The sequence below is a fragment of the Argiope bruennichi genome, chromosome X2 (genome assembly GCF_947563725.1).
Source record: "Argiope bruennichi chromosome X2, qqArgBrue1.1, whole genome shotgun sequence".
NCBI lineage: Eukaryota > Metazoa > Arthropoda > Arachnida > Araneae > Araneidae > Argiope > Argiope bruennichi.
The window spans coordinates 23624141-23694250 of NC_079163.1; the positions used below are offsets into that span (position 1 = coordinate 23624141).

Sequence of the window (70110 nt, forward strand, 5' to 3'; positions counted from 1 at the left end):
TTGAACTCTTGTTCGAGAGCTTCCATTGGACAGATTGTATCGATTGTTACTTTCTATCGTGATTCAAGACCTGTAATCGAAATAGCACCAGTACGATCGTATCAAGGATTTGAATCACTTTTTTTCCGTACACTGAGCCGGCGAATCATAACAAATGGCTCATAAGTTTGCGATTTGGCTATCCTCCTTGTTTCCAGGAATGATATTTCTTTTTCTCTAACCAGATTCATAATATCTTTTACTAGGGAATAATAACTGCACTCTTTGCTGAGTGCGTGGTGGGTCTCTTCGCATCTAAAACGTTTAGAGGGTAAATTACACTCTTCAGCATGTGAGCCCCCCACAATTTTTATACCTTTTATCGTTTTGAAGCCGGAGTTGTGTATGACCGAATCTTAAGCGTTCATAGCATAACTTGGGGTTCTCTATAAACTTTGTCACTTTGAAGATGAGTCGACCGATCTTTATTCCAGAGCTATTTGTTTCCCCAATTTCTTCAACTAGAACAATTGGAATAGGGTTTGACGTCCCCTTCTTTTTAAATCTATCAATTTTGGCAGCGGTGATGTCCTGTGTAGAGAGTTCTTCTTTAATGTCCACTATGCTGAAGTCCGTATATCTACATCTCGAATGATGTATTTGGTTACAGTGTCTATAATTCGAATCCCTGCTTCCGGAACACTATTGAAGAAATTTGTCACTTTCTTCACTGATCTTAAGTGCCAGGTAATTAGAATAAATTTTGTGTGTTTATTGAGGGAAAAGGTGTCACTATGGGTAAGTGGTCCGAATGTGGCATTGATTATTGTGGGCTTTATTCATGGGGATGGACCAGTATTACGATCAATGCATAATTTGATTTTGATGCTGCCCTTTTGAATTGCAATGTCTTTAAAAATTAATAATAAGTCAATCCTTGTGCACAAAGGACAACCACAAAGAACAGCACAAAGCTTACAGAAGTAAGTAGAAACAACTACATACATAGATAAAAACAGATAAAAATAAGGATAAAAACAACAGGAGAAAAATAAACAACAAGACTAATTAAAAATTGAAGCAGCAAAGGCAATAAATTTACAGAATGAAAAAAGTCATTTTGTGGTCGACCAAAACATGAAGCGAAAGTGGAAACTTAATATTACAGGCATCGAGATCCACAATAAAATCCTTTCTTCCTTCAGTAAGTTTGGAGCTGTCAAAAAGCAAATGTTTGACATTTTGAACTCCACCCACGCTGCAAGACCATAGATCAGTGTCCGATAATCCAAATTTCTTGAGATAGTAATTAAAATTACCGTGGCCAGTAAGAAATTTTGTTAAGTGGAAATCACTGAAGAAATGCTTGTTATTTAACCTTTGAGAAATTGTGGGTGGGGGGGGGATAATTTAGTTAAAGTGGGAATTGCAATGTTAGCTTTATCTTTTTATCGAGAATTCATTTGCTAAAATATAATTAATCTTTCTGTCCTTATATTTACCTTGAGACTCTAAGTCTTCTGGTTTCTTCTGTCCTAGTTTTCTGGCTCTCTCTTCGTCATAACTGACAAAGATCCTAATTGGGTGTGGGCAGAATCAAAAAGTGCAACAACCGAAGCAATTAAAAAGAAAAACCAGAAAAATGCTACCATGAATTTTCCAGAATAACAGTGCCAATTTCCTCGGCACCGCAAAAATAAAGAGAATATCGGTTTGCAGTCAACGCAAAAGCTGAAAACAAAACTCAAAAAACTTACTAGGGAAACTCCCCCAACAATATAACCATTTCTATTTGTTCCAAGAAAACAAAAGACAGAACGACTGCTAAAAAAAACCAACGACAAAAGCAACAACAAGAAAAAGCTCAGCCCTCACTTCAAGCCGTCTTCTTTCCTCCCACCAAAAGCCCCAATTATCTTCCTTGTACACAGGGATGAAGACGAATTGTGTTATCGCATTAGACCAATCACAGTGAAATTGTCATTCCCTTCACAAGGCTTATATCAACGTTACAGTGATTGGACTTCTGAAAGTTGACATGGTTTTGGTGATTTTTAATAGCAATAATTTAGCAAATGCTCTATCTTGTGGTGAAAGCTTATAAGCCCGTTAACAGCTTCTCTACCCGAGCAATTGCTTTTGTATCGTGGTCATGTTACTAGGCTGTGAACCATAAGGTCCCAGGTTCTATCTTCGCTCATACCAATCGGCTACAATCTATCAATTAATTAATAGATCTGGACTAGTATCCAAAATTCCTTCAAAAGTTCATATGTGATTTCCTTTTTTGATATTTAGGCAAAAATTTTATACACCAATAATTTTATACACAAATAATTTTCTACTGTGCTCATAAATTTTAGGCGCTTGCCTAAAATTTATGATATAATTTATGTGTATAAAATTATGAGAAATTTATGTGTATAAAATTATATGCAGGAGTTAATATATGTCTGCTTAGTTACAGAGTGAGCTTTTTCTTTGAATCTTCTAAAGGCCTTATCACACTGGCAAATACCGTCTACACTTTCGTGGTCAATTTTCCGTTTTTACCCGCAGGCAACCGGTCAAGCAAGTTTTCCGTCATCGTGAGCTTTTTTGAACCAGCTTGAAAATGTAGACGATAGCGACGGAAAGATCGTTTGCAAACGAAATTCAGCCAATCGTGCATGGCTTTGGTGCCGACGTAGTTGCCAAGAATGGCTCGATTGACGCCAATATGAAACTAATTTGTAAACATATTTGCAAAATGTTCTATGGTAATGTGATAAAAAATGGGTTTTGATGGACTTTAATCATCAAAAGCCGGCTATTTGGAATCCACTGAATATTCATTATTAAAGACAAATGTTACACGAAGAAATTCGTACAATAATTATCAGAAGAAGAGATATTGGCAAACGTAGATAATCATTAAAACCAAGAAAATTTATTTTCAAAATTAAAAAAAAAGTATTAATGTTTATGTGAACTGCCTTCTTTTGGGGAACTGTATTTGATTAGATTAAATCTTTAATTTTTTTTTAAATAATGGTATAATTTTTGAATTTCTAAAATATGTAATTAACATCTTCAATACAGTTGAAAAATTATTTAATTCTTAGCTGTTGTGAAAGTTAATAAGGATCAATTCATTTTCTTACCGCTGAAATATTGTGCAGCACATTATATAGTACATTTAAGGGAACTACAGAATATGAATGATTATGTTATTGTTTAATGTTTAAATTAATAAATAGTGAAGTTTTTATTTTTAAAATTAATTGTACATCCAACTCACAAAATCGCTTTTTTAGAATATTTCTGTGTTCAATTTGATTTTCACAATTTAATCTATGAAATACCAATACAGATACATTATGCAATTATTAGATTTTTTTGTACATAAACCTGTCATTATTACTCAAAAATTAACAAAATTGATGGAACAGCAATATATCCTAGGATATAATGTATGGAATGTATTAACAGGAATCCCACTAACGAAATGTGTAAACTACAGATATTCATCAAACAGAAAAAGCGAATAAAGAGCGATAAATTAGCCATAAAGTACACCTGTGTTTTAGGTTTACCATACAGCAATTCCCTACGTGACGTCACTACACACATTTTTCCGTGAGCGTTTGCCCACGAAAATGCAGACGGTATTTGGCCGTGTGATAAGGCCTCAATGAAGAATTTTTTTGAACTAAGCAGTTAAAATTGATTATTATTATTAACAATTACAACAAAAAAAAGATTGTTCACTATTACTATCTATTCACCAATAAAAATATCTAAAATTTAAGCAAAAGAAGACAATTACTAGCTAATAAGTTTCGTTTCACCATGGGTTACCATAGCTACTGAATGGTTTTCTAAGGAAGGTAATTTTTCACCCCCGAGTTGTCATTAGTGGTTTATTAGATACAGATAGCACTCGGGGCGTCAATACCCTCCTTTGCCCTCCTCTCGGTGGCTACGCAACTGATACCGAAAGAATCCGATTAGTAGTTTGGAGTTAGGCGACAAAACACGTCAGTATCGATTTCAGTAAAACCGTAGAACGAAATAAAAATCTTAGCCAATCACTGTGAGGATAACAGACAGGAACTAGCTGTTTGTAAAAGGAGAGAAAATAGCGGGAATGAATGCTGCGTTTGTATCCTATCCTTGTTTGCCGCGCGTTTTGGTAAACATTCCGAAATATTAGTGATAGACTTGTTTGATTAAATTTGAAGTTTGAATTTTTACAATTTGCTTTAGTTGGATTAGTTACTTTAACTTATCGAGAACCATGCCAGATAGTAAGTTATATATAAATAATAATCGTAATTTATTTAATTTATATTCTTAGTTTGATGAATTTTTTTTATGCATTGTGAACAAATTGTTTTGAACTCCTCTGTTATATACTTCTGTAAATGCATCAGGATATATACAGAATTGTTTTGCGTATTTTGAAAATTTAAGCAAAATAGATTAGAAATTTTTTATAAATTTGCTTTTTGTATAAATTTTTCGCTTTTTTTTTTTTTCATTGGTCTCTTGAATAGTTGCTGCAATATCTATTCCTTTACTTGTTACTATTCAGTATTTTTACAGCTGAAAGCCTGGTTATTTTTAATAATTGACTGTTATAAATATTAAAATATATCTATATATTCTTAGAGTGGCTGAATCATGGGAATAAAATATGAAATGTTTTCATTTTCATTAGATTTTTAAAGGAAATTTTCTGTATTTGTTTAAATTTACTATTGATTCTGATAATAGATGCTAGAAAAAATTACAAAATTGTTATATGTCTAATAAATTTTGTAGAATCAAATGAAAAATAGAACATTTTCTTCATATGTAATTTTTATAAATTATTCAAACAAAAATGTTATTATTCTGCCATTAAAATTAAAAATCATGTACATATAAATTATAGAAATGTAATTTGTAAAAATAGACAGATGGTAATAAAATTTCCATCAGTAATTTTAAACAAATTATAGTAGCTATACTTTTGTTAGAATGATAACTATATATTTCTTGAAATTTTCAAAACTGATTTTCAATTATAGTATAAAATTAAAATTTTAGATACATTATCAATATTTGAGCCAGTGTGTACTTTATTCTTGAGTATATGAATTACTTGCATAAAAAAACAAACAAAATGCACCAATTTATAACTAATATTTTATTATATATTTTTGATTTTGATTAATTTTAATGATTGTTACATCAACTATTATGTATTATTAGATTTTAATAAGAAATGTAATGATAAAATTTATCTTCCTGAACTTAGAAAATAATTTGTTTTTGCTGTCATGTTAAATAATATGTTTTTTTTCTGCTTTTAGTGTCATTTCCTTACTAATTTTGAAAAAAAAAAAAAAAAAAGATTTGTGTAATATTTATCATTTTTCTATTTGCAGCTTTTAATTATATTACACTTTTCTTTTATCAAAATTAGCTGCTCTTTCTCACTTTCCAGTTTAAAATCTAAACTGAAATATTTTCTTGAGAGAGCTTTATTATTAGAATAAGTGTTCCTTAAAGCTAAGCAACCTATAATATATCGCTCAAAATAGCAATACTGTGCCAAGTCGATGCATAAGGAATGTACGGTTTTAGCCTAATTAAAAACAAGCACATTAGTTATGTCATTTTTTGTTTGTCCAAAACAGTGTTAAGATAATGCAGTTGATTATGTATTTCACTTTTTGGTTGATTTTTTTTTATCATTTGTTTTAAAATTATGATTAGATATTTTAAAGTTTTTCAGATTATTTTTTAAAAATTAATATTAAACATTTTTAATATAATATGTTTATTGCTGTATATGTCGGATGAAGCATGTAAACATTGTGTTTTCAATAAAAGATCAATTAAAAAGTTAATTTAAATGAAAATGAGTTTATTTAATTGCATTCATGAGACCTGAAAATAAGCTCATTTGATCAAGATTTAATATCAATTCTATACCATTAGCAAGTTTTCCTTTCTATCACTAAATGCTTGTATGTATTTAAAATTGTTTTGTTATTTATGTCTGAAGTCAGGGATCAAAGCAATATGTTATGATATGTGTACGATGACTTTCCATTTAAAGAAGAATAAAAAATTTCAATCCATTGTGGATATAATTTTCATTTTGAGTCTTTTTAAATAGAATTATATTTCTTTTTCTTTCTTTCTTTCTTTTTTTTTGTTGTTAAATTTGCTTGCAAGATTCAGCATCAACCTCGCCCTTCATATCCCCCCCCCCAAAAAAAAAAGGAAGTCTAGAAACAGCAGGAGAACAATGTGAAAGGGGATTCTAATTTTGATGGAATTTGTTACTGAATCTAATTTACTGAATTTGCACATTCTTTAGGATTTAGCTGAGATTTCTGGTACAGGTTAGATAATTAGATAGTGAAAACAAGTAAGAAGATTCAAGTGAACCTCATTTAAACTTTGATAAATAAAAAATCATACCAGAAATAAAATTAATCATATATACGAATAAATATATAATTCAAAGTTGTAAATCATCAGTCTGAATTTATTTTCTATTGCAGAAGAATGCACTGTAGTTATTTAGTTTCATTCATCATCATTCTTATGTTTTGAAGTAGAAATATGTGCATATGCTATTAAAGTCAGAAGTACAAAGAAGGATAAGACTAATAAAAACCATGTTATATCATATTAAAAAGAGAAAATTCCTGCTTAATGTAATGCAGTGCTAATAACATTCGCTAGTTTCACTTTTTAACATAGCAAGCAAAGCTGAATAAATGATGTAGTTGGTTTGATTTAACCATAATGAAAAAAGAAGCTCGGAATGGTGTAATTTAAATAATGAACAAACAGTACAGTAGGAAAAAGGATATATATATATATATATATATATATATATATATATATATATATATATTTACATATATATATTTACATCCTATTAATGTCTATTGTGTTATTTATTATAAATTAAGTATTGATAAGCAAAGTGAACTTAGTTCAAAGCTGTTATAAGTGGAAAAGCTTGCTTCTGAGTTCAATTTGTCCTTTCTAACTCGTACAGCAATATTTCAAAATTCTATCTATCTTTCTACAAATCTACAAATTCTATCTTTGGTGAAAATAAGACAATATTAGTTGAGTTAAAGAAATTTCAATGCATTTGCTTTCTTGTATTTATATTGTGTAATTGACGATAATACATGAATGAAATTAAACATGTGAAGATTATGGTTTTAGTCAGTATATGCTATTTTTGTAGTTTAAATACTTACTTTTATTGATTGTTTAGTATTCATATCATTTTACAAATTCCTTTAAAAATTATTTTTTATTTTTCAGGGAATGAAGTGTGTGATTTTGTATGGCAGTATGAAAAACGGAAAAGATGGATTACATATGCAGTTGATGATATCCAGCTTATTAATAAAGCTGTCCAAGCAAAAGTAACAAGTGTATTATTGCCCGGTAGAAATTCAAGAAAGCAGTTTATTGTTGATTTAGAAAAAATGGTACAAAGAAATAAAGTTACTTTGTATGAACAAAGAATCCGTTGTTTGGTTAATAATTCTGGTTGTAGTGTTTGGCTTTGGAAAGATAACCATGAAAATTGGAATTGCTATAAACCATATTTGGCCTTTTATTTAGAAATAGCTTTTCAGAGAAATGATAAAATATTCAGATTTCATGATAAAGGTGATTACGAAGTAAATTTTGAAACTTGGCTACAGACAAATGAAGATACATTAAATACTAATGCTATTAAACGAGAAAATGTTGAATTTGCTATTCCAACAGAACTGAAGAATTTATGTGACCATAGTGAAATTCTTCTTAAGCGAATATGTTCTAATGATATACCAAGGTATGCACTCTTAGCCCTACATTCTTTGCTTGTATATCTTTTTAGTAATATTGGAAACTTTGTGTTTTTAAGGTTTCTTTTAAGAAATAAATGCATATCTATTTTCCCTCCTAACTTGTAAATTAAATTTATCTAGTAAAGTGTTTTGAAACAGTTTCCGTGTGCCAATTTATATCCTAATTTTAATAATGTTGTAGAATTTATATGGTATTGCCTATGGCAGGATGAATAGCTACAAAATCAAGACCATAATAATATGAAATGTTATAAAAATAAAGTAAAAAATTAATTTTATTGATTTGTTTTTCTTTCTGAAAATGACTCATTTTATGGATAAAATTAAAAAAAAATTAACTAAAAATAAATGTAAGTTTGAGAGAAGGAGAGAAAATTTTGTTTTGTGTTTGTTTCAAAGGATGCAGTTAGAATTTAAGTTATATGAAAATAATTTTCATGGTTCTTTGAATAACTCGTAGGTTCATTCCATAAAATAGGTTAATAATTCAGTTTCAGTTATTGAAAATAAAATAAAATAAATAAAAAGTTTTTACATGTTACTTAAAATGGTGAATTCTTTAGATGATATTAATTATTTTGAATTAAGCAAATTCAAAAGAATGATTTCAAATTGAAGTTACTTTGCCAGTAAATAATTATTTGTGAAGAAAAAAATGAATTTCATTTTTATAAGAATGACTTCTGTAGACCATGTAAAAGGTTAAATAAAAAAAGCTGATTGAAATTTTAAACAATTTCAAATTTATTAATGCATTTTTAAAGCCCTAGTGAACATTAATTTCTCTAAACTTAACATATATTTAAGATCAACTTGAAGGGAAAAAAAAACGAAGAAATTTTCACGTTGATAATATTAAATTTATAAGCCACATTTTATAAATAGGACATATTTGATTTTGGTTTCATTTGCCTGTGTTTGGTGAAAATGCACACATGAACTTAAAAAGAAAATAATTCTCTAAATAGCTGTCATCTGCATTCTTCAGTTATTAGTTTGTCATGGGAGATAACTATGTATTGTTTTTCTGCATAGAACATGTGCTCTATAATTAAGGTATTTGTGCTTACTGTACGTCATTATGCTTGGCAGTGCTTAATGAACATTATTAAGAAATTTTATATACTCAGACTGTATACAACATTTCTTGCATTTTGATTTGTTGCATGAATTCATTGTTGATTCTGTGTACTTACAGCAGCTCCTCCCATTGTATTTCTCTGCTAAGAGGATGCAGTATTTTGTGACCTTTCTAGCAAAAGAAAAAAATATCTCATCTTTTCCCTCACCTATGAACTCACCTGGAAAAGAATTAATTAAAAATCAGTGAAAATGAAAAAAAAAAAAAGTATTTTGGCTCTTCTGGTTTTAAATTGGGAAATGTGAATACTGATTTAAAAAATTTGAAAGCTGTTATGAAATTAGAATGTTGGAGTAGACATTTTAATTTCAATTATTAAATTTTTTGGAAAAACTGATTATTTTAAGGATTTTTCAATATTTGGTAAATTAATTTAGAGGTGCTATAGAATCTATTATAATGACAATTGTTCTTTTATTTTAATAGAGCACTGATTTTTTTTAACAATCTTTAGAAATGTTATTATGAGGACATACATGTAAAAAATCATCCAAAATAACACAAAATATTACATAAAAGTTTATCAATAATTTAAAAAAATTCAGCTTGAGTTCACTATTATGACTAAATGTGTACAAAATTTTATGATTATATGACACTGCAGACAACAAAAACAGACATCCAAGCATTTTCTTTTATGAGTATAAATTAATAATACATATTCTTTAATAATATTAACTTTTCTAGTATGATTTTGTTTTATTTTTAACTTTATAATTATGTAATATTTTATTTTGCAGAATGCAGGAAATATATGAGGATTTTAAGAAAAGCTTGTTAGCTTCTGTTAAATAATATTAATCTTATAACATTTTTACTTAGATTGTATGGAAAAATATATGGAATAATTATTTACAATCGCTTGTGATGATTTCCTTATAATTGATATGAATTATTTCATCTCAACAGTTTTTAGTACTTTCACTTCAATTTTAAAATTAAATCAGATTTAATTTTAGGTTTCTGTACTGATTTTATTTTTCAAGTGTGAAACCCTAAGTATTTTCAATTTGATTATATTGTAATTTAAAAATTAACTCATTTTCTGAATTATTGATTAGCTGTAAAATTTCCTTTTGTGTCTATTATTATTTTTTGTGAAAGTTTAAAAAAATATAATTTAAAACAAGCAGTATATTTAAATTTCTAATAATAGAATTTGCTTTAGAAATTGCTTGCATTCTGATTTCAAGATTTCATTTTGATGTCATCCACAGACAGATTAGTACTTATTGGCTACCAGTTCTTATGTATTTAGAAAAAATACACTATAGACTATGTAGTAATGAAAATGATTGAGTGAGAATTTGCAGAAAATGAAACAGAATGGCATTGCAAGCTTTGCAATTTAACAAATAAATAAAAATGTGAGTACTAAGCCATATGTCAGAGGCTAAAATTGTTTAAAACTCAAGAATGTACAGTCTTTTATGCAATTTAAAAATAAATATTTGATATGGAGTAAAGAGACAAAACTCACTTAACTGAAGGTTTTTAATTTTAAGTAAATAGGAAGCTTCAGCTACCAATTAAAAATATATATGCTTGAAAATCTAAAATTTAATTATGATGTGTAAGGGAATTGAATTAATATGCTCACTTTCTACTTTCAACATAATATATCCAATGCTTGGAGAGATATCCAATGCAATGTGATCAACAAGTAATTGGTGACCCAAATGAACTTCATATCCTTGCTATTAATTTTGTATTGTTTTTAACTTGGTTTTATATATTTATCCAAAGTATAGTTTATATGGTTGATCTATCCAAAATATAGTGTATATAGTTGATTTATCCAAAGTATAGTTGAGTTTTGTGTAGATTATGACATTTTAAGAGTTGAATTTTAATGTTTTTTCTTTTCTTTGCAGTGCCAAACGAATAAAAATAGATTTAAAAGATGACAATACTGATGAAAATGGAATCATCAGTATATCTGCAAATGCTTTCAATCCATTAAATTTGAATGATTCTGTGAATACAGAGTTAATTGAGGCGTCACCTAGTCGTCATAGAATAGTTCCTGTAGATCAAGAATGCCCAGAAAGAGAAAATTTCCATATTTATTGTGAAGGGGAAATAATTTATTCTGCAACTTTAAACCAAACAAACATGCAGAATAATAATAATAAATATTACATAATCCAACTGTTAGAACACAACAAAAGGAAACAGTTTGCAGTATGGCGGCGTTGGGGACGTGTTGGACACAAAGGTCAGCGTGATCTCTCTAAATTTGGGAGTAGTTTGCCAGAAGCTAAGGAATCCTTTGAACAAAAGTATGTCATTTTTTTAAAAAAAATTTAAGTAACCCATGGTATTTAGGTTTGCATGAAAAATTAGCTTTAAAAAATACTTGTAAAAATGTTACATTTAATATGATTAGAAATTTTGAAGGTGAAGCGTATAATTATATATCTTTTTATTTCTATGTTGTTAAACATAGAAGCATAAAAGATAATTTTAAATTTGTTCTTTTTGGTATTCTAGAAAGATTCTTGATAATTTCTTAGTTAATCTACAAGAATTAGATGTTTCTATTTGCTTTTAAAATGCATTTCAAATGTATTTGTGTGATCCTATATTTTTCACTGAATATACAACATTTAGTGAAACAGATATTTGAGTGAGAATGGGAAATAAATTATTTTTGAAAACTTTTGTCCACTGTTGTCACATTTAAAAGTTTATCTAAAAAATGAGAGGACATTTCTGCAGTCCCTTTTGTAATTGATATATTTTTTCTAAGCTTCTCTTTTACCTCCATGCAAGCTCTATAGTGGCAGACTAATTTCTGTTTCAAATATGGAGTGCAGGAAGTAAAGCGCAGTCTTCCTTGGTGATACTTTGGTTTACAGCTTGCACCTCTCAATCAAAACTAAAACTAGCCAGTGAGTAAAGAATTTGCATGGTCGATTGGGCTGGGTCAGTAATCAAAGGATTAAACAGTGTTTTGCTCAACTGATTTTTAATTTGTTCCTCTTTTTGATGCTCTGTGATCAGGAAATCGATGATGCTTATTAAACAGTGGCAACAAGTATATGCTTGGTGGCAGTGCTTGATTATTTTAGAGACTTTCTTAAAGCTAGTTGCCTTTGGCAATTAGTTTGTTGTTTGTCCAGAGTATTGAATTTTTAGGCTGTAAAAGGATTCATATAGAATACATATATATATATATATATATATATATATAATAAAAATTCACCTTTTTTGATATAACTAAAAAACATGAATGCGATATACTCAGTTACTGCAAATTAAACAGTGCATATATTACAAAATAAAAATGGAAGTAAAAATCCTACTGCAGAGTTAATAATTGGCAAAAGCAAGCAGTTGAATGTTTTGATAGATGAATTTTAATTCCATCATAACATTTAAAAACATTGTCTCGAATCAATTGTACATTTAAATTGAGTTAAAAAATATTATTAAAATTAAAAGAAAAATTGTATGGTAATGAAATTGATATAACTTTTTGAGTTTCTTTTGAGATAATTTTTGAGTATAACAGTTGTTGAATATATGAACATCAATTTCCATAGTTAAGTCATAGCAATTACCCACCTGGCCTAAGCCTGTTTATGTATTTAATTAAGCTTTCTGTGTGAAGCTTGTTTAACAATTTCTTTTATATCTTCTTTCCTCTGACTGAATGGATCTTTTGGTGACACAGCAAACATTCATCTGAATGTTTCTAGTATATTTTGTCCCTCTATTAATTTCCTAAGTGAAGCATTGAATTCACTGCAGCTGTAAAAATGTTCAATGAACCAGTTTGAAATTAATGCAGTGATTTTTTTCACATTACGCTGTTGTCATTTGACAATAAGTAATAAAAACGATTTCTGTGAATACACATTAGTATTATATTGTTTCATCAATCTAAATTTGATTCTTCGATTGAGTGCATGAAATATAGATGAGAAAGCTCTTAAAAATGAGTCCTTTTCCATGATTTGTTTCATTGAGGAGTAAAATTGAAATTGAATTTTTATAATAATATTCTAGCCACAACATATATGTTGCTCTTAATATTTTACACCATAGGTTTCTCTCGATTGTTTATATGATTGCTACTTATGATTCATATTCTCTAAAAATTAAAAGCTTCATGTTTTTAATTTTGAAAGCTATTGCTTTCACAGAAATTAAACAAATTCCATTTATTTTCACATTGGCTTTATTGTAGAACGTGAAATCACCCATTTCAGAACATTCACAAAGTTTGACTGTAAGTCATGAAAATAAATGATATTTGCATTTCCTTTAAAATGTTTCTTTTAAACTAGGGACAAAAGATTTAGTTTTATTCTTTGACTTTAATTACTATTGTTGTTCCAAATTAAGAGAAGTCCTACCTGGGCTTCCTAATCTGAGCTTTCATTTACCCCAAAAAAGTTAAATGCAGCCTGATAAATTTTTAACTCACCTTTCAGTGTTCATTTTTTGTGGCTTTCCATACATCAAAATTTTTTTAGTGATTTTATTTTGAGTAAATATGAAGTTTGAATAAGAATACTAATTCTGGCTGTTTTCAAAAGTATTGTAATCTTTAAGTCCAAAACTTTATAATTCTTAACAGGAAATATGAAAACTTCTAACCTTAAGTTATTTCTTTTTCTACCAGGTTTTATGATAAGACTCGGAATAACTGGAGTGATTTAAAGAATTTTGTTCATGTCAAAGGAAAATATGATCTTCTACAAATGGATTTGTGCCATGAACAGGTAAAATTATATTTATATTATAATACCCTGTTGAGACTTTAATAATGAAAAATAAAAATAAAATAAAAAAAAACTTTTTTTCCCCCACTGATTTATATTTATCTAATTTTTTTTAATCAGTAGTGTTAAGGTATGTGCTTGGATTTTCGCATTGTACATTCCTTTCTAGTACCAATGTTTTTTTTTTGTTTATAGATGCTAATTATACTTGTTTATTGTTTGTATTTCCTTGAAGTGGATTATTGTTATCAATTACTTTTATTAAAATTTTGCATAGGTAAAAGAAATAAAAACTGATGTAAAATCAAGATTGCCATCTGATATACAGGTAAATAACGATATATATTGTAAAAATTTTATCTTTTATAAATTTACACATTTTATTAACACTCAGAAATCAGTTCTGAATTAATTTAAGAAATCATTTTATCCACATATTTAGAAACTTATGGAAATAATTTGTGATAAAAAAAGAATGGAAGATATACTGAAGGAAATGTCATATGATTCTGCACAAACTCCTCTTGGTGAGCATTATTGTTATTATTTTTTTTATAAATACTGAAATTTATAGTAAAGATGTGTTTTATAAAATCACTTATTCTCTGAAGCATATCCAAATCTCAAAATGAATTATTTTTGAAATACATGTTTTATTCCAAATAGGAAAATTGACTTTGAAACAAATAATTGAAGGCTATATTGCATTAAGGAAAGTGGCTGATATTTTATCTGCTGGTGGAAAAGGGCCATTGCTTGTGAATGCGTGCAATGATTTTTATACAAAAATTCCTCACAGTTTTGGGTAAGTCAGATCTGAAATATATATATAATTTTATTCCTGTAATAAAGAATTGACTACACTTGTATTAAATAATAATATTTGTCTAAATTGATATTGATGAATATTATAGCATTCTCACAGTAAATAATAAATTGATTCATTTTCCAAAATAAATTGTCTCCCCCTCTAATTTTTTAAAAGCTGAATCACTGCGATTAAAATTGGATTATATAGAAATTATCCATAGATGTGTCAGTAAACCAACACCTATTTTTTTAGAAAATGATTAAAATGGTGAATTGTAGGATCATTTGTAGGTATTTATGAATTTCAAGTGAAGTTGTGTCTATGTAGAGCTTTATTGTCATCACTCATATTAAAATGAAATGAAACGAAACTTTCAAATCTGATTCTGCCCTCAAAACATAAATGGGATTCATAATATGTTAAAAATGTTATCCTGTGTAGAAATTAATTTAGTAAAAATGTTTAAGTTAGTAATGAAATGTGTGTGTGTGTGTGTAAACACATAATTTTTGATCCGTTTCGGGTTTGAAGAGAAAGAAGACACTTTCGAATTTTAAACTTCACTCTATTGCATCCCGGGAGGCATAATCTATGTATAAGCATGAAGCGATGAGGCCCGTTAGTCTACAGCACGGTACAAGAGCGAAAAGAGAAAAGAGCGAACGAAAAATTTATCTCCATGATTATATACGGTAAGAATCTGATAGGGATTTCTTTACACATGTCGATTTAGGTAAGGGAATTATAGGGAATTATACAAATTTTTATCCCTTCTCTCGGAGTGTGGGAACTTGTCGATTGCAGCGATTTTACAGAGCTTCTGTTGCATTAATTAAATAAAAAGGTGGAATGGGATCAGGAAATAAAAGAACATTTTAGAATGAAGTTAATATGGGCTAAATTAAGATAAAAATTAGGAATTAATTAGGATTTTATTTAGATTTAGACATATAATTATATATATGTAAGCATAATTTTTGAAGCAGAGTAGTGGCCGAAGTTAGAGAAGATACTTTGAATTTTTAATTTCTCTTTATTTCCATCCCATGAGGCATGATTTTTTGCACAAGCAGAAGCGATGAGCACAACACAGAACGACACAAAACGAAATGAGGAAAAGCACATGAAAATTTTATCCCTGTGAATATTTACTGTGAGATTCTGATAAGAATTTCTTTACACATGTCGGATTAGGTAAGGGGATTATAGGGATCTTTTAAAAAGAATGTCCTAGCTCGACAAAATGTTTATTCCTTCACTCGGAATGTGGGAACGTGTCGGATTTTAGCCGATTCAGCAATTTTAGAACTTGTGTAGAATTAATTAAATAGAAAAAGTGGAATGGGATCAGGAAATAAGAGAATATTTTAGAATGAAGTTAATAAATCTGTGCTGAATTGAGCTAAAAATTAAGAAATTAGTTAAGTTTAAATTAGATTGTAAAATATCATTACACACACACACGGACAGTATGTTATGCTTTTGAGATGATTTTATTATATAAAATGTTTCTAATTTTATATTATTAAAACTAGTTCTGTGATTCCTGACAGAAAAAAAGCATTAATGTTTTCTCAATAGCACAAGTTTAAACTTTTGTATCAGGTAGCATTTTCTGTCACATTTCCCTAATAGAGACAACCCTAAACCTAGCTTGGGTTATTGATAATGAGGCATTAGTGAATTGGAAAATATGTACTTTGGTTAATAAATTATTGAGAGAAGAGAAAAATATTTTCCAAAATTTTGCAGTGTTATCAGATAATGGTTGATTGAGCTGCAACTGTGTTCAGGAAAAGTGAAACTAAATTTTCCTAACTTTCATTGTTCATTCTCTATTTTGGTTATATCTATGGTAAATTGCTCAATTATATATATCTTATCTATTGGATATAATGATTATGGTGAAACTTCAATTTTTTCTTTGCATTTTCTCCTGAGAATAAGGGTAGTAAGTTCTCAATTACCCTGGATTATTTTAATTGCAAGGTAGTTGGAAACTGACTTTTACTATAACAATTTTTTTTATATATATTTAGAATAACTTATATTAAATTATTTTATATCTTATAACTTGACATACTGCCATTATTGATTTCCATACCACCACTAATGTTTGTTTCTTAATATGAAATTTCCAACTAACACTAAGACTTCTATAAATTCTACATTCTATTACTTTTCAAATATGATAAATGGTTGTTAATAATAATAATTTGAAGCTGTTTGATGTCAAGTATGAAAGAAAAAAAAAAAAAAAAAAACTAGAATAATGACGAAGAAATTGAAAATGTGATACTAATGATGTGAGGATGATGATTTTGACTCTTTTCTATCAAGAAATGGTGGCAGCAGAAAAAGAGAAAGTAACTTATCTCGAATCGTGCATGTTTGGTTTTTTTCAACAAATGTATATATTTTGATTGGAAACGTTGAGGGTGTCAGAATGAAGATTCATTATTCTTACATTTGTGGGATTGATGGAGATAATAGTTGAGAACTGGATATATGGATTTTCTCTTAACCAAAATTTGTTTTGCTGACAAATGAATAATTTTCAATTCCATGTGTCAGTAAAGAGCTATACCCCCAGATCTTATGGTTGAAGTAGATGGTGGGTCAAAGAAAAATAAGTTTAATGCTGTAGTGAAACTTGACTTGAAGTGGAAGCTCTACTTTCTACTACTAAATTGATCTGCTATATTTTACTAGTTTTAATGTGAATTTCTAAATAATAAATATTTACTTTTCATGTATCATGAACACACTAGGATAACTGTGAAGACTTCGATGAGTGAGGCTTTGAAAAGACACAATTCCTTAATGAACCCTGTCTAGCATAATTATGCACTTTCAAAAAAATATAAACATCTACTTTTTCTAATTTTTTTTAATTGAGAAATGGTTTATTTTTTTGTTCTCTGATGAAATAGTATTTTTCAGACTGTTATCTTAACTGTGTAGACACAGTGTGATCATCTATATCAGTTTTAATTTTAATAAACATTTACTTCAATGTTTTTTAATCAAAGCCTTTACTAATTTTTGTTTTCCATTGTATCTATTTCTTTCAGTAATTTTTTTTGTTCTTGCAATTTTACAGGTGAAAGAAACATAATTTTCCTTCACCTGTTCAAAATTATATTTTTATCAAATGTTTACAAAGGTAAATATACAGGGTGATTTTTTTTAAAACTGACGGTACTGAGAGACCTCTGTAGCTGGAACTATCAGCCGCAAAGTCACCAAAGTTTGTACGGGGACTATTGACGGCATGGGGAAAAGGAATCTGTGAAAAAAAAAAATTAGTTCGAAAAGTTGCCGATAGGGGGAATGTGGCGTATTTGATCTAAATTTTAAGTTTAACAGCACGATAAAATTTGAAAAAGCTACAATAAAACAGATAAATGAATAACAAAGAATTAATTTTCTCACAAATGTGCTTTATTCGAAAAAATAAATTCTGTAAATGGTTAGAAATAAAAAAAGAAAAAAAGAGAAGATTCTATTCGACTTATCTTTTTATTCTTTGTTCTTTTGTTTTTATTTTGTAGAATCGCCTTTTCGGGGAAGACATCGGCTATTTTCAATATGACCTTCATTTACTTGAACTAAGCATTGCATTCTGTACACCATACATACTCTCTACAGTTGAATGTAACATTTCAGGAGGCATGTTCATAACAGTTCGTATTATGTTTTCCTTTAAAACTGATAAGTTCGAGACTTCACCAAGATAAACCAATTTTAAATAACCCCACAGAAAAAGTCACATGGGGTTAGAACCGGGGCGAGGTGGCCATGCAACTCGAAAACAGCGACTAATGACTCTTCTGTAAATTTATGGCGCACGGATGCTGTACGGATGTACCGATATGTGATGGTGCTCAATCCTGCATAAAGACAATTTTATCTAAGCATTTCCTTTGCTGAAGTTATGGGATAACAAAACTGCTCAGCGTATCATGATATCTTTGAGCGTTTACAGAACAGATCTGCGATCCTACTTGGGTAATAGTCTCAAAAAAATATGGTTCAATGATAAAATCTGCTGTAAAACCACACCAAACAGTTACTTTTTGAGAATGGAGTGGGATTTCTTGAAATGCATGGGGTTGTTAATCGAAGATCATAATCTGTAGGTTTTCATTCATGCAAAAGGCTAATTTTATATGGATAAAATTGTTCTTAAAAATTTCCATACTGTTGAAGCATTAATATCCAGTTGGACACTCCACGTGTGCTGCTATTACCATCAGTGCTCGTCTGATTTCTTTCAACGATTGCAGTCGCAACATCTGTGATCGTATCCTCCGATACCGGTTTCCGTCCTCTACCATGCCGAGTTGCGAGAGAACCTGTTTTTTCAAATTTTTTAATCATTGCTTTCGTTGCATTAATTGATAGAGGTCCTTTACGTAAATTGTTTCGACTTCTAAATTCGCGAAGAGCAGTCGCTGCATTGGATTGATTAAAATAAAAGAGCTTCACAAGTAATGCACGCTGTGCTAAAGTAAGACGCATTTTACAAATCAACTGATACTTGAAATGATTTTCAATGCCCCGCTTCTTTTTTATAACTCAAAATACTGGCGCAGGTGTCGACTACGTAATCAGGATTTTGCGTTTTGCAATTTCCCCCCGTGTTTTATGCAAAATTTTAGTTGTCTTTAAGTGTAAAGCGCCACATTTCCCCTTATCGGGAACTTTTGGAACTAATTTTTTTTCGCGGATACCTTTTCCCCATGTCGTCAATAGTCTCCGTAAAAAATTTGGTGGCTTTGCGACTGATAGTTCAAGCTACAGAGGTCTCTGAGTACCGCCAGTTTAAAAAACACACACACCCTGTACTTATCTTTCATGTATTGAGTCTCATAAATTTTGATCTGAGTAAGCTCCAATTGCTTAGTTTTAATTTTGCTTAATTTTTGCAGCATTTTCTCACTATGCATTTTGGATAACTAGAATTTATTATATAATTTTATTACTGAAATTGTAGATTTGCATCACATTTTGTTTTGAATGAGATGAAAATATGTCAAAATATCTCAAATCTTTGTCAAAATCTTATTTTTCTTAATTACATTATAAATTACAAAATGCTTATGAGAAATATACTGTCAGTGGGAGGATCAGAAGGCATAAATTAGAAACTTTGCTTGCATTGTCAATGTTCGTCTCTGCTTGATCTCATATTCTGAAGGTAATAAAAATTTTGAGACCTGTGGGTTTTGTGATCTTGCTCAAATTCCACTGCACAGGGCAAAACATTTTTATTAGGAAGTATACAGAAAAAAACTTCATGGCAACTATTCTCGTCAGCTGCAGACAGGAAATGAATATTCATAGTCGCCTCTGTGAAACATTCTTCTCCTTAGTACAGGGCTGGTATGGGATTATCATTACTACTCCTCCCCCCTTCCTTTTTGTAAAAGTGACTAACTTAGTAACATGGTACGTCCTACCTTGCTTTTACAATTTTAACTTATTGTATTGTTATTTTATTATTGTAGAGAAGGTTTTCCTGGACTGCTAATTTCTGAGACAGGCACTCAGCTTAAAAAAAAGGGGAGTTGGACAGCATTGGTGTTTAAGCATATTTAAAAATTTAAAAAATAGAAATTCCTATGGTTTTTTAAACATTGTTTTTATATTTCTCAAAGTATTGTCAAAGCGTAGAAGAAAATATTACATTTCATTTTTTTTCCTTCAAAATTTGGCTGCTGGTGTGGTCAAAATGCTGATTCTTGAAAAATCTGGTGAGGTCACCCCTCACGCCCTTAGTTTTTAATCATTTTATTCTTAATCCAGTGAATATTTTAATCTATTTTGCTGCCTTAAAAGTTTGGAATTAACTTCTGAAACTCTGTGAGAAACCAATTTGTTTTATTAATTATATTATTTGTTATATTATCAAAATAAGCATATTAACTATGTAGTTTTCGTCATTTTAAACCAGTATTAAGAATACTGATCCATTATTTACTGTGAAATTTTCTAGTTTTCAAGGCATTGATTGCTTTACTTTTAATTGTTTATTCATTCCTTGTGTGTGATGTAATGGTATTACTCTGTGACCAAATTGGATATTTTGAAATGAATATATATATTTATGTATATTTCGAAATATCTTTATGATAATTTTATTTTACAGTATGAAGGTTCCACCTGTTTTACGAACTCAGCATGACATTGATGAGAAATTAAAAATGTTAGAGGTATTATTTTGTTTCTTTTCTTTGACTCATATACCCCCCCCCTTAATTATGGGCTTTATGAATTGTGTCTAGTGGCTCCAAACTTGGGGTCACTAGACACAATTCCACAATAGACACTTCACCACAATAATGCAGAGCAATATTGTGGTGAAGATTTTAAGGTTTTTCGAATTATAAATTTATATAATATTTAGTATCCTCACTTTTTGGCGAAAAATTTATTAAAAATTATCTTGATTTTAATGTAAATTGTCGTAATAATAATTTTTATATGAAATAATTTTTGTTTATCATTAATGCTCCATTTTAAGATTTATTCTCCCTATTAAATGAAGGTGTATAACACTGTACTTTTCAAACGGAATAGCTGATAAATTCGAATTGCTGAAATTAAAACTCATGATTTTAAATGTAGGTTGCCAAGAAAAAGATTCTCCTAACAACAGTTATTCCTTCTTTACTTTTAAGTGTTGTATAATGTAATTCAAAACTATGAACTTTTGAGTTTTAAGATATTTTATGATATTCATAATTAATAAAATTTAGTTTTTAAAATTTACTTACAGTCACTTTTATTAAGTGATAATTGAAACACTGTAATGCAAAAAATCAATTTCCGTTCATTTGCACTTCTTTTAATATTCATTGTTCAAAGTTTCCTTTTATTATTGTATTCTTGTTTTGTTCCTTGGTTTATTATTTAATACTGTTCCAATTTTTAGGCCTTATCAAATATTACTATTGCAATGAGTGTTCTGAATTCAACATCTAATGGAATTGAGCATCCTCTTGATAAATATTATCAATCTCTGGATTGTTCTGTTGAAGTGCTGAGTCGTACAAGTGCTGAATATGAGGTAAATGCTATTTAAACCATGAATTTAATATTGCTGATTAAGATTTATATAATCTTTTGTCATCTTTGTTGTGTTTTCTCACTTCATAGAGATTCCTCATTAAGACAATTTATTGTAATTAAATTAAATTAATCAATTATTATTCCTTATTTTTATTGTCTGTTTAATTCAGAATGATCATAAATTATTAAATAATAATTACCGGTACTTGTCCTTCAAATTTTGATGATCTTCCTCTGAACCGTCTTCACCTTCTTACTAATCTTTAAGTATATGCTGGAAGCCGTTTTTCAACATTCCTTTCAAAGTCATCTCCGCAGCTTTTACCACTGCCTCTGGTAATGGAAGTGTACCTCGAAGGTATTTCTTCAAATTTCGGAAAAGAAAAATGTGTAGGGTGTTAAATCAAGGCTATAAAGAAGTCGTTTAAGGCATGTAAATTTGATTTTTGGATGTTAATTATAAGCAATGTTGGTATCCACTGTCACAAAATTTGATACCTCATGTAAAGTTTTATCTATAAGCAACTTGTGAGTAGTATCCAATGAAATGTTCATTCTTTCTGATCGGTCTCTTAATGTGTTTCGATGATCGTTCCTCACTATCACACTGACAATGTTGATGTTTACTTGCATTAAAGCAGTCATTGGAATGCCAGATTCATTTTCCTTTGAAATGGATTATTGTCCTATCTTTGCTATTGGGAAGGACAGACTCACCATAATCATCCTATAGAGTTAAATGGGCTTCAGCTGATGAATTTTAATCAAAAAAGAAGATGATCACAAAATTTCAATGTAGTTGTCATACGTCACATCCATTTTTTTTAATATGTACCATCTATTGTTCATTTATCTTGCTATGCATACAATATTAATTTAATCTTTCTTATTTTTTTAAAAATCATTTTTAAAAATAAGAATTTTATTATTGAGTGATATATTACACCTTTTGCCATAAAATTTCACTTTATAATTGTATTATGTAATGTTTAATTGACTTGTATTATGAATTATGTTTTATATTTTTCTTATTTTATTTTAACTATACCATAAGTCAAAGGTCTTATACAGAGTAATTAGGAAATAATTAATTGTTGTACCTGGATATTAATGAATTTTTAAATTATGCAGTATTTAAATTTTTTGCAACTTAGAAGTGTGTATTTGGTCCGTTGTTTCGTTAACAAAATACCTAATAAATTGTTTGAAGTAATTGCTGATCTTTATAAGATCCTCACACATTAACTTTTAAAAACATTGTAATATTTTATCAATAGACATGCAGATATTTTATCAATAGACATAGGCCTTATCGCCTATTGTAATGTTCCGCATATGACTTGTTTAAGATCAGATTTTATTGAAAACTAGAAGATGTACCTGTTTATATGAGTTATTATTCTGTTAACAATATTTTAGATCTTAATTATCACAGAATATTTAAAAAAAAAGTTGTAATGGAAAATTTCATGCACACTGGCAGAATGTTTCCAAATAATAGGTATATTATTTACTTGCTAATTATACTTCCTTGCAATGGGATCTTCTCTATCTATAATGTTTTTGAATGTTAATCAGAACTAATCACTGAAATGGAATTAAAACAAAATAACGATTCACTAATAGAAAAAAAAGCGATACCTGATACAAAGTTCTTGAAAAAATAGCCGAAGGAAAATATTAGTAATAACTGTCGATTTGCTCCATGTATATAATGAATCACCATAAACATAAAATAATAAAAATTACAGGGTTCAGCTCATTGACCTTAGTTACATTTCAGCATAGATGATCTTGAAATTTATGATCCCATAACCGATTTTTATGCATGTCTAAGTTTATTCGAGTACTAATAAATCAGTAAATTTAAACATTATATATATATATATATATATATATATATATATATATATATATATATATATATATATATATATATATATATATATATATATATATATATAATCTTAATTTAGACCATAATAACTTCATTCTAAAAATATTCTCTTATTTCGTGATCCAATTCCACTTTCGGTTTAATTAATTCCTCTATAAAACTAATGCGCTATCAGTACTATGTATCAAATGAAAGTGATACTTCCGTTGCCCTTGTCAAAGGTCAACACATGTATTCCATCGGCACGAGTCCGGAAATCCTATGTTATGTAAGACTAGTGATCATTTGTTTCGCGCTCTTCTTTACTTCTGCTTTTGTGCCCCGCTGTGCCTTCTTGTATAATGCCTGCCAAGAGAGAATAAAACGAAATTAAAAATAGAACGTCTCGTCTATGTCTTCAACCTGCATTCTGTTTCAAAGAAAATATGTTACATATTATTTAGTGGACAAAGATAGTTTCCTGTGAAAAAATGTTCAAATGAATTAAAAGAATTAAATCCCCAGGATGAGAGGCAATTTGATGTTACGTTACGGCTCCTTGATTTGCCGTTATTCTGAAGGTGGTTTCGTGTTGGCTCGGTCGCATGCTTGCCGACCCTCGCCGGGTTACCTCCCTTGGCATAGCGTCTTTAGATCGTACTATGTCGCTGAATTTTACGAATGACGAGGCCTCCGTTTTTGTTACCGCATCATCGCTACTTTTGCCGTAACCTGTGACCTCATCCGACACTCCGGTTCAATACTCTTGTGTTTTTGTGCTCCTTGTCATCATAGAGAAGTTCCAGTTAATCAGTGCTCAAAATTACCTTTTGGGATTTCTTTAAATGGTGATTCGTGTTTCCTGGGTCAACGGGTGAAGATCAAGATTTATGTTGTGTGCTTTTCTTTTGATTTTCATATTTAGATTTTAAAATTATTGCAAATTATTTATAGTATTATTTAAAATATTGAATTTTTAGTCTTTTATCAAGTCTATTTTTAAAATTTTATGCATAAATTAATAATGTTTTTTATGTGAAAAATACTTTAATGTTGTTAAGATCTGGAAAAATGACTGACCAAGATAAAACAAATGTGTCTGGCCCTCAAAATTCAGAAAATAAAATTGATAAAGAAGAAAATTATCAAAAAGAACCCTCCATAATCCCTTTTGATCCCGAAAATGGCATGAAAGTGGATTTATGGTTGGGATATTTCAATAAAATTTGTCAAGAAAATAAAAAAACTGATTTGTGGAAAATAAAAAATATTGCAAAATTTCTAAAAGGGCCAGCTTTTACCCATTATATAAATAGTTGCTTAAATATTGATAATTTTGATGAGTTATGTTATGTATTAATTGAACAGTTTATTCAACCCAATATTGTTAATTTTTCAGACTTTTCATAATTGAAATTTGATTTAAAAATGCTAAATTAGTTGATTATTTTCATCAAAAATTAAATTGTGGCAGACAGTTAGGCCTTAATCCACAACTGATTTTAGAAGGTCTTACTGATGGACTGCCAACTCAATTAAAACAATTGGTTAGCCTAAAAGCTCCTTGTACCCTTACAGAATGGCTTACAATAACAACTAAAATATTAAAGGAAGAATCTTCAGAACCAAACCCAGGCAGGTGTAATGAAATCAGAATCAAAGTAAGGCAACCAGCACCTTTTACACCTAAGCATAATTTTAATTATGGATTTCAAAATTCTTTTATACCTCGAGTTCAAAATCATTTTAGATAAAATTATCAATAAGGCCATGTCTAAATAATTACAATAATTATTGACATAATTTGCATTTTCAACAAAGATTACCCTCTTCGCCATGTAGAATTTGTACTCAAATAGGTATTCCAAATGTTTATCATTGGACACAAGTATGTCCTTTTTATCAACCTCAATCTATGACCAATACTCCAATAACAGCCAATTTGACTTCCCTGTGCACAGAAGTCTCTCTTGGCTGTTTTCAAAATTCTAAAATGAGACCAAATTCTTCTAATGAGGCTCCTGGGCCAGGGCAGTTACAATTATTAGTGTCCGGACACATCTCAACTTCACCAAGTTTAGGTAACTTGAACAATGTTTAAAACCTTCATAGTAATGTAAATATTGTTATTGACACAGGATCCACTCTTTCAATTATATCTGCAGATATTGTGAAAAAACTTAACTTGACAAGAAAGAATGTAAACCCTATTAGAGTCAAACAAGCTCATGGAACGTTCCAATTTACCCAAATTTGTGAAATATATTTAAAAATTGGCCAAATAAATAAGAAAATCAAATTATATATTATGGACAATCCTTTACCATACATCATCTTAGGACTTCCAGATTGTAATTTATATAAATTAATCATAGATTGTGTTAAAAGCAAAATATTTCAAAATGGAAAAATTATCACCAACTTGCATACCCATAATAATTATATGTCTTTACATATTGCTGAAAATAATTACACTGGTGATAATAAGGTCAAGGTAGTTAATACCTGAGATGAAATTTTCCCACCTCTGACTGTAAATAAACTATCTGAACCTGTGTTATCTCTGGTATCAGAATATCCTCATGTGTTTTCAAAAAATAAATATGATGTTGGTAGAATAAGAATGGAACCCCCTAGAATAAATTTAACATCTGATCTCTGCTACTGATGAAATTGAAATAAATAAGCAAATTAAAAATTTGTTAGATGCAGGTTTAATAAAAGAATCTACTAACAACTATTCCTCCCATGTAACTTTAGCATATAAAAGAGATGAAAATAGAAAAAGTAGACTTTGTATTGATTATCGTAAAATTAATTCCCTTCGCAAATCTGAGGTACAGCCTCTCCCTAGAATAGATACTTTACTAGATAAATTAAGTATTGCTAAAGTTTTTTCAACTTTAGATCTTGCATCTGGATATTGGCACACATACCCTTGCATAAACAAGATAAACATAAATTGGCAGTTGTAACTACTGAAGGTTTATAGGAATTTCAAGTCCTGCCTTTTGCCTTTAAAAATGCACCTGCAATATTTAATAGAACTATTTGTAAAATTTTAAATAAACATAAATTTTCAAATTTTGTATGTCACTACTTTGATGACATAGTAATTTTCTCTAACTTATCAGAGGAACACTATGATCATTTAAAGCAGATTTTTCAAATGTGTGAAAAAGAAAACGTTAAATTAAAATTTTCTGAATGTGTGTTTGCTCAAGATAAAATTAATTTCTTGGGGTATGAAGTCAAAGAAGAGTGCATTTCTCCTGATAATCATAATATTGAAAGTATTAAAAAATTACAACCTCCAAAAAATGTTAAACAACTTCAAGGTTTTCTTGGCTCTGTAAATGTTTATAATAAGTTTATTGATTCTTATGCTAAAATTAGATAACCCTTAAATAATCTTCTTAAAAAAGATACACCATGGCAATGGACAGAAGACTGCCAAAACGCTTTTGAAATATTAAAAAATAAATTGATAACTAAACCAGTGTTACAACTATATAACCCTAATTTACCTCTTCATGTTTTGTATGATGCGTCTCAGGTAGCCATTGGAGCTGTTCTAAAACAGCCTGACTGTTCTGGTAAATTACATCCTGTATCTTATCATTCAAGAACTTTACGTCCTTATGAAAAAAATTATTATATAACTGAGTTGGAATGTTTAGTAATAGTAGATGCTTTTGATAAATTTTATTACTATTTACATGGGAAAAAATTCATAATTCATACTGATCATGTTGCTCTTGTATGGCTTAAAAATGTAAAAAATTTTAAGGGGAAGATTATTTCGTTGGTCTTTAAAACCAAGCAAGTTTGATTGTAAAGTTAAATATTTAAAGGGAACAGCTAATGTTGAGGCTGAAATGTTATCGAGGCATCCTACTGCTCAATATCTCCAACATTCTGTGCATTTATTGGAATTAGATGAGATAAAACACTATCAAAATTTATACAATTTAAATACTAAATATAAAATATTAATGATGTACTTGTAGTTAAAAAGAAAAATTTGTTTAAAATAGTTGTACCGTTTTCTCTTAAGAGTTTTGCAAAAGGCTCATGAACAATTTGGGCATCCAGGCATTTAAAAAATGATAAATTTAATTATTCCTCAATATTATTATCCCCATATTACTCAAGATATTGCACTTTTTGTTAAACATTGTGATGTTTGTCAATTAAATAAAAAGGAAAAGCAAAAAAGATTTGGCCTTTTACAGGCTGTGCCCCCCACAGATCGTCCTTTTGAATGTCTTTCTGTCGATACTGTTGGTGGATTTAATTATTACAATTCAACCAAAAAATTTCTTCATGTAGTAATTGATCATGCAGCTGGATATGTTTGGGCTTTTCCTTCCAAAAATGAAAATTCTGAAACTTATATTAATATTTTAAAACAAGTTTTTCAAATTCAAATCCCTTCCAAATTATTAACTGATAGAAACGGTGCTTTTACCTCATCTAAATTCAAACATTTCCTCAGAAATTAGTGTCAAGCATCTGTTAACATCTTCACTTCATCCACAAACTAATGGGAAATGTGAAAGAGTTAACCAGTCAATAGTAACTAAATTAAAGTGTAAGGCCAATTCTTCTACCAAAATTCCTTGGACTAAACATTTAGAACAAGCAATTAATGAATATAATTTAACACCCCATTCAGTTACAAATTTCCTCCTGCATATTTGTTATTTGGCAATTTACCTTATCCTCCTCCCTTAACTCAAAATCAATGGGGTCAATTCACGGTCACGTGTCAAGTACCAAACAAACCGTTTCTGTTCAATTTTCAACCGTTCTGCGCATGTCGGGATGTCTGCCGATAACGTTGATTGTTTAGTAAATGTTATGCTAGCCGATCAATTATTAAAAACTTATGATTTTTTTTAAAGATTATTTTGAATTATTTTCTCCAAATTTTCGTAGTTATATAATTTTATTTCTTATATTAAAATTTTAATTAGTATTTTCAATGGAATTATTATTTTTGCATAATTAATTAACGTCGCTTTTTAATTTGTTTGGTGCTGCTTTATTCTTTCCTTTCCCATATCCCCCCCCTTTTTTTATCCAAAGGATACATTTTGACAAATGACTATGGCAGTGTTTTTGCAAAATTACATATGTTCTTTTTTTACATATTATTTAAATATTATTGAATGTTGAATCTTATAAATATAGTTCTTTTTAAAAATAAATTATTACTCTTAGATAATATTTTAAAGCTTACTAATAAAATTATTACATTTTTTTTCTTATGTAATGTTTTTTATTAAGATTGAGGCTTTGATGTTTTCAGTTTGCTCTGAGGAAAGAACATGAAATTCAAATTAGTATATATTGAATAAATTATGTTTACAATCTCAAATTATGAAATATAAAAGGTATAGATACATTTTTTAAAATCTATGCAACTTATGAATCATTTTAATTTGTAGAGATCATTAAAGGAAAAACAAAATTACAGTTTCATACTTTTTATTTACACATTACAATATATATATATATATATATATATATATATATATATATATATATATATATATATATATATATATATATATATATATAAAATATATATGATAATTATTTAAAGAATGTGATCAAATGGATGTTTCAATGTACTCACTAATTCAAAAAACTATTTATCAACATTTATTTTTCTAGACACTTAGAAAAAATATAAACACAGTATGACAAGAATGTCAATGTAAATGATAAAATCAATTTTATTCAAGAGAAACATTCTAAATGCTAAACAACAGGTTTTTTTACCACGAATAAAAACATTATGTTGAACAATATACTTTTAAAGCTGAACATTTATGAAACTTTTTTGAAATGTTAAAGTTATATTGATAAAAATTACATTGAATGAATATCATAAAATAAACCATACAATACAGTAAATTTAATAAACAAGAATAAGGTCATGATATATATATATATAGATAGATAGAGAAAGAGAAGTTAAATAGGATATACAGATGAGTTAGACGAAACACTTTTATGCTTTCACAGAATTTTATAATTCAAAATTAATATGTTAAAAAAATAGAAAAAAAAAAGTGAAACATGCATGTAGCAATGAAGTTGGGAAACAAAATTATACAATAAAGGCTGATATGGAAATTGGTTTTCAATGAAAAGACTTGTATTTATTAAAACAGAAATCACTGAGGTGCACAATGGTATAACATGGTATTATAATAACAGTCAATTTCAGTTTAATAACAATAAACTATTGTCATTTCATTTTTAACAATAGAAAAGTTGTTTGATATAAATTCACTTTGAATCCATCACAAATCTGCAAATGTAATTAGAAAACTAGTAATAATGCTTTCTGGAGCCATCCATTTTGCTCTTTTGTTATTAGACATGATTACCCAGCAATAACTGAATAACATGAATTACTAAAATATAAAGAAAACTTTAAGGTTCATAATAAAAAAGTAAAACCTCATAATGCATTTTATTATAATGCCAAAAACTAAAAATCAAATGCAAAAATTATTTGACGTTAATTAATGGTTTTTATACTTAACTAATTTATATACTTAATTAAATGACATGTGTTTTAAAAACTTAAATATATATAAATATATATTTCTTATATATAGCTTTCAATTTATGAAACTAAGAGCATGTTTAATAAAATACATCAATTATATATATATTATATCAGTCAATAAGAAAATTCAATTTTCAGTAGTTAGTAAAGATTTCACTTATCAAATAAATCTTTAAGAAATTTATTCACTTCCACCTAAGTTTAGCATTATAGCAGTTGTTATTTTTGCAGCAGGAGTTTGTTTACTTACATTAATTAAATTTAGATAAGATTTTTTAGAAAATGCAATGTAATATTCATGTAAACATTTTAAAACCTTCTAAGCATATTCGAAATTATCAGAAATTTCATCAAATGTGAATAAAGTGAATTAGAAATGCTCTTACGATTTTGTTTGATTGTTTTTGTTGGCAAATCGCTTACCAAATTCTTTTTTTCGAAGAATTTTTCTAAAAAATTACTGAAACATTTGCGATTACTGGAATTCCATTTACGATTTAATAAATGAACACACACTGAATGAATTCTTCAATATGATCGAAGCATATCACCGACTTCGAAGGCTTGAAAAAATCTAAACCAAAAGCTACCAACCCTAGGCAGGATTGTTGAAAGGAAAATAAGAAAACATTTTATCATGATAGTCACTCTTGTGTTTCGCATTAAAACATCCATCAGCACACCAGTATTTCCTCATTTAACACATAATCAGAGGAAAGAATGACACAAAAATTTATAACTTCAAATGTAAGCAAAAAAAAATCCGCTTCATACTCGGCGGAGAACGTTAATGGCAGACTAATCGACGAAAGCGGTGCGGATAAAACTTAAATGCCATGCGCGGATAGCTCATGACATGTGACTTTTACGTCACATGAATTGACCCCATTCTATCCTCCAGTAGAAGAAGCCAGAAAATTAGCTAAAGATAATACAATAAAATATGATAAAAATAAAATAAGATATGATGCTAGATTTATAGATTCTCCATTACAAACCCGGTGACATTGTAATTGAATGAGGAATTTAATTATCCAAATCGTAGAAAATTATCTCCAGTATTTTCAGGTCCATATGAAATAGTAACTAAAATTTCAGATATAAATTATGAAATAACTAAACCAAATGCATTAACAAACAAGGCTACTGATATTGTCCATGTATCAAAATTAAGAACATATTACCCACCAGAAAAATTAAAATTAAGTCATGAATAATAATTTAAATTAAAAAAAAATCCTTTTACTTCCCATATTTCTTCCACATAAACCCCAACGTAGGTTGGCCCGTCGTCTCCACTCGTAAGAGTTAGTCCCCCCCCCCTTCATGATGATGATGTGATAGTGATAGGCGCCATCACAACATAATTTCAAATACAGCAGTCTTATTGAGATGTGAGTATAGGGTCAACCTCACAATTAATTTCTATCTCTTCCTTTTTTTATCCCGGATATGTTGTTCTCCACTTTGGAAACAAATATTCCTGAATGAGAGTAGAAAGAGAATAAGAATGATGTCAAAGTTTAAGTTTCACCCACTACTAGAACTTAGTGGACAAGGTTTAACTATGCACCACTATTTGGCTAACTAGTGGGTTAAAGTTTTTCTTTTAAAATTACACATTTTTATGTCATGTTTTGAGTATTAATGTTTATAATAAGAATATTTTGAATCTCATATTATTATTTTCAGATTCAAGTGTGTTGTTGTGAACACACTTGAATCCCTTCCAAGTGAACTATGAACTTCCAAGTGAATTCAAGTGTGAACTATCTTGATATTTTATTATTATATAAGTTCAATTTGTTATTCCATTATTTTACATTCAATTTGATAATTTTGGTGAGCCTTTTACTATTTAAAGGACACTGTGTGCAAGCATTCTTTAGAGACATTCCTTACCAAATAGAGACAATCTTACAGAATGAGAGACAATAAACTGAATTTCTGCAGAAAACCATTTTTTATATTATACATTTTAATATTATTATTTTGATGTTGAATATTTATGTTTATCTAAGATTTTCACAGACATCACTTCATTCTTTTTATGCTTTACATAATCTTGTTCAAAATGATTTTGATATTAACGTAAAGGTAGAGGAAACTTGGCTATCACTTTTAATATGCCTTTACATTTTTATTTCTCTTACTTGAACACCACTGTAAGGTACAGCTGTGTGTCGAGGGCCCCGATGCACTTCCATGATATTTTAATTCTAATTTCAATTTAATTAATTTCCAAGATTTTATCTTAATTTAGCCCATAGTAACTTCATTCTAAGATTATTCTCTTGTTTTGTGTTCCAATTCCACTTTCGGTTTAATTATTTCCTCTGTAAAACTAATTCGCCATCTACTACTATCTTAAACTACGTATTAAATGAAAGTGATACTTCCGTTGCCATTGTCAAAGGTCAACACTTGTATTCCATCGGCACGTGTCCGGAAATCCTACGTTATATAAGACTAGTGATCATTTGTTTCGCGCTGTTCTTTACTTCTGCTTTTGTGTCGCGGTGCGCCTTCTTGTATCATGCCTACCGAAAGAGAATAAAACGAAATTAAAAATAGAACGTCTATGTTTTCAACCTGCAGTCTGCTTCAAACAAAATATGTTATATATACACACGTTTGATGCCATTATCAGAAGTTGGGATTTTCGCTTCCGATAATGACGCCGACTAAAGCTTGCTGGGATATTTTTAACTCCGCTCTGCGTTATGATTGGGCTTTTCTATTATTGATTTTAACACTTTGTGTTGTTGATGATCATCAAATTATCAACATATGCCTCAAATTGAAACCCATCATCTTATTAATTTTGTAATAGCTGTCATTGATTGTAATGGAATATATCAGTAAACATTGAAAAGTGCCTTGTAATATGAATTGCAAGATAAATTTGATGTAATGTTTTGTTTTGCCATGTGAAACTATTTTATATAATTGGAGAAAACTGAGCAAAATGGAAGCTGCTTGAAATATGTTTTTTCCATAAAAGAAAGCTGCTTTTATTTGATAGCCATAGTCATGAACTCTTGCTTTCTATAGAATCATTTAATTTCAGTACTTATTATTGTGTATTTCTTACTTAAGATTCAAGCTCAATGAATTGGGTCTAATTGAATAAGTCTTTTCCTGATTTCTTAGCATTTGCAGCAAAATAAACTATTTTTATAAACTTACCATAATATTTTAAAGTGATACTTTGGTTTACTTATTTCTACATCTATATATCAAGGTCTGATAAAAATTTGCTAAGAATTAAGTATACAAATTTAATTCTTTTTATTTACAGTAGCTTGTAATGAGTACTTTTTTTTTTTTTAATATTCTGAATTTGTACACTATATATCAGATTTATTATTCGTTTATTATAACTGGCTGAATAATTTTTTGTTTCTTATTACAAGAATAATTATATTCTTAAAGGTTGATATTGAAGATTTAAGGAAAAAGCTAGTCTTTGAGATGGTAATTTTTAAAAGGATAAGTCTATCTAACAAGTCCTTTGTTTTGTAATAGTCTCTATATAATTTTTTGAAAGAGGTAAGGACTCAGAAGTAAACTTACATAAATCACGATATCCTCTATTCTTAAATAGAATAAATAATTGATGAATAAATATATTGATGTAATGTTTTATTTTGCCATGTCAAACTATTTTGCTCAATTGGCCCGAAAAAGCTTCGCATACAATTTTTTCTTAATTTATATTATGAAACCTCTTTACAGCGGCTATCCTTCATATAAAGTAAAATGGGACATTTAGGGGGATCGCTGTTCTGAAAGATTTTCGGCTACAAAATACTTACCAAAATAATCCCTTATTCATTATTCCTGACGCAATAAATTTTAAGATTTATAAAAAACTCATTTGAAGATTTATAAATTATGTTGAAAAAAAATGTACAATTTTATTTGCTTGAATCTTTAAGTGTTTTTTTAGTCTGCGCAAGATTCTGTTGCAATTCATTTTTATAGAGAATGTGGACTGCACCCAGATCCAAAACTTAAACTAAATGACTAATTGATTGCATTCGTATCTTAAGTAAAATTTTTAAGAATAATACTTTATTCGAAACTTACCTTCAAAATACACTTATTATCTGAGAAGAAAATATACGCTTCCTTTGACATAATAAAAACACTCTCTAGAATTTGGTATGGGGTAGAAAGCTGCTCTTATTCTAGACATACTGAACTTTTGATTTGATCAAAATTCGATTATGGTAGTTCTGTATGTAGATCTGCCACGAAATGTAGATATATGTCTTTCAGCTGGAGCATTTCGAACTTCTTCAGTTCACTTTAAATCAAAACCTTCTGTGGAATTTAGATGATAAAAACTGGCATTTAATTTATTTTTAAAATAATAAAATGACTATTCTCATCTATGAGATTATAAAATTATAAATCCTGTCTCTTGTTCATAATTCTCATTGAGGTCATCATTCATTTCCACTTTTGTCTTCAGTACCGGGCAAATTCTTAAGGATATAAATATAATTGATTTTCGTATCCTTAACCAGTTTACTGCGGAATTTATTTTTTTAAAGTCAAGCGATGTCGCATGTACAAACGCAATACAAATAGTTGCATAGCAAATTTAGCAAAAAAAAAAAAAAAAAAAAAGTAAGAAAGCGAATAAAATTGTATTTTTATTAGATAAAGAATTACTAATAAAAATACTGCTAAAATGAAGATTTGGATTGACGTGTATACACGTCAAACGCTTTTAACTGGTTAATAAGTCGGTCGATATCCCTCCATGGAAACATACAATTATAAATTTTATTCATATTTTGAAAGCATGAAAAACATGAAATTTAATGTATCAATTCATGTATTATGATCACAGACAACACTTTTCCGACTATGAACTTGAAATTATTGATGGATCCAAGGCCGGTAACATTGCGATTGGGGCTTTAGTTATCAGAGATGCGATAGTTTGAGAAAGATAACAAAAAGTTTGCGCTGTGTTCACCGGAAATCTGTGTCATATACCGAGTTAAAAATAGTTGAAAAAGATTATAAAATAAATATATTATACACAGATTTAAAAAGCGCCATCGAAGCACTAAAGAATGTTTCTCCATCAAGTCATTCTTTAGTACTGAAGTGTGTTTAATTTAAATTTTATTTATTAAAGAAATTCATATAGTTAATATTTTGTTAGTTTTTAGATATGCAGGAGCTGCAGGATATGAAACTTAAAAAAACTTCGAAAAGTGCTGCAGCAATAATTGAAAATTTTGTCCCCCTAAGTGATGCATTATAAGCTGGTAAAAATTGGCTACAAGAGAAATATCTAAAATTTTGGGACCTACAAAATCAAAATAAGTTGCTCAAAACTCACCTCTTGGTAAAAGCGTTCAAGTATTTGTTATGTAAGCCAGAGGCACTCAGTTCTGCTGATTAGGACACGCTAGATTAACGCATAACATCTACTCAGTTCAAAACCTCCACCCACGAGTTCACATTGCCATTTTTTTCTGCCAGTTAAACATTTTCTACTAGTATGCCCGAGTTTTAATATATGTGTAAGAGTTTAGGTAAAAATAATACAGAATTACTGATTTTTTGGGAGATAATTCCTACCAAAAGTTGTTTCTTTTTTTACATGACATAGGACTTGATTAAGTCATTTGAATTTTTTTTCCTTCCATTTTCATTTTCAAGTTTTTATTGTATTTGAGTCTTACCGAAAACTTGGATACGTTCTTTTAAGTCAAGTGCTTGGCGTAGCAAGGACACAAGTAGCTTATACACTATCAAACTAAACCAAATTTATTTTGTTTTCTACTTCGAAAAGCGATTTTTTAGTCGATCCATCGATATTTGTAGAAGAATGGGCAATAATATCGTCAGTCATCGAAAATTTGTCGAGGTAATGATTTTGTTTGTTTGTTCTCTTATAAGATTTAATGACAGCAGATATTGTTGATATCATGTTATCACACTGAGGCAAAATTCCTATGTGCTAGTCGAGGGGGGGGGCAGTGTTCTGAAATCAAAAGACTTTGCCTAGAACTAAAATGGCTTCTTCCTGTGTGTTTAATAATCGTAGCCATTTGATTTTCTTACTCCAGTATAGTGCGAAATTCACTCTTCTCTGCACATTAGAAAAGGATTGACTTACTTTGATGTGTTTTCTGGCATTGATTTTGATTGTATGTACTTTTGTTTTACTTTCTTTGTAAAAAAGCATTAAAGATAAGACAGGCGTAATTAGTATTATTGAAATTGAATGGGAACTGCTGTTTGGAGGGCTCTAATGGTTCATTTACCATAAATGGTTAATTTACTCTAATCGAAGTTATTTTACCATTTGTCTGTGGACTTGAAATTCTATATCAAACAAAAGCTTCCACTGAGAAGGGTGACCACTCAGCAAAGGTAGTCGTTTAGAATTTTTTCTTTTTTTGTCATATTGATTTTTTTTGTGATAAAATAAACAAAAATAATTGCAAACTAATACAGATATATTAGTTTTTAATATAGATAGTAAAATAGATATAATAGTTTGCAACTTTTTTGATAGTCTGAAAGAGAAATCTTGTTTTTTATTTATTAATATGTAATTATTTAAATTCATTTTAAAAGCTCTGTTGTAAACTGATTTAGATAATGCTATTGTTTTTTCATCATATATTGCAATCTGATTGATTGAATGAATTAAAGTTTCTTTTTTAAAATCAAATAGTATATTAACATAACAGAAAAGATATATGTATTTAAAATTTTATTCGAACTTTTTCATAATAGTGAGAGTATACCTCGAGTAACATTAATATTCAAGTGAAAACAATTGACTAGAAGCGATAATTTTATAGGATTTGATTGCTTCTTTTCATAGTTTTTCAAGGTTAACAGAAAGTAATTTTTTAGTTTAGTCTTCAGTTGCTGATGTTTGAATGATTTTAGGTATGTTCGATGTTTATTTTATTTTATTGGGATATACTTAATTAACTTGGAAGTACAAAGCGTAGAAACTACAGTATTTTATGTCGAAACTCTGCAAAGTGCTGAGATTTTATGACATAGTTTAAAGTTGGAGGTCACATTTCAGAAAATTTTTAGTTTATAGTTGGAAGACACATTTCAAAATGTTTATGACAGAGAATAAAAAATTTCTTCAACTATTTGACTCATTTGAAGGTACCTTTTTAAATTCGATTCTTTGATGTTTAATTGCATTACTGTTATTGGGTATAAGTTCAGAGCAATAATTTAATTTTCTCCTCTAATGTATTTAAAAACAACTATTTTGTTTCTAAATCTTAAAATTAAAATTTTGGAGACTTTTGTTGGTGTCTTCTCTCTGTGTGTCTAAATTTTTTTTCTGATGCAAATCTTTCTTCAAATTTTAGGAGCTTGAAAAATGTTTAAAAGGTACTCATGGACCTACTCACACCACTTATGAATTAGAGATAATAGATGCTTTTAGTTGTTACAAGCCCAAAGAATATGCATCATTTCAAGATTCTGAAAACAAGTTGCTTTTATGGCATGGTTCAAGACTGACAAATTGGATGGGAATTTTAAAAGAAGGGCTTCGCATAGCTCCACCAGAAGCTCCGGTCACTGGTTATATGTTTGGAAAAGGATTATATTTCGCTGATGTGAGCAGCAAAAGTGCTAACTATTGTTTTGCAACCAAGAAGAAGAATGAGGGTCTGCTTTTAATGTGTGAAGTATGTTTTTGTTAATATAATGAGTGATAAAATATTTTTTAAGGAATTTATGTTCCTTTTATCAGATTTAGAATTAATTGTTTATAAAAACATTTTTATCTTTTACATTTTATATATTCTGAGAGAAATGTCAGAATCTGTATGTGTTTTCAGCATAATTTGCGTTATTCTATATTTGTTTGTTATTTCTAATTTTTAAATTTTAAATCTAATTCAAAGTAATTTGAAAAATGTGTGCATTCAAATAATTCTTTAAAGCTTCCATTTTGGCCACTTCTTCTTACATCAATAAAAATTCCATATCTTTTGTAAGGCCGGCAATAAATAGACGTTTGTTTATCCTTTTTTCCAAAAATTTGTTGTAAGAGCCATTTTGATAATAATGAAAAGTTATCACTTGTTTGAATTATTTTCTGACAACAATCTGAATTTTAACAGTTTCTAACTATACTTTTTCTTCTATTCAATTTCGTATTTGTATAAACCAATCATAGATCAGATGTTCTCATTTAAATGAATTGAAAATCCTTACCTGCATAAAGGATTTTCTTCACTTCTGGTGCATTAATAATGCTAAACAAGAAAATAAATCCTCTGTCTTTCAGAAGTGATTTCTGTTTTAAGTTTAAGGAATAATGATTAGCTCTTTAGTTGTGGTCGCCTTTGATTGCTTCATGAGATTTCAGTAAGAATATTTTAGATTTGTGGAAATATTTATAAAATATAAGCATGAAAACAATATTTGTAAATTTAATCTTTTCAATTAGTTATTAAGGTTTGTTGAAGAATTGATTAAAGATTTTAACAATTGGATTGTTACAATTTGGACAAGCTGTATTAATACTTTTTAGAAAGTAAACTAAAGTTAGAAAATTGTATTACATTTTGAACAATTTATGTTTCAAGAAAGTTCTGAATCTTTTTTTAAAAAATCTTTTTCACATATATTTAAAAATTTTTTATGAGAAATTATTTTAATATGTAATTAGTATTGCTCCTGTGATAGCAAAGGAGACATTATTGATTAACATGTTGAATCATTATTCAGCTTTCAAGGTCTAACGGGCATAAGTGCTGTTCAACTTTCATTTCAATTTATTTGGAGTACTTTTAGACCCAAGTACTGATGTGATGCTTTCTATGTTATAGTTTGACAACAGCTAGGAGCTATCTGTGAAAATGGCGCTTAACTGTTTTAATTTTTTTTTTGGGGGGGGGGAGATTCGTTTAATTCTGTTCCATTTTTTTCTATTAAAATAAGCCTAGATAATAATTGGTCGCACTCACACAAAATATTGAATTTTGAGAAACAGTAATCATGTAAGATATTATACATAAATATCCTTATCCTTAATCAGATGTTGGCAGTCCGTACAGACGTTCATAACCCAGACTACTGTATTTTGAAAGTTGTAATTTAGTTTTTGTATTTCAACAGTAAAATAAATATTTAGAGTATAAGATAAAACTTAAAAAAATCTTTTGCTGCTACTTCTTGTATTTATAAATGCAAAATATGTATCCAGAAAATCTATAAGATATTCTGTGTAAACTTCCTGTTTGTCTCAACTGCTACAACTGTTTTCACATTAAAGGCAACATAAAGATCTAAACTAAAAATCTTTTTCAAAAATTTTCTGAGGCTTATATAGGTTTTGCTATTTTCCTAGACATATGATTTTCCATTATTTCTCACTATTCAAAAGAAATTATATGCACATGTACTCAAGATGTTTAGTATATTAATTATAAACCATTTTAATATGATACATGAAGGATTATTTATATTCAGAGCAAGGGTTTGTGGATATTTGTTAGTAAATTATTGTAATTTATGATTTAAATTTGTATGCTTTTATTTGACCTATACTTATTTTGTTATAATTTATATATATTATTTTCTTTTTATTTAGGTGTCGGTTGGCAATCAGTATCCTTTGACTGCAGCTGATGAAAATCTACCTTTAGGATTGCCATCAGGATTTGACAGTGTTATAGGTAAAGGCTCAATAACTCCTAGTGCATTTAAAACGGGAGTGCTATCGTAAGTGCCCATTTTATTCAAATTAATAATATTAATTTTCTAAGTATGAAAATAAATGTTATATAATACACATATAAGGCTGGTTATATACACAGCGTTTTTTCCGCTACAGATATTTTATCGTTACCGTTCACAGAAATCGAAGGTTTACACACGGCGCTAAAATTTCAGTCGGCGTAATTTCATTAGCAAAGAAATTTACTTTAACCGTGTTATTTACTGCTTAAGTGTAATTTGAAATGAATAGAGAGCAGATTCTGTTTATTGTTATTTTGTTGTCGAATGAAGAGGAAAAGGGGGAAAAATGACTTATTTGGATTTATTTAATTAAGGAAAAAAAGAGGAGTTAGGAGATTTTTACATGTTATTTGAAGGTTTGAGGCAAAAGAAAGTGGCATGGGTGGATTAAAGACATCTGCACAAAAATACCAAAATGAGGAATTCCATTCAGCATGTAGAAATGCTGGCAATAACTTTTGAAATCTGTAAGTTTGAGTATTAAATTGTAATGAGTAAAATAAATGTTTCACTTACAATTATTTTCGCACATTGTTATTATAAGGTTTTGAAGGTAATTCTGTTTATTGATGCAATTCCATAAAAACATGCAAATATGAACAGAAACTTAGGTACGTTTTATGCATATAAATATACAACTAGAAATTATTATACAATTAATATATACTACTTATATAATTGTATTACCATTCAGTTGTGCTGATGAGCATTGCTGGCAGTAAATACTGTTTCATTTTGTGCTTGCCAGGCACAGAAAGTCCACAAGTTCCATACTTTTTTGTTGGTGATGCAGCATTTGGGCTGCATAAGAATTTGCTAAGGCCATATGCTGAAACACATTTGACAGTCGAAAAGAAAATATTCAATTATCGATTTTTCAAGCAAGAAGATACACAGAATGCTAATTTGATATTCTCAGCACTAAATGAAGAATATTCCATCATCTTTTTAATGTTCTACCACAATTTGCGCATGATATTATAAAGCCTTTATTAAAGCCTATTCTTCATAATTATGTTAGGGATAGAGATAGATATATGAGGATACAATGTCAATTATAGGATTGGAAGATATTCACGGAGAGAATATTACAAGAGAAGACTTCAAAACAAACAATATGAAAAACATTCTATGTAGATATTTTTTTCAAATGCAGGCATGATTTGCTGCCATACATCTATAATATAAAAGTATTCTGATCGTCATTATATTAGTGACATATAATTGTAAAATATGCCGCTTTCTATTTGAAACAAGTATTTCAAAAAAAAAAAAAAAAAAAAGTTTTTTTTTGTACATTATTTTTATTTATTTGTAAAATATTTCTGATTTATTAGAAATAATTTAAAAACATAATAAAACTTGTTGATAAACGTAATATCGTTACTAATTTATATTTTTACGAAAAAAAACAAACCGTTTGTTAATAATAGCCAGCTCAGAAATAAAAATATTTGATAATTAAATCCAGAAACAATAGTGCTATGTAAATAAAATTATTTAGAACTAGAGATTGTTACTATTGTCATTTCTAGACTCACAAAATTTGAAATTTTTTATGACTCCATCTGTTATCTAGTAAATACAGATAAGAAAGTATGAATTTCCTATAAATCGTTTCTCACATTTTCTTCCAATAAACCAGAGTCGTTACAAATTTCTATATACATTTTATGCCAACAGCTACGTTTCTGTCTTTAAAAATTTATAAAAAAAGGCCTTTCTTGGATTAAAGCAATTAAAATTTCATTATCGATTTTAACTCATTCATGTTCATAATAGATGAAAATCTATTGATGCTAGAAGAAAAATTGTGTTTCAAGCAGGAAGGCAAAGCTCACTGTGAAATAGCAACCCTAACATTAAAAAAACGCCGTGTTTGTAAGCTTGCATTTGATTATGTGCGTCAGTACTTGAACTGTGACAGTCAAAGTACCGTTGGCGCCAGTGGCAGCCGACGTCTGCATAGCATCAGCCGACGACAAATTGACCGCGACTTTATTTTTCTGTCAAATGTGTAAGCTCTAATATAATTAAATACACTACTGTTATGGCGGCGACCGCGTCGGAAAAATCCACTGCGTGTGTGACCAGCCTAAATAATTTATTTTATGCTGTTGTCATGTGCTATGAAACGCCTTTTTGCAGTTTCATGTTTTTAATTTTACTTGTTATTTTTCGTCAAACAATAAATCTTCTGGTATCCTTAGAACAACTTTACTTTTATAGACCTGAAGCTAAAGTACCATCTGGACCCCTGATTGAAGATTCTTCTTATGAGGGTACTTTGAATTATAATGAATATATTGTCTATGATGTAAAGCAAGTAAGGATGAAATATCTGCTTAGAGTCAAGTTTAACTTCAAGTAAAAATGTTACATTTTCGGAGTTTCATATTCTTTTGAATGTTTTTATAAATGTTTGCACTTAAGTAGCATATTTTGTATAGTTATCTCAATTTCATCAGTAACGGTTTTTTACAATTATAATAAATTATAACCATTTGATTTCATTTATAATTTCTTATGTGTTCATATGATCAAGTTTTAGATTCTATTGTTTAATAGTCAAATATACAGTTTTACCTCTATATAACTAACTTGAAGGTTTCTTTAAAGAATATTTGATACATTGTATTGAAATTTGTTCATTTTCTTTTTGAAAATAATTATACGTATGTATTTTTTTTAGATACAGATGACTAACTGTATCTCGAAAATGTACTATATATTAAACTATCTAAGAAATTTATTTTAGCAAATATGCTAATATTTATTTAATTTACAAATGTGCTTACCATGTATTAAAAATTCTCTGTTGTATATATATATATATAAACCCTAAATTTCTATTTCTTATTGGCCATATTTGTTATTGTATGAACTGAATTTCTCTGCAACTATTAACGATTTTCGTTCTGGAGCCTATTCATTGTACGAAATTCCTGAAGCACTGTAAGACTATTCACTGATAGTTCCTGAAAAGAGTATTCGATATATAAAAATACTTGTATAAAATTTAATTATTTTCTTATTGAAAACAATTATGCATGCTTTATTTTTTTGCTACAAAGAAGACTAATCTATATATATTTGAACTTTTTATTTATGTATGCTCTTAAAGAGCGCATTTTGTAATCGCAATGTCTGCTTTAATTATTCACTAGAACGTTAATAGACATTATGTATAAATTATGTTCATTTTAGCAAATTTTCTTATGTGTTTGCACTATCAAGTTTGGACCCTGTGGCTATGTATATATATAATATACACAATTGAACCTTTATATATCGAACTTGAAGATTACTTTAACTTGAAGATTTTTATATAGAAATGCACATTGAATTTCTTTTATTTTCTTTTAAGATATTTACGTGTATTTCATATTTTCTTGAGACAAAAAATAATAAAATATTAAACTATTGAAGCAATTTGAGAAATTATGCTAATAGATATTTAATTTGCAAATATGTTTACATTGTATTAGAAAGTTTGCAAAGTAACTTTGTTTATATACAAAAATTTAAGTTTTTATTCAATTTAGGATCTATTTTTTATCTTCGTAAAGCTGAATTTCTCTTTTGGAATTAAAGATTTCTGTTTTTGGATCTGTTCAGGGTAAAAAGTTCCTAAAACACTGTAAGACTATTTACTAAAGGATCCTTGAAAGAATTTTGGATGTATAAAAATAGATATTTTAAATTTTATCATTATTTTATTATTAAAAACAATTATGAGTGTTTATTGTTTTTGCAATAAAGAAGACTAAACTGTTTATATTTGCACAGACTTAAAGAGCACATTTTGTACAGTTATCACTATTACGTCCGTTCAAATATGTTTTGAACAATAATAAATATATTATATCCATTTGATTTCATTTAAATTTGATAACTTGTTAACATTATTTAGATTTTTTGGTTATGTATATATACGTTTAATCTCTGTATATAGAACTTGAAAGTTCCTTAAAGATTATTTGATATATGGAAATACATATTGAGTTTATTTATTATTATTTTCTTATTAACGAACATATTTCATTTGTTCTTGAGGTAAAGAAAACTGAAACATTAAATTACCAAAGAAATTTATTTTATAGAATGTGCTAATGTGTCTTTAATTTGCAAATGAGTTTATTATGTACTAAAAAGTGTTTATATGCAATCCCCTCCCTTAAATGTCTGTTTATTTTCTGCCCTATTTTTTATTAGCTGAATTTCTCTTTTACAATTAAATATTTCCGTTTTAAGGCCTGTTTACTGTAAGAAGTTTCAGCAGCATTATAAGGCTGTTCACTGAAGGCTCTTAAAAATATTTGATGTATAGAAAAAATTTCATTTTTTTATTATTAAAAACAACTATGCATGCCTAATGTTTGAGTCATGGAAGACTGAACTGTTTATATTTTTAATTGTTTATATATATGCACTTAAAGAGCATTTAAGCATAAATAAGATAAAGCATTTTGTTATCACAGTTACATATGTAAGTATTCTTTTGAACAATAATAAACATTTTGAATGAATTAAGTCTGTTTGTTTTCATTAAATTTTATGCGTTTACATTATTATACACAGTTGAACCTCTATATATCGAGCTTGAAAGTCCCTTGAAATAATATTCGATTTATAAAATTACATATTAATATTTTTTTAATTATTTTCTTTTTAAAAACAATTAGACATATCTATATTTTGAGATTAAGACTAAAACATCAAACTTTCACAGAATATTTTTTAGAATATGCTAATACTTATTTAATTTCCAAACGTGCCTACCATGTACTGAAAAATCGTATGTTTATATGCCCCCAAAATTATTTCTGCCCTTTTTTTTCACAATTAAACTTATCCTTTTTGAGGTTTGTTTAATGTTAGAAATGAAACTCTAATTGAATTTAAAATAAAGATTTTTACCTAAATTAGGAAAAGTAGTGAAAAGGAATTCGTAGAACGGTAGTTAAAAATATCTTGTTTCATCGACAAATAATATTGCTTTCTCTTAAACAGCCTGCGATGAATTCCATTGGAGTTAAGAATTGATGAAATTGTCTTTTAAAATTTAATTTATATTCCTTCGTATGAACGATCTCGTAGCGCTTTTTGGCTGTAAATAGGTAGTCCTAATTTTATACGAAAAATTTTGTCCATTGCATAAAAATTTAACTTGTTATGGGGAAAGTTTATCTACTGAAAATTCACGGTTGCTGGAAAAAACTATATATTAACATTTTCAATGTATTGAAATTTTATAGAGATTCAGTTTTTATACGTATATATATATATATATATATATATATATATATATATATATATATATATATATATATATATATATATATATATATATATATATTGTGTTTGTTTCATATTGATAATAAGAAAAGCTAAAAGTATGATTGAAAAAAGAGGATAGCATTTCATTTTAATATTTTTTTTTACTAAATTATAAATAGTGATCATTGGTTATGCTGCATATTTTCAGAATTGCCTGACATTTTGAAATGGTAAAAGACTCGGAAGTTTTTAATGAATAATAAGGTCATTATATGTGAACTTTTTGAGGCAAGAACTTTCATTAGATCTGAACAAGCACGCCAAAAGAAGAGTGGGGGAGGTGATTATATCTTTAATATCTGCCTAGATGTGAAAAGAATTGCCATTAAATTATTATTTCTTATTTATTTACGAATAATTTAGATTCATGCATTCTTAAAGCATTTATGAATTTTCCAATGGGGGGGGGGTTGTGTGAAGAATATAATTTTCAGTGTCGTAGTAAAAAGATTGCTGTTAAACTTTCAATGAAGATCTTACATCACCTTCTGTTTGGCAATTTAAATATCTGACCTTTGGTATTCGGTATTCTATAAAAGTTTGAGTAGAGGCTCATTTAGTTTTAATATGAAATTAATCTTGAAGTTATGCTTATGGTTATTTCGAGAAAAGGAAATAAATTTTTAAAAAATAGTTAATTTTCCTTCCCAGTATCTTAACCCACATTGATCACGATTCTTTAAAATGATATATTTTGTGGTGGCCATGTGCCATAATCATCCTCCATACATTTATGATATTAACATGGTAATGCTAGGATTGTGAAACCAATTGCTTCGAATGTAGCACATTCCCTTCATTTGTATCCTTAGTATTTGAGTTTGATTTTGCACCAAGGTTGCTATTATCAAGTATACATTTTATTTGGCTTTAGATAATAATTTGTTGTAGCTTTGTATAAATATCCTATGGTTTTCGTATAACATGCATTGTATAAATATGCTCTTTTTTCCCTTGTTTTCTTATTAAAAGAGTTATAAAACATGCACAATTTATTTAGAAAAATGTGTTGTACACATAGCTTGTAGTTGAAGGCAGGCAGAATCGTTTTAACCAAACCCTTGGTATTTTCTTTACATTAAATAATTTCAAAATGTCAACTTCTCAAAGAATTTTCTGTCGAAGTAAAAATAACCTAATCTCATGAAGCCACGACCAGTTTTAATAGCATTAAGTCATCTACACAATTTTATATCTAGTTATTCTATTAAAAGAAATATGTCTGATGAAATTCATTATACATTTATTTGAAAAAAAAAACAACTTTTTTTAATCAAATATATTTTAAAGTTTATCGACATTAATGAGAAAAGTAACAATTTAAACTTTAGTTACTTTTTAAAATGACTTACTGTATATTTTTTTATTTAGAATTTGAAGATCTGCAATTCTTAACATTTGTTAGAGTAAAAGGGAATGTGTATGTGTGTAAGGGTTGCATTCTTTTGTATTTTCTAGCCCGTTTTTAGTTTAAAATCTTCTTAATAGCTTGCTATTCTTTTAAAATTAATTTAAGATGTTTTGTGTATTTGAAAAGTTTTCATTACTGAATTCATTCCCTGTACATGCAAATTCTTTATACTACCAATATTTTTTAAAAGAAAATTAAATATTTTTCTTTTGTTTTTCTATTTTGTTGTGCATTTGTAGAGCTATTAATAAAAGTGTAATATTTTTAATAAATTTTCATAATGTTTTTGACGGTTTTAGAACGATCTGAAGATAAGCTCTTAATACGTTTTTTTTTTTTCACTCTTGACAATTAATACTGGGCGATTGTTACTTCTGTACATTATCATGCTGTCAAGGTATTAGTTTTAACTTATTCAAATGATCAATTTCGATTAAGATATTATTTTTCTTCGAATAGAAATAAACGTATATAATTTGATTTCCAGATTGAAAAAACTGACACAGAATTTGTAAGAAAAAAAAAAATGCACTCAATTAAAAGAGAAATGATAGTAAAAATTTTTTGTAAAAGATTTTAATTTTGTGTTGTGATGAAAGTAAAAACTAGTTTTTTTGGTTGCGAGAAGACTTTTATTTATTTTAAATGCATACTTTCCCCCCTTCAGCTTAGATCTGTTTCATTTATCCATGCTAAATCATTATATTTTAAGTGTATATTTTTGTTGACGTATATACTATTATTTTGCATAAAGTGTGCAGAGGAATAAAAAGAAAAATCAGTGTCTGATATTTTTATTATTAGATTCTAGAATAGTGTCAATATAAAATAAAATAATTTTAAGCTTTTGAAGTAGCTTTGCGGGAAACCCTAACTCTAAATATAGAATACTGTAAAAAGGAAAACATTAAATATTTCCTATTAATTGAATTGATATGAAATGAAATATATATATATATATATTAACAATTGAGGTTTTACTATATGAAAAAAGCAATGTGTTCTGACATTCAATCTATTTGATGGAAATTCCTGTTTTATTTGCATCAATCTATTATAAAATCGCTTTAAAAATATTTTCTGATGCTAAATCATCTATAAACTTTGAAACAATGACAAGAGCAAGCAAACTTTAAACAAAAGTTTTAAAATAAAACTTTTATCATTCATAAAACGTTTATTCATGAATAAAACTTTAATTAATTTTTAAGAATAAAACTGTAAACTTTTTAAAAAAATAAAACGTTTTTGTGTTAACAAAATTAAAAAAGTATCATGCTTAAATGTTCAGAAGTTAGAACAGACTAAATCTTGATCTGATATATATGGAAATTGAACTGTTAAATCAATATAATTTCTTTTATTATTTTGTTAATAATCTTATAAACTTTGTATAAAATGATGCCGAAGCTAAATTTTTTTAATGGACATAAATTAAAAATCTTGCGTATATTTCTTGTTTCATATTTTTTTTCTTAACTTGTCTCCCAGTTGTTGTTTAGTTAGGAATTGATAAGAAATTTTTTAGTCATGTGCATCGAAATAAAGTTTTGAAAGAAGTGTTTATTTGTCGAAAACTAATGGAATTTAATTAAACCAATACTAAAATAGTTAATTGCTAAGTCCAAATTTAATTAAAGGCCTCTGTTAAATTCTACTGTCTAGGAATATTATGTAATTAAATTTAAGTAATTTAAATCATATGAATATAGAAATAGAAGTTACCCCGTTTTCATTTGATATATTGACTAATATGTAATTATAATGTTTTTGACACCTTACACTCGTAATAGTAATTTTAATTTTCAAGAGAAATATTGATTTTATAATACCTTCTGGTTGGAAGTATATATATATATATATATATATATATATATATATATATATATATATATATATATATATATATATATATATATCCTTTATTTTCGTGCTAATAATATCAATATCACGGTTTGTTGTTAGTTTTTTGATAATCTGACATCTCTGCCCCCTACCCCCCGTTCTCCAAAAGTAAATTAACTGAATACACATCATATTTCTTAAAATGACGTTTTCTTAACTTTCCAGTTTGTTTTACCAACGCAGTTTTCTTACATGCATTGATGCACATCCCGTAATATGTAAATAAATGTGTAAAAACAAAGTGATTTATGTCGAGTGTATCATACAAAAGTATCTCTTCCCTTTAATATTTTAATATTGTGTTCATATGACTAACGCATTTCTTGTTGACTTATACGTTTTTTTTTTAACTGTTTCTGGGCAAGATTTATTATTTGTTTTATTTACCATCTACCTGTTCTATAGGATGCTTATCTCCATCTGTATGAAATCTAGTAATTTTATTGCATACCAGTATACCTATAACATACATTAAGAAAATAAAATGAATAGGCTAAAAATGCAAATAAAACAGTAATGCAACAAAAAATAAGCTAATTCTCATTTCGTGCATACCCTGCGCTAACGAAAAAAATAATAATAAACACACAAAAAGGCATGAAAATGAAAAAACGAGAACGGAAAAAAGAAGTGAAAAAAAAAACAAAAAACAACCCATATAGAAAATTGTTTACCGAGAGGTGAAATATCTTTCCACCTTCCGAGTACAAGTATTATGAAATAAGTATATTTCAAGGTTGTGTTTTTTGATGCTGTTGTTCTAGGCAAAAATACTATTCAGTATGTGTGTTTGCTTTAATAAAGAATTTCTTCCTGAGTATAAGAAAATAGGAGGCGATTTTATAGCGACGAACGTTTTTTTCAGAGCCCATTATTATTAATTAATAATAATAATAATAAAACAACTTATAGAATTATTGTTTCAAAGAATTAAGTACTGATCAGCGTTTAATTTAAATAATAGTTGTATGTTTAATGTGATGAGTTTGTAGTTTATTTCCTATTTCGAATTTAAAATTTCTATTTACGTTCATAGAGACTTAAATGATGTTCACAGAGACACCATTTAAAAGATAAAAAGACAAAATTCCAAACGAAAATGGCCTTTTAAATTTGTTATTTATCTTTTCCTATCTATCCCATCTTTACTATAAGAACAGTTAGTTATTTCAGTACTACAGATAGTCACTAAATGATTGTAAAAGCTGTGACAAATATTTGATTAAAGGAAATAAAATAAAAGTAACACGAGTGCATTTAATTTGATTTTTAAAATACTTACAGAGCTCTTTTTAATCTATATTGCTTTCTGAAAGGCAACTAAACAGATTATAATAATATACATTTCTGACCAAAAATATTTGTCTATCAATTTCTGTCTTCAATTTTATTTCAAATGTATTGGCGTTTTTTTTCTTTTCTTCTTTTTAAAGATTTTTAAAAAATCAGTTTATTGAACGTATATATATATATATATATATATATAATTATTATTTTAAAATACCATCCATTGAAGAAGGATTTTGTCCCCAGATTTGTCTTTGAAAACGTCGCCATCTTCCGAAAGAGAGGGGAAAAGTTTTTTTGCCTGAGAGGATATATAAACATTTTCATATTTAAGTCGCAACTAATATATATATATATATACGTATATATATATATAGAGAGAGAGAGACTTTTTTCCCCCTCTTTTGGAAGATCGCAACGTTTTCAAACACAAATCTGGGGGGCAAAATCCTCCTTCAATGGATGGTATTTTAAAATAATAATTTTTGTACAAAACCTTTGATCAGCCGATATGATTTCAAAATTCGTAATTTTTACCAGAAAGAATAATTTTTCAACCTGAGTTGATAGAAGATAGCTTCAGAAATCGATAAAGAGGGCGCTGCAGTCTAAGTCGGTGCCGTTTTCGCTCCTTTCCGTATTGACTCGTTAGAATTTTAGTAATTCAGTTTTGAGCTGCTCTCGCTCCGTAAGGACATGTTTCGTTCTAACTTTATATATATTTGTATATAATTATGAATTAGAAATTAGAATTACTTTAATATGTGCCAGATTATAATCGGAATAGCAATGTAAACAATAATTCATTTCGGCTTTTGACAAAAAAAAAAAAAAACAAAAAAAAAAATCTGATTTTTATTTCAATTTATTGAAAGACGAAGTTTTATGGAAATGACATATTTAAGCCATTAAAGTTGTCAAATTCCTGAAATCATTTTGAAAGTCAAATTCTATATAAAGCAATAAAAATTCGTTGGCTTTCAACATATGTCATTTAAATTTTGAGTTTATTTGCATTTAATTTGATCAAATGAACAAGAAATAATCTTTGAAACAATTTCAACAGGTAAGGTGTTAAGTTACAAGCCAAGCTAATTGTATTCTTAAATACAATGAATTTCAAACATGCTAAACTTAACAACTCTTTTGTTATGCATGCATTGAATAAACTTATTGACTAAAATTAAATTATTCGTAAAAATAATTTAATACAAAAATTATGTAGAATCCATAAGCATATCAAGTATTGTATGGACTCTTTTAAATACATATAACTGCAAATCCACAAAACAGAAGCTCTCATCTAATTAGATGGTAGAAAAAAAAATCAAGTTATTTAAGATTAGCACAGTTTGACCGTGACCCCCTCCCCCAGAGATATCTCTCGGGGGTCACGATCTGACAAGGGAGTGATTTCCGAATAAGTAGATAAAGCAGATGGAATGAGGCCTGCCGATTTAAATGTTATTAGCTTAGCTGACATATCAATAAATTTGCAAAAAAAAAAAAAAAAAAAAATTATGAATTATAAAATATTTGGATAATGTCAACACTCTATCATATGCATATGGTCATATTTCAATTTGTTTCATTACATTAAGTTATAATATTTACAGTAAGAGTTCCAAATATTTGCTTGAATATAATTGTGTTTAAACTTAGATGGTGCACAAAATTTACTCATTAAATTAATTAATAAAAGCATTCATTTCCTTGACGTTGGTAAAAATTTAAACTAAAATATATTATTAACATACTGATTATGCTATGAATGTATTAAAATGTGAAATTAAACTGACTAGTTTATTAAACCATGGGTATTATAATATTTCTATTTCGCTGTTCAATAACATAAAAATTCTAAATACGTCATTAATTTTACTAAATATTAAATGTTTCACGTTAATTTAAAAATTTACGTGAGGAAAGAAAATGTAAAGAAAAACCCAAGTTCGTGTTGAAAAAAAGTAGAAAAACAAATTAATACAATTCTAAAATTAATGTTTCTTACTCTGTATAACTTTGTAATGTTTTCTCTACTTTCTTCTTATCTATTTTGATGATGATATTATTAGTAATGATTAAAATCAAAACTGACTCAAAACTAATGTCAGAAACTTCAGATTTTCCAGGAACTGCAGTATAAATAGCTTCTTGGAAATACTTTTATTTATAAATTTTCAAGCATTTCCAAATCTTGTTGATAAATATTGGTAAAGTTTTGCCTCATTTGTTTTAAAATTGCTTTTACACTGGATATCGATCTCTTTCATTTGCTTATAAATATATACTAATACACTACTTCTATATTCGCGATTGAAATGGATGAAAACTTGCCACTAATTACCCATAACCGAAAAATTTTGTCCCAAATTCAATTTCAAGAATTTAAAAATTTTTACCACCGATATTTTTATCTGATCCTAAACTTGTATAATAATTATGAATCATTATTTTTTAAAAATAACTAAAATTGAGTACAGACTTCTTTTTAACATTTTAATTGTGTACTTTATTTCAGAGGGCCTCAAATATATTTTGGGGGACCACATACTTTTCGCGGATGCGAGTTTAACATAATTTGCTGTATGCTAAACTAAGTCAAAGCATCAAGTTTTTGATAAATTTTTAAGGGAATGCAGAAACCACAATAAACTGTTTTATTACACTAACAATTATTGCAAAAGAGGATAGCAACAAACAAGCGAATAACGAGAATTTTAGAAAGTTGTCTAAAGTGTTTTATGAACTGAACTCTGATCGACTGTCTTAAAGCTGTAAATCTCCAAGCAGATTTAACGAGGGTTCCTTTACTTAAGAAAAAGTGTCGATTTCGAGGAAAATTAATGATTAAAGACACAGCCAGATGAATGCACGGAGGACCTGAGATCTGTTCTCAGCATGACGATGGAATAGGGATTATTGTTGAGACCTCATTTATAAATCTGATGTGTTGTGACTTACGGCACTTACAAGCCCGCTGACAGTTATCTATCGACGATTTAAGCCGAGTGAGCGTCTCTTGTTTTTTCAGTAGCGCCAACTGGGGCCAAGAATACGACTTAGCTACTTCATGTGTCACATTCGTTTGCAAAACCCCTTTTTACAGAGGGGCACATTCACACAACTCACAAATAGAACACAGAAGAAGAACAACCATGCCCGAACCGGGACCCCCAGATCACGGGGAAGACGCGCTACCTCTATGCCAGGACGCCGGCATAGGTCTGATTCCTGGTCAAAGCTAATGAGTTTTTGAAATTGTGCCTATGTCGCATAATTATGCAACTTGTTAAATATTCCTGAAGTATCTATTTGGCACTGAGTTCTCTTGACAAAAATTTAATTTTTGCCATTGTGAGTGGCAACCTGATTGTTTTATTCCGCGTCGATGTCTATCAGCAGTAATAGCCGCTGCCGACGCTGGTCCTAATCACTGAAATATTGCTATAACCGAGGAATGAGTCATATTGTGGATGGTCTGCCAAATTCATTTGTAAACAACAGTAATAGCATGATTTCTGAACTGAGGATAACCGAATTTGAGAGATTCAAGTCATTTACTTTGCTATTTTGAGATATTATGCAAATTACTTTCTTTATCATTAAGAGATATTCCCTGTACTCAAAATAATCTTTTGCAGTAATCAGGATGCCTGATGCACTCTAAGAAGTTTCTTTATACATATTGCGCTGACGTCAATCTTTCTGCTCATACATTATTTGCCATGAAATCCACTCAATGCACTATGTATTATTGTCATATTCTTAACAGGGTTATTCACATAAGTTTATTTTTGTTTAATTTACTGATTTGTTAATAAGACTTTATTTACAAAGAATGAATTTAAAATATATGTTTAATTTTCCATGATTTTTTATGTCTTTCACTCAGTAGATGTCTCACAAGTAGGAGAAATACAGTTTTACAAACAGGGATTTTCGAAAGAAAGTACTTTCCTGGCAAATGATACGGCACTTTCATTTTATAGTTGTGTGTAATTAGGCAGTAACTCAAAGAGGAGCATCCGCTTTTCGTCGGCAGTTTAATTAACGGTTGCGTTAAATCTAGTGCTGTGAAGTATCCTGTTATCTAATTATTTGTGCAATTACTGGAAAAGAATCGTAACTTTGAGCAAGGTTTGAAAACCTCAGACAAAAAGAAGCACTGTGGAAAGCGTAATACTTCTCTATTGGTGAATCAGAAAAATCGATAAATAACATGAAAACCGAATATCCGCTCATCAGAATGATTGATTTAAAAAGTAGGAATTTTATTTTTTTTAGAATAGAGATTCTAGACTTGAAAAGTATAAGCCAAACGCAAGTGCCGTTATGAAATTTCTAGCGAAGTTTTTACGGTTAAACATTTTTGAGATAGGACAAAAATTATATTTTTAATTTTTTCAATACCATAACTAAATATTGTACTGTTCTGGTAATTTACTGCAAAAGAAATTGCTACTAATCAAAATATACAGTCACAATTACTTTCTCAATTTAAATATTAGTATTGCCATTTTAAAATTAAGACCTGAAAGAAAAAATGATTGGAACTGTTTTATTTGAAGCCTATCTTAAATTTGTAATCTTTTCGTTCAAGCAATTTAGTTTAACTTGCATATTAAACAGATACATATATTAAAATCATGTGGTTTATATACTTCTTTTATTAGAATTAACATGCCTAACTGAAAACGTTATAGAGGACCAAATGAATAAGATGAGCATAAAAGACATTTTAGGAATAAATGTATTTCGAAAAGTGCAGTATAAGAACAACAACCATTCATAACGAAAAAATCTTATAATTATTTTTCTTTCATGAATAATATTTCTTTACTGTGACCATTTTTTTTAATATTTTGGTAGAAATCTTATTCCAAACTATTAATTTTCAAATTGAAACAAGATGATAGTCAATAATTCCAGACCTTACAGGCAGGCCTGATTGAACCCTACCGTATTGACTGTATGGGTCCTTAGGTAATGCGAGTTCCGAGGCCCTTTTCCCGATCAAAATTTTCAAAACTAGTTTAGTATTTTATTAATTTTAATTTAATCCTTATTCTAGTAGTTTTGAAGTAATAAATATAATGATAAATAGAAATAATAAAGCATTTAATTGCACATCATCTTCTTGAAAATTGATTTTAATTCCTTGCTTATAAAAATCGAGTTAAAATTAATTAAATCATATCGATAAAAAAATTACAAAGCATTTTTAATGAAATTGAAATACTTTAATACAAAGCGCACTGGGGGTGATTTATGTGCCAATAATCCAATACCCCCCTCTTAAAAAATATCTATTGGCCACATTAAGGACACTTACATTTACAGGAGACTTATTTCTTTTCTTAAATATACTATAGGCTTGTATATTGTAGTTGATCTGAAATTATTCCTGTAATAATTTAAAAAACATCTTTCTTTTCTTTGTTTTCATACCATTTTCATAATTAGGACAAGATGATTTGAGATAAATTTTGTCAATCGCATTTTGTTATGGCAAATTAACAATTCCAAATCAATTAACAAACTATGGAGGAAGCTCAAGAGCAAAATTTCTAGCTCAAGATTGTGACAGCAAAATAATTAAAATTTCCTAAATAGAGTAAGCAAATGGCGTTTTTCTTCTTCTTTTGCCTCAGATGAGATAAGAAGGATGCAGATCATTCTGATGTTCATTTCTTTCAACTAATATATATGTTAAAGTGAAAACTCGAAATCATCCAAAACGCGAATTAACTAGGGAAAACGCGTTTTAACTGACAGCTCTAGGGAGAACGCGTTTTAACTGGCAGCGCCAGGGAAAACCTGAATTACAGTGCTAAGGAGAATGGGTTTTCTCTAGTTATTTCCGGTTTTGTCCAGTTAAAACTGTACGAATCTAGATTTCTTGTTAGTGAAATATCCAATAGAAAGTGCAGTTGTCCATTTTATTCCTGTTGGAACGTGTTTGTGCTCGTTGATTCATTTACGATGAGTGAAGAAAATGTTAATGCTTTTTTCCGCTAAAAAGTGGAAAAATAAATTTCTTGAACAATTACAATTATTACAGAAGAAACAGAATAATTTGAATGTGATGACACGTGATGAATACAACACTATTTTATCTGAGGTTGAAAAAGCAAAATCTGCCGTTAGCAAGACTTCTGTTCAGTACCACAGATTAAAAAGGATCGACATTCTTGAAATCAGTGGAATAAAAAAGTTGACTTCATCAAATGAGCCCATCAAATATTATTTACCAGTTGAAGAAATTTTTGATGTCATCTAAAGTGCACATGTGGCCACAGGACATGGTGGTAGAGACAGACTTAAAACTGAAACTTCAAGAAAATATGCTAACATAACCACTGAGGTGATACAAATTTTTTCATCAATGTGTGAGATATGTCAACAGAAAAAAAAATATGAAAAGGAAAGGTTTGGTTTCTAAACCTATCATTCACTCAGAAATGAATAGTCGCTGCCAAGTGGATTTGATTGACATGCAATCTCAGACAGATAATGAATTTAAGTTTATGATGATTTATCAGGACCATTTAACGAAATTTGTGCTACTACGGCCACTTCAGAGCAAAAGAGCGGAAGAGGTTGCGTTGCAAGTGCTTGATATATTTTTGATATTTGGAGTTCCTTGTATACTGTAATCTGATAATGGAAGAGAGTTTGTAAATTCGGTTATAGAGCAGTTAAGTACGTATTGGTCAGAATTGAGGATTGTTCATGGGAAGCCTCGTCACAGCCAGTCACAGGGTTCGGTTGAGAGGGCCACTCAAGACGTAGAAAAGATGTTGGCTTCACAGATGAAGGATAATAAAACTACAAAGTAGTCCTATGGTCTTCGTTTTGTTCAATTCATGAAAAACGGAGCTCTACATTCAGGAATTAAACAATCACCGTACAAAGCTATGTTTGGGATTGATCCAAGAGTTGGAAAGACAACCTCAACTTTGCCATCAGATATTATAAAAACTATCGAAGACGAGGATGAACTTCAGAAAATTTTCGAGGATAAGAACGCAGAAGAACAAGAAACTGAGCAAGCACAATCAGGGGAGCATATGCTTGCTAATAAGTCGACCAACATTTTTCTAATTAGAGAGGAAGCTAAAGAAAATTTAATAAAACAAGCCAAACGAATGAAAGAGATTTCCGATGCAATACATCCTGAGGTTGATATTGGAGGTAATGTTGTGTTCCCATTCCAGATGTTGATAGAGCAAAAGCTGATTTGCGAAATCTCATCAATGTAGTGCTTGAAAAGAATAAAGATGGCCTGTACAAAATTGGTACGAAAGACGGAGCTCTCAACAAACTGTATTCAAGGTAAGAAATGATATTTAAACTTAATTAGGTCAGTATTTATTCAATATATATGATTTATTCAATTTATATTAACTTTAAATTTTATATTTATACAGTAGATTATATCTATTCAGGGAGCAAGTTGGATACAAAAGTTTCACATATTCCCTGATTTTCAGATCTGAATTCGATGTACCGCAGCAAATTTTCTTGACTAAAGAACAAGTACCTAGTCAGGAAATTTCTCTGAGAACAGCAGCAAGAAAAGGAGCTATAGGAACTGGACAAGGGTTCGTCCACTGTTCTTGTAAAAAAACACTGTTCTTCAAAGAGATGTTTCTGTATGCAAAATGTTTCTCTTTGCAATTCTAAGTGTCATAGTAGTTTGCCTTGTCGAAATAAATAATATGTAATAACGGTACTGCTTTAAACAATATCCGAATAAAGTATTTTTTTCTTCAATGATAGGATTTTTCTGCAAATACTATTTTACTAAGTATAATTTAATATAATAATTTTGGATAGATGCAAATAATTTTGTCTAAAAATTCAGTCAAAACACGAATAAAATGGTTATCCCCAGCGCTGTTAGTGAGAACGTATTTTTCCTTGTTAATTCGGGTTTTCTCTGACGCTGCCAGTTAGAACGCGTTTTCCCTAGTGAATTCGCGTTTTGGCTGATTTCGGGTTTTCACTGTAACATATATACCATGAAACAGGGACTGAGATAAGTTGCATTTTTAAGCTGTATTAAATTTTTTTATCATCATGTACTGAATGTGAAAAATTTTAAACTAAGAATGACTTAAAAATAAACTTTTTTGAAAGCGCATTTTCCATATCTTGAGAAATATTTTTCCCATCAGTACTTGTTTCTTCAAAATTGTAAATAAAATTGTAAGCCTTTCGAAACATGGGAATAGTGTTATTCGCGAACTTTAGAATATTTCAAGTCTGGTCAGCAAATGTGTATAAAATTCGAGTCCCGTAACTTCTCTGAATTCTGTTTTCAAATACAAATCTTTTGGACCACTAATTCTTCCATTTGCATACAATAAATATAAATCTTCTGGACCTCTAATATTTTCATTCGTATACAATAAAGTGCTAAGATTGTATTTAAAAAGATCTAAGAAAATTTACCTGAGAAAACTAAATTATTTCAGATCTGGTCAGAAAATATATGTAAAATTCGAGTCCCGTAACTTCTCTGAATTCTGCTTTCAAATACAAATCTTTTGGATCACTAATTCTTCCGTTTGCATACAATAAATATAAATTTTCTGGACCTCTAATATTTCCGTTCGCAAACAATAAAGTGCTAAGATAGTATTTTTCAAAAAAAAAAAAAAAAAAAAAACAATCTAAGAAAATTAAATTTACCTGAGAAAACTAAATTATTTGAGATCTGGTCAGAAAGTATATGTAAAATTCAAGTACCGTAACTTCTCTGAATTCTGCTTTCAAATATAAATCTTTTGGACCTCTGATTCTTCCGTTTGAATACAATAATATTCCAAGATTATAATAAAAAATATCTGAAAAAATTAAATTCGCTTGTATCCCCAAAATTTTAAATTTTCAGATTTTGTTTTAAACGAATTGTATATGAAAAAATAACAAGCAAATGTTTAAGAAACATTGGGTTTTGAGAATTTTTTTTTAATGATCAAAAATATTTTCCGCTTATGGTATTACCAGGTAGTTTCATTCAAACGTTTTTGATATAATAATTTTGTTTAGTTATAATTTTTTAAATTTAAACTTTAAGGAGGAGGTATTTATTAAACTTTGGTTTCATATTATTCTAAAATTCGGGTCATGGGTCACAAAAATACATTGCGAATTTAATATGCCTGTGGTAGACTGCTTCTTATAATTACTAACTGTAAATAATTAATTAGTAGTATTACTAACTGTAGATAATTAATCATTGGTATACTTTAGATACGGTGATTATATCTAAGAATAAATTGCAAGAAATGTGAATTGTGAGTGTCGTGAATGAAATTATATGTAATTGCATTAATCTATTGTTGAATATTAACTCTAAACATTTTTTTATAGTTCAAACCTGTTTATTGCATTTTTTATACTTTAACAAGCCATGCCATGTATATTTCCTCAAATGAGTTGAAAATTTTCAGGAAGTCGTTCGTTATCAAGTGGATATTGTTGAGATCCTTTGTTAGAAACAATAAAACCTAGATCTAGAATTAGTATTAGGAAGTTAAATGTCGAAGGGGAACTCCGAAAGTTATGGCAAAAACACCAGTAGGATTTGAGGAGTACTAAAAAACAGTTAACCATTCCCAAAACCTATTGTGAATTTTTTTTTTGTCACGTCATGGATATAATGAAATGATTGATGAGTAGGTAGTATTGAAAGGCTCTGTAAAATTCTCGATATTCACCACGTGAATCCTTGTGGTTATGTTCTATTACAAAATTTAAAACTATGTATATGCATTAAGACAGAGATAATTATAATACTATTTTCGACAAAAATTCATGTCTAGATATCGATTAATATGAGTTATGAATTTGTCCTTCAGAAAAATACATTTATACATTAAGTCATACTAATTGTCAGATGATAAAAAATATGTTTTCATCGACATGAAAATCTTTGGAATTCATTGATCATGAGGAGATTTCACTCAAAAGAATAGGCTAATTTAAATAACCTAATTTAATGAGTATTTTAAAAGCAAAGGCTTTGGAATTCTTATACAAACAAATAACATGTAGGAGCTAACGAAACATTAAGTTTTGAAAATAACACAATAGTTGATTAAACAAATAGTTTCTTTTACTTTAGAGAAAAGACATTATAATTCAAACTAAAATTAGATGAATAATTTTTAAGACCAGCTAAAGTTTTTAATTAAAAATAAATTCTTATAAAAATTTGCTTGGTGTTTAATTACTTAAATAAAGAATAAAAAGAAGTTTTCGAACTTGTTCTTTTGAAGCCTTTTTTCGTAAATTTGAATTTGTGTGTGTGATTAATTCATCACCATTGTTAACTATTTCTATATTGTTTCGAAATGAGTATAGTTTTTTTTCTGTTTGAACTAATATTACACTTTGGATTAAATTCTAGGTTTAAAAATATATTATCTCCTTTGTTTATCTCATTAACCACAATATTCAAGTTAAAGAAACTTAACAAAAGTTAATTTTTTTATTGTTTCTGAAATCTTCTCTTGGCATCTTTAATTTTTTTTCGTGATACTAGAACAGGCTTATTTATTTTATTTTTGCTAGTTTCCTTTCACACTTTTCAAGAACAGCACACTTTATCAATGTTTCCGCATTAAATATGTATAAACCATTTCTACATTCGAAATGCTGAAACGAAAAATATAATAATAATAAAAAAAGAATTTAGAAACGGTAGCACTTGCACCAAGTTAAATATGAAACAATTCTTTGGCTTAATATCCCTTATAGTAAAAAAGACTTGGATATTCGAAATTATTTGTATCATTTATATTTTAAACTGTCTAAGATATTCTTCTTCTTTTCCATTTAAAATTTTCTTTTCTATGAACGATAAAGACATTTTGGCCACATTTACCAGCTATTGATGCAGGGATCTTGGGAAAAATTAATCCGAAAGCATTACTATTCTAATGATTTAACAGTTTAAAACATTGTTAAAAAATTATAAATATTTGGAAATTGATCTTCTTATTTAAATAATAAAAAAACCAAGAAAAAAAATCCTAAATGATTTTTGTATACAATAAATAAAATTTTATGTAATAAATAGCATGGCAATCCTAAACTTATATGTATCCAATAAAAAAATTTTTTTCAATTCATGTGAAGTTTTATCATACATTTTTTCCCCAAAAATGTTTTAAAATGCATTTCTAGATTATATAAAGGAAGGTTGCCAATTATTTTTATAATAATGACAGAGAAGTAATTTTTAATTAAAAAAATGAAGTATAATTTTTTGTCTTGTCTTTGTTATTTTCAAAACAATGTAGTTAATTTTTTCTTGAAATACATTTAAAAGTAAAAAAAAAAAAAAAAAAAAAAAAAAAAAAAAAAAAAAAATGCGTAAAAAATTTGGGTTATTGGTTCAGTTGAGGAAACATGTTTTCAGATTGGATCACCAATTTTGTGAAGCATAATTAAAGCAAAGTATTCTTCGAGTCTCAAATCTACATCAACACACATTAATGTGTGAACTCAAGTATAATATTTTTTGCACTACATCATTTCTTCTTCCACCATAGTTTCCTCAAATATGAAATAAAACCAGATATCTATTCTTTTTTTTTCCTTCTTGAATCAACATTTGATGCCTTTAATGTTCTTTTCTTGTTTTTGTTTTCTTCTTCGGATTGTCCTACTTCCAGTTTACCAGGAATTTTAGTGATTATAACGGCTTTCTGGACTATTTCTCTAGTTCAAGATAATAGTTCCATTGGTTTAAATAATTCAATTTTTGGCACCATAAGTAATTCAATCTGAGTAACTTTGGGACAACAACAAACCCAAATAACCTCATTTTTAAGCCATTTAATAAAATTCTTATAATTTATATACGTATCAGGAAGACCGAGCTTAGCTGGGTACTTTTTTCTTCTTTTCTTTAAAAAAAAAAAAAATCGGGTTTTTTAGAGAAAATATTTAGATATGAATCACATACTGATTATATATGAATAATTTTAAATCTTACCTACATATGAACTCGTCATTTAAATAAAAAAAAAATTATGAATGCACTTAGTTTAACAAGTTATTCGAAACAATATGCGATATTACAGTATTCATTTTACAGTTTATGTATCATTACTTATATTTTTGAGCTTACACTCAGTTTTATCATGGTGAAATCGGGTCCGAGGTGGCGCTATATGATATTGTCAGTATGAGAGCATATAGAAAAAGGCTCTAATAGTTAGTTATAAAAAATGTTAGAGCCGTTTGCGAGATACATGAAATAAATAAATTCTTATAACTACAAGAATTGCTTATTTAAAGTTATAAGATTTTTACTGAAGCTCGGATGTTTACCTCGGTTTGTTTAGGTTCTGCTTGCACTAGTGGCGCCCTCTCTAAGACTTTGATAGTTAGTCATACATTTTTTTGCGTATGTATGTAAAATCTAATTTTTTTCAGGGAAAACGACTATACAAATAAACTTCAAAAGCAAAACCTTATCTAAATATAAAATTTGATCCAAATCGTTAGAGCCGTTTCCGAGATACATGAAATAAATATATATACTAGAATTGCTAGTTTAAAGATATAAGATTAAGCAAACTTTCTCTTTGAGGGTATAATAATATATTTTGCTACTTATCTTAAAACAGTATAAGGACTATTTTATTGATAGTTTGAAAAAAAAAGTTGAAATTCAGTTTTTTAAATCAAAAGTGTGGCTCAGCTTTAGCTGCAAATAAGTATAGAAAATCTCGAAATATACCGCTGATGTAATGACTCTAATATAAATTTTGATTAAGAAAAACTATAAACAAGAATAGTACAAATTGTTTTTGTTTCTGCAGGAAGACAGTCGTTGGATTCGTCGCCTTCTTCATGCTACTGATTTAATTAGTCTTTTTTAAAACATATTTTTTAACATACATTTAAATATAAACATTTTTCTTTAACAGCAAGCACATAGCGCAATTTCTAAAAGTGATTCCTTCAACCCCATTTACAAATTACTATTTTATGGCCTAAATATTTAATATTTCGGCGATTCGTTCTAACTCTTTATTTCCATTTGATAAGAGAAATCAATGAAAAAATTGAATGCTTCAATGGAATATACTTATTGGAACATAATAATCTGCTTCTTCCGAATTTAAAAAACTTGTAATGTTCTTGAAATATTGGATTAACATTCCATTATAAAGTAGCATGATGAGCTATTTAAGGTGGATTTTACGATTTTCAACTGTGACGCAGATGGTGATACATAAACGAATACCGACTCTCCACCAAACTGAAAATGTCCGGATAATTCCTCATATATGAAAGATCATTAGTGAGAGAATTCTGGAATCGAACTTGTAACCCTTTTACTTCAAAGCTTACGTTTATCGTCACATATTATTACGATTTTACTATCAAAACCTCTTTTATGTTAGTATTTCAGCTTTTGCTCTTTTCTCAATTTAAGCTTAACCCATTACTAAGATATTTTTTCGCAACTTATACGAAAATATCAGATCAGCATTAAGAAGATTTCTTGCATTTGAAGATAAGTATTTTTTTTTCAAAAACCGGTATCTACGAGCGAAGGAATATTAAAAAATATTTTGTGAATTATTTTACTTAATTCATTGATAAATTTGTATTTTCAAAATAGTTTTGAATAATCAGAGCATATCTAAATTTACCTAGTGTTTACTAAATTGGCAGCAATAATAATAATAATAAATTCTTTCAGTGTGTTTTGAAGATCTCTTTTATTTGGCAATGGCATTGGACAATATCTTCTTAGATAAAATTTTTCCATTTATGATCGCATTTCTTTGCAAAATAACTCCATTTATCAATCTTTCTCAATTATAGTTTAACTTTACAATTTAGAGGTTTGTTATTTATATAAAATTGTAACTTCAGTATCACACAGATGACTTTCCGATACTGCATTTTGCGTAGAAAAGTTATCTCATATTATCTTCCAGCTATCCCACGATCAACCATAAATAATTTCACATTTTTTGCTTACATCAGACAGTTTTCGCTGTGAAGCATTTTTGTTTTTCACACAGATATTATTTTAGTATTTTCTTTACCGCAGAGTGTCGAGAACTTTTGGATAAATGGGCTGCCTGTAAATTACGCGTTAACCAATCAGGAAAACGGGCCACTTTATGAAAGAAACCTCTGTTCTAGATTTCTAGTGAAGAAAGAAAATAAAATAAAACAGAAGGGTGGAAACGAGAAAAAAAATATCGTTACTTTTAAAAGTAATATTCTTTTCAACGGGTGTTGAGCAAAACTACAGCTGGGATGCGAAATTCTTGAAGGCGTTTAAACTTGTCATCAAAATGGAATGTTTTGCGAATAACTTGTTTGACTCTTCTTAACAGCAACAAGGTTACATAAAGTATAGGGGAATATTTTTATTACTTTCTTCGCATTAGTAACATGTCTGCTTATAAAACAGAATTCTAGAGAATAGCTTATATTTGCATAATCATTTTTAGTAACATGATATATTAAAACATCATCACACTAATTCAGTTTCATTCTCAAAATTCGCGTGACATACAAATCAATGCCAAAATTTTCAATCTGTCTTCGCAGTTGAATCTCACATATAAAAGATCTTTTTGAGCTTGTAATGTAAATATTTAATTATTAAAAGTTATTTAGTTATTTTTTGTTTACATCGAGAAAGTGCTGTTATTTTCCCACTCATTTGCAGGAATCCGTTCATTTAAAAAAAACAAAAACAAAAAACGTATTACTGGCTTTATCGACTATCTATCTATTATTTTTGTCTTCCTCTAAGATTTTAATGTTTTGATTTGATACTTTAATTTTTTTAAGTATCTTTGAAAAGTAATCACTCGTAAAATTCTCATTAGAGGAATTTTCAGTCTAGTATTTTATTTTGGATTTCGTTCTTTAGTTTTGTTTTATTTTTTTCAATGATATCAGTTTTTAAAATACATAATTGCACAATTACTCATTGTTAATGTATTACTTTTGGAAATTTAATAAATGTCTATCTACCTCAAAAATAATTGAAATTAGCAGATAACTTTCAATTCGCCACTTCTTACCGCCTTAATAAATAAAGAAGGACATTCTGTATAATTTTAAAACCTTTTCAGCATTGAAAAAAGAAATATTATAGAAAAAAAAGAGTATATTAATAAGGATTATTATTTATTTAAAAATATCTTCATCTTTAAATAGACAGAATTTCATTGCATTCTTTTTATCTCGTTTATTCAAAAATTAAACAGTCTTTTCTAATGTTAATTACTATTGAGAGTTTACTTAAATAAAAAAAAATTCTATTTGAAACGAAACTTATTATTTGCTTTTCTTGTGGATTCAATATTTATAAAAATATTTCCAAAAGTATTTATAATATTTAAAGTCTGAATGAGATTGAATGAAAGAGTTTTCATTTTGAATGTTTTTTATTCAAGGCAAGACAAAGAAGCAAATGAGTTTCAGCCTTCCTTATTATTTGTTGCGCTTTCTTTAGTTGACCTGAGTATTCTCCTTTCTATAGAAACTAATTTAATTAATACCGCTCTCAAATCTATTTATAAACTTCAGAATTATTAAAGGCTAAATTTATTCTTTTAACTCAGATAAAAGGAAACCTTTGTTAAATTCATTATTATTATTGATAATCTTTTGCAGAGAATCATCACTTTCGGAATTTTTAATGTTTAATCCTATAATGATGATGCAGATGGTTTCGAACGATTCGATGGTTTGCTGTTAAATGAGGCTTATCATTTAACAGCAAAAAAGCCATTTTATGTTTATAGAGTTAATTTAGGGTCGTGCAAAGTTTCTAATAATATAAATAGCGACCTCATATTTATTCACAAAAGATCTGATATCATGTACTTTTGTTAAATTCATTCCTCAGTTCTGTAATCAGTGACAACTTAAGCTGATAGTACGGAGAAAATTAAGACCGAGCGCTTTATCTGCAAGGATGTAATACATATTTTTAAGCGTTTTAGAATTATAGAAGCAAATCTGTAAAATCAAGCATTTTAGACATTTATCTGAGTAGAACCTTTAAATAAAATGGACTTAATTACGTTTAATACATTTATTAAATAAAATGTATCAATCACTTCCTAAATACAATAAAAGTTTTATTCAAATCATATTTAACGCGGAGCACTGAAAATACGTGTATTTTTCCCCGCACATTCATTGACTACAATAAGTCAATATAATGAAGAAAATTGCATTATTTGAAAATTTGCATTTAAATTTACCAAATAATTATTTAAAATTAACTTCGTTTTGACCCTATTAACACAAAATACCAGACAATATTATTACCATAGCTTCACGATATTGCATGACTTTCAGAATATCGAATAACATCGTGGAGATAACGAATAATATCGTATGCTAACAGGGAAACCCCTGTCAAACAGTTCATTCAACTCTTGTGTATATTTACACTTATGAAGATATAAAAATTTTGCAACAGAAAAATTTTGCGGTGGGAAAAAGCTTAAGTCCTGACGTAGTAAAACAAAAAATTTTAAAGCCAGTCATTAAGCAGTGCATCTAAAAAGTTTCGGAAAAGTTATTCTAAACACGAAAATCCAAGCGAACGAGATTATATGGTTAAGAATAGTTTTGTCAAAAAGCGGAATTATTTCTGGTTACCACTCTGCAAAATATAATTGCACAGTAAGATGTGTAGAACGTGTATGAAAATGGTTTAAAAATTTTTCTTTGTAACAAATCTTTTGGATGACAAAAAATTTGCCACTTTAAAAAAAAGCTACAAGAGTAGAAGAGACGTTCGTTTGAAATATTATTCATCGCCGAAATTGCAATTATCGCTGAAGATAGTAATTTATTTAGGGTTGCGTGTCATTGAACCAAAACCTTATGTTTGCATTTGAAGACTTAAATCTGATTTAAAAAATAAAATAATCTTTGCATAATAAGATCTTAAATCTGAATAAAAATTTGACGTACATTTCAACTTGTTGCCTTTTAAATATGTCCATATAAATCTGAAACATACATACTTTTGTGAGGTACATATTTAGTGGCAGATGTCTTTCTTCAGCTGTCTCCCAATTTTTTTTTTATCTGCGTAGAATTTTGGTGAGTGGGTTACTTTCTCAGTTGTCTTCCTCGGCATTTGACAACGTTTTTAAATTAAAAAGTTCGCACCTTAATGGCTCTTATTCAACTTCAAAATGTTTTATTAATCTAAACCAGAACTTTTAAAACATTTAACTAACGTGACTTCTTTCAAAGTAGCATTTTTTAAAAAAAATCTCATTTTCATGACAAAAGTTTCTTTACAACCCTATAAAGTAAAATAAATTAAAAAAAAGGAAACTTTAACTGATGATGCATAAAAATGATTTCAATTAAAATCAGCGGAAGTGTTCTCCCTGAAACTTCCTCGCATAATTTCCAAGAAAGGCTTTACCCCTTTTTCTTGCCCATAGAACTTTTAGTTAGATCGTGAATGCTTTGCATGGTATCGGTGAACAATAGTTAAGAAATGTAGATCTTCGGCGGGAATCTAACATTTTTGCTGTATCTATCATGCGAATATGTAGTTTGAACTCTTTTTTACCGACGGAATAAAGCCGAAATTTGATACAAAACTACAGTTATAGTCATGAAATTACACGCCGAATTTCATTGATTAAACTCATTCCTTTATGAGTTATTGCGTTTACATCCATGCGAAAGTAAAAACCGATCAATTTTTTGATATATTTGATTGAAAATTTGATAATAATCTGTATTATTAAATTACAGATTTTGCGTCTTAGACTCAAAAACCTTATACAAAATTTTACCTACCTGGCCTTTTGCCTTTTAGAGTTATAGAGTTCACTTGTAGTTGAACGCCAGACTTCCTTTGAATGTATTTCGTTCAAAATTTGATAGAAATCTACACATTTTGTTGTAAGTCCATATGCCAAATTTCATACTTCTAGTTCAAAGCATTTTTGAGTTATCATGTTCACTTATAGTTGAACGCCAGACTTTCTTTGAATGTATTTCGTTCAAAATTTGATAGAAATCTACAATTCTTGCTATAAGTCCATATGTCAAATTTCATACTTCTAGTTCAAAGCATTTTTGAGTTATCATGTTCACAGGGAAACATGCACAGGGTGACATAATGCCAAAAATGTGCTTTTCAAATTCAGGAAGGTCTTAAACTTGTAGATTCATCAAAATCTCATTTTTTTGACGATTACAATACTTTCTTTATATTTTGTATGCGAGAGAGTAAAAATAATTTTTTAATTTTTTTTTGTTATTTAAACCATCTAAATTGAATCATTATTAATATCTATTGCTTATAAATGCTAAGAAATCTAGGGTAAAAATACTGAGGAAACCATTGTGATCCAAATGTCGTTTTGGGTGATCCCATTTAGGATCCCATTGAACACAACTAATCAAAATCATGCAGTCAATGAATGGATCAGCATAGTGATAATGCATTCTTTTTCAGATACTTTTTCAATACTTATTTGCAAAAGTTACTAAAAACAGTCTTTACTTGAAAATCAATAAAATTTGTTTCAAGTATAATTTTTAACTGAAGTCGTCTTTATTTATTAAATAATGGTTCATTTCAAAGGTTTAATTTCTGATGTTTTAGAAAGATTGAGCTTAAATATAGTAATCACCACAAACTATTTGATCGATGAGTTTTATGAGTCATTATCTTCTCCTACAAAAGCATGGAAACTACCACTTTCGTAGTGCTTCGAAACCGTTTTTAAGATGGCTTATACGAATCTCTCGAGAGTAACAGAATAGACTGGTCATTCAGACACACACTGAGATAAATAATACTGTCAGGAGGCATGAGGAGGAGGAAAGATGATTGCACCCTGTTTATGTTCTTATTTAGACGCACTCGTAAGATAATGCACTCGTTTATCTGTTTCTGTTTTCACTTCATCATTGTTTCCCGCCCTAAAGTGTTCACGTACAGTAGTTAATCTAGACCGAATAAATGCTTAGTAGTGCAGAACAGACGGCATCATATCTCTTCTAAATATCTTATTAATTCTCACTGTGAGCTTCAGTAAACACAAGATCTAGTTTATTGCAGTTTGTTAAATTATTTAAGTTTCCTTTAGTTAGTTATTTATAGTAGTTTCACACATTACGATATTTAAATGAAGTAGAGTGACCCAAATCACCTGAATCATCATTTTAGGAATTTAGACACATGGAAACTCGTAAATTAAATTTGGACAAAGGTATATTATAAAAGGAATAATTAGAAAAAAGTGTATAGTGCTTCATTTCTATCTAAAATTGTGACATGTTCTAAAGAATGTTTATTTCTATATTACAGAGATGATGGACATTCTTAGAAGCATAGTTATTGCAAATCAAAAGCCCAGACTATGAGAAATTGTAATGTTAAATTAAAAAGGCACGTTTTTCGTATTTACTAATGTCGATCTCACTGCTCTAGAAAGAATAACTGTTTAACTCTTTATCAAACAAGTGCCACTAGTTGGTTTAGATTATCCAAGGAAATAACATCCAGTTTATGATGTTAAATTGAATAATGAAGCTAAATTGTTGAGGGCAGCAAGAAATGTCCTTTTTGAAATTATTATTTTAAATATTTTCAATAAATTATCTCCTTTAATAATAAAGCAGAGTGTACGTCTGCGTGTGTGTGTTGGTGTGTTCTACAGAACATACGGCTGTACATAGACAAACGAAATCTCACAGAAATATACTTAGGAGAGTGGGAATGTGACATCGGAGTTATTTTTGAAGTATTAATCAGAATTTTAATTAATTAAAAATTAAATGCAATTTTGAAGTTTTTTCGTAATTTCCGAAAATGCTACAGCAGAAAATGATTTTTATACCGGTAGAAAATCCAAGGAATTACCTTTCTAATAATACCCTTTTACTTATCGTAGAAATTTCTTATTAACTTTGACAATTTTTTTTAAAAAATATTTTTATTCGTAATTTGTAGCAATACTATCCATACTTGAATTGAAATCTAAACTGTTTTTACTTTCTATAAATATTTTATCGTTTATTTTCTTTCATCCTTTGTTGAAAGCTAACGAACAAAAGTTCTGCTTATCTTTTCATAATCCTTGGTAATGTCGTGGTGGCGTCTTTCTTTACCCACAGCATAGCGAATCCATCTTTAATTTTCTTTGTTCTCTTGAAGAAAGGAACGTTATATGCTGTTCTATTGATTCTGATTCTTGATAGAAAGGCATCGACCAACTCCTGCCAATTGCTCTGCTCTCTTCTCCTCCACTCTCTCACACTTGTGCTCAA

General features: G+C 28.6%; 1 protein-coding gene across 1 annotated transcript; it reads left to right on the forward strand.

Annotated features, from left to right (window-relative positions):
• The first annotated feature begins 4076 nt into the window (after positions 1-4076).
• LOC129960340 (poly [ADP-ribose] polymerase 2-like) lies at positions 4077-42492 on the forward strand. Its single transcript, XM_056073715.1, has 12 exons — positions 4077-4268; positions 7306-7828; positions 10860-11267; positions 13619-13718; positions 13996-14046; positions 14161-14245; positions 14385-14523; positions 20684-20747; positions 21470-21604; positions 37451-37774; positions 39688-39818; positions 42066-42492. The coding sequence occupies exons 1-12, from the start codon at positions 4259-4261 to the stop codon at positions 42205-42207; spliced, it is 2112 nt and encodes a 703-aa protein (XP_055929690.1). The 5' UTR covers positions 4077-4258; the 3' UTR covers positions 42208-42492.
• The last annotated feature ends 27618 nt before the right edge of the window (positions 42493-70110 follow it).

Excerpts from the sequence above, each read along its gene's own strand:
- LOC129960340 (XM_056073715.1), top strand. Across the intron at positions 7,829-10,859 it reads TGTTCTAATGATATACCAAG|TGCCAAACGAATAAAAATAG; the intron begins GTATGCACTCTT and ends TTTTCTTTGCAG. Across the intron at positions 14,524-20,683 it reads AAAATTCCTCACAGTTTTGG|TATGAAGGTTCCACCTGTTT; the intron begins GTAAGTCAGATC and ends TTTATTTTACAG.